This window comes from Salmo salar, chromosome ssa03 (assembly GCF_905237065.1).
Source record: "Salmo salar chromosome ssa03, Ssal_v3.1, whole genome shotgun sequence".
NCBI classification, from domain to species: Eukaryota; Metazoa; Chordata; class Actinopteri; order Salmoniformes; family Salmonidae; genus Salmo; species Salmo salar.
The window spans coordinates 25,615,318-25,672,008 of NC_059444.1; the positions used below are offsets into that span (position 1 = coordinate 25,615,318).

At 42.8% G+C, this 56,691-nt stretch overlaps 2 protein-coding genes and 1 long non-coding RNA gene across 5 annotated transcripts; 2 read left to right on the forward strand and 1 right to left on the reverse strand.

Annotated features, from left to right (window-relative positions):
- The first annotated feature begins 5,689 nt into the window (after positions 1-5,689).
- LOC106599603 (uncharacterized) lies at positions 5,690-6,960 on the forward strand. The gene is made up of 3 exons (XR_001327509.2): positions 5,690-6,032; positions 6,532-6,672; positions 6,886-6,960. It is a non-coding gene; the product is annotated as an uncharacterized lncRNA (long non-coding RNA).
- A 7,283-nt stretch (positions 6,961-14,243) lies between these two features.
- On the reverse strand, positions 14,244-27,280 carry LOC106599357 (E3 ubiquitin-protein ligase RNF31). Of its 3 annotated transcripts, none has more exons than XM_014190556.2 (23): positions 27,004-27,280; positions 26,438-26,639; positions 26,071-26,217; positions 25,374-25,529; positions 25,220-25,276; positions 24,876-25,044; positions 24,360-24,519; positions 24,071-24,210; positions 23,654-23,826; positions 23,253-23,486; positions 22,639-22,986; positions 22,213-22,398; positions 21,705-21,911; positions 21,346-21,519; positions 21,031-21,129; positions 20,544-20,633; positions 20,250-20,364; positions 19,730-19,842; positions 19,366-19,476; positions 15,604-15,652; positions 15,404-15,500; positions 15,104-15,269; positions 14,244-15,010 (listed from the first exon to the last, which is right to left on the reverse strand). In XM_014190556.2, exons 2-23 carry the CDS (start codon positions 26,636-26,638, stop codon positions 14,960-14,962), a joined length of 3,243 nt encoding a protein of 1,080 aa, XP_014046031.2. In that variant the 5' UTR covers position 26,639; positions 27,004-27,280; the 3' UTR covers positions 14,244-14,959. The 3 variants fall into 3 exon arrangements, 2 of the variants coding, with proteins under 2 accessions (XP_014046031.2, XP_014046029.2); XM_014190554.2 differs by having other exon boundaries at positions 24,071-24,213; XR_006769097.1 differs by lacking the exon at positions 14,244-15,010 and having other exon boundaries at positions 15,126-15,269; positions 19,366-19,606; positions 24,071-24,213.
- Positions 27,281-31,331: 4,051 nt separating this feature from the next.
- LOC106599597 (uncharacterized) lies at positions 31,332-35,669 on the forward strand. The gene is made up of 6 exons (XM_045716024.1): positions 31,332-31,373; positions 31,903-32,163; positions 32,432-34,282; positions 34,418-34,522; positions 35,388-35,498; positions 35,659-35,669. The coding sequence occupies exons 2-6, from the start codon at positions 31,905-31,907 to the stop codon at positions 35,667-35,669; spliced, it is 2,337 nt and encodes a 778-aa protein (XP_045571980.1). The 5' UTR covers positions 31,332-31,373; positions 31,903-31,904.
- Positions 35,670-56,691: the final 21,022 nt, after the last annotated feature.

The window sequence follows — 56,691 nt, forward strand, 5'->3', positions numbered from 1 at the left end:
CTAATGATTTCCAAGGTTCATTTTTTATGACAGGAGCAATCATACATCTCCATTGGCCTCTTGAGTCAGTTGCATCAGTGGTAACCAGTAAATATCAATCTGAATGTATTGTCTCTTACTGTTAAGTGCTGCACACAATGCAAAACTCACTCGCTTTTTTGATAGAAAATATGTTTCCGACATAGATCATTTCTTTATCATAAAAGAAAGCAGACAGTCGCTAAATATGCATGCTTCATTTGTATATTAAAAGATCCAGATGATGTTGTCTATTCAAAGCCCAATGTTGCATGAAAGATCTGGACTGTATCTACAGTCTGTTAATAGAGCAGCCCTCAGCATCATACGTCATCAGAACCAGGCAGGCTGCGGTGAATCCTTTCCTAATACACATTGTATCCATTGAATTGATAATACTGTCTATTTACTGCAATCAATTCACATACTATACTACATAAAGTACATATAATCTTCTGTACACAGTACCTGTAACAACAATTATACATCAAAGGAGTTTCTGATCAGTCTGACCTTCCTGTCAGAAGGGGTTCATTTCACTCTTGCTATCTGCAATGATTAGATATGTAAGACACACTGATGCAGAATTCAGAGGTGATGAATATTGAAAAAAGTTATATCGATCAGCAGGTCTTGAGCAGGTCTTGAATAAAGTATGCTCATCATTCTGTAAATGAATGAAATGTGATCTGTTTGCCAAGTGAATAATCTTTTTCGTATGTTATTAATTGAATGCAGCCGTAGCTGCTCAGCAACAAACACCAATGTTTGAAATGAATTGAGTGAAGATCTGTGGTGAGACAATATGCCATTGTGACAGTTCAGTGTGAGTAGTGAGAGAGCTACCAAGCTGAAAGTGGGACAGTGGTTTCTGCTAGCTAGAGCCACTCTCTCTTTTCAGACTGGCATGTAACAGTGGAGATGGTGACACAGGGAGGCTTGTCTACTGAACCAAACAAGGCCTGTCAGGAGAAAAGGCTTCAGCTGAAACTTTTAAAAACTGGGTTAAATGTCTTGGGTATACTAGAACAGAAAAACGGCAAGTGTCAAAACATTAAAAAGCTATGGCGCCGTTCCAAAATAATAGCGACACAATTGTCTGTGGAAATGGGTTTGAAATACCCAAACCTTTGAAGTGAAACAAGCCACTAACCAACAGATAAAGGTTCAATTTCATTAGCTTCATTCTTTGATTTCTCCTTTTATTGTGCTTTCTGAGGGAGAGAGAGAAAGAGAGAAGTCAACAACAACAACAAAATCAAAGACCTGCTGTCACCTGCTAACTCAGCCAATGGGTTAGTGAGTTCCATATTCAAATGATTTCTCTATCTGTCAATCTGTCACTCGTTCCACTGTATAACTCCCACTGGCAGGGGAACACTGTGCCTGCTGTCTGTCCCAGCCCCTCTATGTACAGCCCTGAGATATCTTGTCTGCATACTGTCTGTCTGGCCCCCGGGTCTGACACCAGGGTGTTTGTCTACTGGGGGGGCTGGATCGGCTAGGGGAAACAGGATTCATTAGCCCAGACTTAATTGCTATGGCATTGCAAATTAGACATTTTCATTGGTAAACAACACAGAATGATGCATGCATCGCTAACATTTAAGGAGAAGCAGCTGCTTATGCGTTGACTTGTGTTACATAATGCTGTATAGGAACAGAGACAATTTCATAACAACCAACGACAACATAATATGTTGTCCTCGGAGTACAAAGGGGTTGTTGGCAATATCTTGGTTATACAGAAAGAAATGCAACTGCTGTTTCAATAATATGAAAATGAAATGAAACATGTCAATGGAAATCAACAGCTAAAGCTCTCATATGTTGCCATTACACAGAGCCAACGAGTGTTCTAATCTAAAGGTCTATTTGGAGGGTGCTGCTGCTGCTGGCCCCATCTCTTGCCTTTGCCCTGTCTCTTCCCAGCAGGATAATCTGTAGAGGAGTGAGATAGAGGGAGTGACACATCTGGGTGGCAGTGGCCAGACCCTCGGGGCCATACCAGAGTTCAGGCGAGGAGATGGGAGGAGACAAGCTGGCCTTGCTGCCCCCTAGCTGCTGCAGATAGGGTAGATGACCATGCCCTGATTTATGCGGACAATCACGCATCAGCCACATCACACTATAGATGTATTTAAATCTCTCACATTGTCTATCAAGGGTACATAAACCTACTGATTATATAATGATGTCCCTTCAGCTGTTCATCATGGTTTTAACCTATCTAGACATAGAGCACTTAGTTTTTACTGTCGCTTCTCCAATCTTAAAACCCTAAATTGGTAGATTCCATTTCACTTCTATTTCAGGACAAGGACAAGACTGTTAGCCTAATAGTGATGGCATGAAAAAAAACCACTCCTTACAGAAACATGTTTTATACATCAATCCATTGACATGATGACAGTCAGAAATCCATCATGTAAGAATCACTTGATGTGCTGTAAGCCTATTATGCAGCAGAAAATCTGACTTTTGCAATGCTATCAAATCCTGAATCAGTAACCAGGTTTCCATCCACCTTTTTATACAAGTAAAGTAGGCCTACATGTCGGATAAAAAAAATATTTTTGTGTCTGTACATTTAATTAGCCTATGAGAGAAATGTCGGTAGAAACACTTTTGATATAATAACCATCATATCGAAGGAAACGTAGAGTCACACATGTGTGGTCCTCCCCAGATTGCAAATCGTGACATTCAGGGAGGCAGTCTTTACTTTTTTTCTTGCCCCCTCCCAACACACACATTTGGCAAGACAAATGATTTGTTTTGGTAAAATCACTTCAGTTTAGTGGGCTGAATTAACTGTGAACCTGTTATGTCTACTCACGTTCCTCCCCTCCGGCGTTCGATGTCGCCGTTTTACTAACCACCGGTCCTGTAAATCATCATTACCGCACCTGACTTTCATCATCAAGCACACCTGTTCTCCGTTACCGCGCTCCCATAGGCTCCTTCCCCGGGCAGTATCGTTCCTGTTTGTTCATGTCTAGACGCTACTCCTACGTTGTATTGAGCCATGTTAATTGTTATATTACACGTATCGCATGCTTCTCGACTCCCAGGGTATACGTTACAGAACCTTGATTCCAAACGGTAATATTTGTTGTGCTATCATGTACTGAATGGTGAGACTACCTTCTCATTAGATGACAAATCATACTGTTTTGAGACACGCGATGTAACTGCCATACCTGACATGAAGCAAGTTCTGGCCTGGAGCTTCAATCATATGTTAGGCCTACAGCGTGTTCAAGACCAAGATAAAACAATATCAGGTGTACAAGGATGGATACTAAATATACAGACTTCGGTACACATCCTGGCCCAAAAAATTGTCAAAGACCCCAGCCACCCCAGTTATAGACTGTTCTCTCTACTACCGCATGGCAAGCGGTACCGGAGTGCAAAGTCTAGGACAAAAAGGCTTCTCGACAGTTTTTACCCCCAAGCCATAAGACTCCTGAACAGTTAATCAAATGGCTACCCGGAATATTTGCATTGTGTCTGCAGAGGTTGACTATTAGCCATAGTTAGCTAGCTAGCAAGCAAGGACCTACCTCCAGCCTACCTGGTTAAACCAATAAAATAAAAAGAGATAGGAATGTTGCCAGCGGGAATGGCAACGGAACATGAAGAACGAACAACTGGGTCTTGTCTAGTTAATCGAACGAACGACTGGGTAACGTCTAGCAACCAAAATATGAAAAAGTATGAATTTGTTTATAAACATTTAAATATTTCTACCAGTAAATGTGTGCTTTCATATTGTTTCCTTTGGCAACTGTGGTTTAAGCGACATAAACGCCTCCGTTCTGTACATTACCTTGGAAAAATTAACTCCGCAATGTGACACGGCTCCGCCTCATCCCGCTGCGTCGTCCGTTATTTCCAAGATAATGTACAGAACATTGACGTTTATCGCTTACATAAACTGGTTACCAACGTAATTAGAGCAGTAAAAATAAAACTTGTCGTACCCGTGGTATATTATTTGATATACAACGGCTGTCAGTCAATCAGCATTCAGGGCTTCAACCACCCAGTTTATAATTCCCTATAGTGCACACAGTATATTTGCACAGTAGAATGCAACGTCTAGAGTTCATTCTTCTTACATGTTCTATTTTTGAGCTGCTTTTGAAAGCTAAAGTCGAATTGAAAACATTGGCATTGTTAGAATTTGATTTTCATAATAGCAAGCTAGGACTGATGCTTTGGTTAGCTAACTAGTAAGTCAATCAACTGATCAAAGCAGCCTACTGCACATTGTATTAGCATATTAATAAGCTGGTAACGCAGACCATTCAGCGCTTCCGGGTGTGTTCATTGTCATAGTGACAACTGTAAATAATACTTCAATGTATGCTACATGCGCCTGATGAAAAATATAATATAGAAACTCGTATTTAAATTAAATGTAGATAAATGTAGACAACAAACGTTGTTTAGCCTGCACATCTTTTACATCATGCCATTGTTTGCCTCATTGCTCAAGTGGTTTGCAAGTGATTTCCATTTTTCTAATGGATGTCAATTGGTTTTGATTTTTTTTTCGCTACTCACAACTGCCTGTCCTGTGTAACCATTTAATACATCAGTGCAACAATGTTATCGGCACTCTCTCTCCGCAACTTTCAGACAGTTCATTTGGTCTAGGCCTATTGTACATTCAGCTATTAGCGATAGCAAGCCTGCTTCTCTCCATGAAAAGCCTATTAGGCCGAGTATAACAAATAAATCTCCTATAGATTTTGTAGCCTATGGTTTTTCCTGGGATTTCACGAGTTTTGCGTCCGTAGCCTATAGCCTAATGGCCACAGGAATAGCTGGAAGAGAGAGGCAGGAGTTGTGTAGCCGAAGAAGCGAAATATTAGGGCTATAAATATTTTACGTGTCAAAGTGCAAGAAAAAAGTTCGATCATAGCAGCCATGGGCGTATTCATTAAGGAAAGCTTTTCCCGTTCATAACCGAATGAAAGCAAACAAGAGTTTCTATTGGACAAATTCAGGTAGGTCCCTCCCTGTTTGCTTCTGTTTAAGAAACGTTTTGCACCAGAATAGGCGTAATGAATCCACCTCAGTTCTTTTGGTTTCTGTATTTTACGTTCAGCAAGCAATAGCAAGCTGTAGTAGTAAACAAAAGGCTAGAAATAAGTGTACAACAAGCTATCTATCTATTCCTGTGACTCCAAGAGCTAAAGAGGAATTATTAAGAATAATACTGCAGTGAATAGGCCTACCTAATGAATTTACACAAGGAAATCTTTTTTTACAAAGCAGATTTGTATGACATGACAGGATGCCTAGGACAAACATATCGCTCGAAAAAGGAGGAGAACAACTCATATGCATACAGATAGTCCAGCCACCCACATGGACTGTTGTCCTCCCCATTAGGTAGCAACTCGATATAATCCATTCACTTTTTTTCTGTATTGAGGAACCATCTCCTTTGGACTCCAAAATTCCATTGAACTTTTCTAGACTCTCTTCAGCGGCAGAGACTGCAAGAAACCCTTAAATTATTGTGAAGATAACTTTTCACAAGCTGTGGTCCTTGCGTAATTGTGTAACGTCATGCTTGTTGTGAGGGGGGGGGGGATGTCAAATCATGACATCAGTGATCTTCAGGTCGGAAGTCGGAGCATTAGAAAGATGCCAGACTTTCTGACTTTGAATTCAGAGTTCGATGACCGTTCATAACGATTTTTCCCAGTTTGTTTGTTTCCCGAGTTCTTAGCTGTCTTGAGCGCTCGGAAGTCGGAGATTTCAGTTTCCAGTTTTGAACCCAGCATTTCTGTTGCGCCCTAGCTCCCTACGTCATCACTACAAGTGATATTTTATCTGCCAGATACTATAAACGCCCACGTTCTGGATACGCCAAGCAAAAAGAGGGACTGATCGAACTGCCAATGGAAAGGCAAAGGCAAAATTCCCACCCAGCCGGGCTCAGCTAGGAGAATGAGCAAGAGAGAGAGAGTGTGATCAGGGTTGTACAACAGGTTTGTTACACATAATCGAATTCAATATGTAAAAACTCTGACAAAGGCCTTGAGGCCGATACGTAAAGCATAATAAAGAGCAGTGATACAAACAAGAGAAGTGTGCAGGTTTCTTTTTTCTCATGCTATTCAACTGTTACCATGCACCTGCATCAAAGATAGCTCAGATGTGAGTGGCTTTTGAATTTGAATACGTAAATTCCAAAATGCTGGCAATTACATGTAAGGATTTTATTACTAGGCTAATGGTTTCTTGGCTAACACTTGACAATGGTAACCAAGTCACATGACTGATCATGACCTTTCATGTACGTAACTAAGGAAGTGATTGCATTTAATTAGTAAAGAGGGGTTTACAACATTGTTTTTCTATGAAATATCACATTATTTTCACTGAAATACATTATAATGAATTAAAGTGGTCATAATTAACAAATAGTTTAAATACATGTATCAATTATTTATTTAAATCTAACATCACTTTCTGTTTTACTTTTAGCTTGCTTGGACAGTTTCCCCACCTCAACCACCTTACAGCTTAGACTACAGGGATCACAGAAACCACACACACACACCTAGCATTTCACTGTAACCTATTTCTAACAGTTCAGCAGGAGGCCACCACACCACATTAGAGTTGGTAAGTGCATGATAACACAATACATTTACTATTGAATCTGTTTCTGGGGGTCTCATTTGTCCAGTAGTCCAGTAGTCTACTAGTTAAAGGTGAGTAGGTTTCCTTTACTACTACAGTATATAATTTGCACTATTTTGTTGCTGTTTTTCATCTAACACACACACATATCAGCAGTTATATTCTGAACTCTCATCTCTCTCCTCTCCTCCCCAGTTAAGAGAGAGCCTATAAACAACAGTGAGACTGACTATCACAGAAAGCAGCACTGGACAGCCATGCAGGCGAAGGTAACACACACAGTTTCAGCCTCTCATTTCTCCCTTTAAAATGGATTCTAACACGTGCATAGCAGTACTCACAGATGTTGTTGATGTACCAGCCATATTAAAACCAACCATCACCAAGTTTACCATTGCTGACATCCTTTTCCATTGACACTAATACACATAAGCTGTTCATGTGATGTCACCTTTACGCTCACTCGTTACAAAATACATTTTTACCATATTTATTCAAAATCTCATATTTTCTATCTCCTAGGAACTATCTTAAATACAGTGCGGTTGAAATGGACAATCAAACACATCTGCTGTTGCTGCATTGAATAATAAAATTGCCATGCAATCTAATGTCTTGCGCTTCCTGTCCATTCTTTTGAAGGAATGTGGATTGTCCTACAGGGAATTCTCTGAAGGATGAGGAAAGGATCCTGCAGGTTGTCCTACAGGAATTGCCCAGAAAATCTTGTGGAATTACCTGCAGGAATATTACCTACAGGATATCCCATAGGATTTGGGTGCCATTTTACTATAGGACAATTCCTGCAGAACTACCTGCATGATTCCTAGTGTGTCCTGCAGGATTCCTGCATGAATTTTGTCCTACAGAAAGTGGCCCTGAAAATCCTGTGGGATATCCTGCAGGACTTCCTAAATCTGTACGATATACTGGATATCCTGCAGGACTTCCTAAATCTGTAGGATATACTGGATATCCTGCAGGACTTCCTAAATCTGTAGGATATACTGGATATCCTGCAGGACTTCCTAAATCTGTAGGATATACTGGATATCCTGCAGGACTTCCTAAATCTGTAGGATATACTGGATATCCTGCAGGACTTCCTAAACCTGTAGGATATACTGGATATTCTGCAGGACTTCCTAACCCTGTAGGATATACTGGATATTCTGCAGGACTTCCTAAACCTGTAGCATATACTGGATATTCTGCAGGACTTCCTAACCCTGTAGGATATACTGGATATTCTGCAGGACTTCCTAAATCTGTAGGATATACTGGATATTCTGCAGGACTTCCTAAACCTGTAGGATATACTGGATATTCTGCAGGACTTCCTAACCCTGTAGGATATACTGGATATTCTGCAGGATTTCCTAAACCTGTAGGATATACTGGATATTCTGCAGGACCTCCTAACCCTGTAGGATATACTGGATATTCTGCAGGACTTCCTAAATCTGTAGGATATACTGGATATTCTGCAGGACTTCCTAAACCTGTAGGATATATTGGATATTCTGCAGGATTCGTGCAGGACTTTTCATGCAGGATTCCAGTAGAAATTTTTGTAAGGGATGGTTGGATGGAAACCAGGTTAGTGCTGAGATTATTATGGACAGAAGAGCGAGATTATTTGTATTTGACAAATGGCAGCCAAGCATCGATTATCATGTCACCAGAATAAGACCCTCAATATTTATTGGAAAGGAGCATCAAGCTCATCACCTTGCATTTTCACCACCCTGTGAAGTTCAGCATTTATTTAATCTGTAGCCTAACTGCATGGGTTCCTGAGTCGTAGTGGGAGGACCACACACCATATCATCGCATGACTCCAAGTTATATCAATATTTGAGCATAAAGATGTCTGCCATTTCTCACATAATTCATTTTACAGACACAAAAAGATCCCACCATGTCAAACGAACAAATTACCTGTAGACATTTCTAAAATTGTAAGGAAACATCCTGTTTCCATCGCAGCTGTCATGATTTGTGTTTATATGGTAGGACTTTATTTGCATTAAAACTGTGGGTGGATGGATGGAAATGTGGTGACTGTGATTAATGATGTTGCCGTAAAGAAAGTAACCTACCACTACATGAACAGTATTTCATGGTCTCATGCTTCTAATGTTTACAATGTTCTCCCTGGATCATACTCTATTTGTGTTTTTCAAGTTCCAGGGCTGCCAACTTTTAAAGAAAGCTTGCCGTAAGATTTTCTATGTGAATTTCATTTCCCCCTGGCACAACCCCTAGACATTTTTCTTTTTTACCTTTTAAAGCAAATTTCCTGCAATTCTGTATTTTGACATGGCCTATGACCGAGTTGGACATTTTTAAAACAAAAGTAAAACCACAGGTAGGGAGTACTCAGGATGCTTTGAATGTTAAATGAACACTGACAATTCGCCAACTGTTCGAGATTTTTTGGGGATGCACATATTTTTTGGGTGTTTGAAACTTTCTTCTGACAGAAATGAGATGGGTAACAAGCTAATGGGAGAAATAGTGGGAAGGTTGGACGCAGGGATTGTTGTCCAGTCTCCTTGTCCTTAAACTGCTTTCAAGGTAAGGACACAAACATTTGGTAATTTGGGTGAACTTTCTCTTTAAAATAGGGCTGGAAGAAAATCCTGCTTGCTCTCCAGGAGGGTTTGCCACCTCTGATATACAGTACCAGTCAAAAGTTTGGACACCTACTCATTCAAGGCTTTTTCTTTATTTGACTATTTTCTACATTGTAAAATAAGTGAAGACATCAAAACTATGAGATAACACATATGGAATCATGTAGTAACCAAAAACGTGTTAAACAAATCTAAATATATTTTATATTTCAGATTCTTCAAAGTAGCTTCCTTTTCCTTGATGACAGCTTTGCACACTCTTGGCATTCTCTCAACCAGCTTCACCTGGAATGCTTTTCCAACAGTCTTGAAGGAGTTCCCAGATATGCTGAGCACTTGTTGGCTGCTTTTCCTTCATTCTGCATTCCAACTCATCCAAAGTCATCTCAATTGGGTTGCGGTCGAGTGATTGTGGTCAGGTCATCTGATGCAGCACTCCATCACTCTCCTTGGTCAAATAGCCCTTACACAGCCTGGAGGTGTGTTTTGGGTCATTGTCCTGTTGAAAAACAAATGATAGTCCCACTAAGTGCAAACCAGATGGGATGGCGTATCGCTATGGTAGCCATGCTGGTTAAGTGTGCCTTGAAAACGAAATAAATCAGACAGTTTCACCAGCAAAGCACCATCACACCTCCTCCTCCATACTTCACAGTGGGAAATCCTGCAGAGATCATCCGTTCACCTACTCTGCGTCTCACAAAGACACGGCGGTTGGAACCAAAAATCTCAAATTTGGAATCATCAGACCAAAGGACAGATTTCCACTGGTCTAATGTCCATTGCTCGTGTTTCTTGTTCCAAGCAAGTCTCTTATTATTATTGGTGTCCTTCAGTAGTGGTTTCTTTGCAGCAATTCGGCCATGAAGGCTTGATTCACGTTGTCTCCTCTGAACAGTTGATGTGTCTGTTACTTGAACTCTGGGACCATTTATTTGAGCTGCAATCTGAGGCTGGTAACTCTAATGAACTTAACCTCTGCAGCAGAGGTAACTCTGGTTCTTCATTTCCTGAGGCGGTCCTCATGAGAGCCAGTTTCATCATAGCGCTTGATGGTTTTTGCGACTGCACTTGAAGAAACTTTCAAAGTTCTTAATTTTCCATATTGACTGACCTTCATGTCTTAAAGTAATGATGGACTGTCATTTATGTTTGCTTATTTGAGTTTGTTCTTTGCTTAATATGGACTTGGTCTTTTACCAAATAGGGATTCTGTATACCAACCCTAACTTGTCACAACACAACTGATTGGCTCAAACACATTAAGAAGGAAAGAAATTCCACAAATTAACTTTTAACAAGGCACACCTGTTCATTGAAATGCATTCCATGTGAATACCTCATGAAGCTGGTTGAGAGAATGCCAGGAGTGTGCAAAGCTGTCATCCAGGCAAAGGATGGCTACTTTAAAGAATCTGAAATATAAAATATATTTTGATTTTTTTAACACTTTTTTTGGTTACTCTTCGATTCCATATGTGTTATTTCATAGTTGATGTCTTCACTATTATTCTACAATGTAGAAAATAGTAAACAATTAAGAAAAACTCTTGAATGAGTAGGTGTGTCCAAACTTTTGACTGGTACTGTATGTTTCCTAAGTGCTGGGTGTTTGAACATTTTCTTGATATAACAATTAATTTCTCAAAATAACCCAACCTTCAAAAATGGAATGAATATTCATATTCAAGTGGTTTATGCCAGTTGAAAATCCTTGCCATCATCTTACTTTGCATTGACAAAATATGTGTTTATGAGTCCCTCTACCATCTCTGCCTAGCATATGCACAATAGTAAAATGCCAAATTATATTTGACGCCTGGAGCATTTAATATCCAATCCTTATTTTTTTTATCAGTTATTCATGGAATGAATGGAATGAATAATTCATTGTCAAAGACACAAGTAGGCATATCAGATTTAAAATGTGATTACACTGGAAAAAATTGTGAAGAAATGGAATGAAAAAATACACTGTGTAAAACATTAGAAACACCTGGTCTTCCCATCACAGACTGACCAGGTGAAAGCTGATGTAGAGGAAGGGGAGGGTAAAGAAGGATTTTTAAGATTTGAGATAAGGATTATGTATGTGTGCCATTCAGAGGGTGAATGGGCAAAACAAATGATTTAGTGCCAGGCGCACCAGTTTGAGTGTGTCTAGAACTGCAACGCTGCTGGGTTTTTCATGCTCAACAGTTTCCAGTGTGTATCCAGCCAACTTGACACAATTGTGGGAAGCATTGGAGTCAACATAGGCCAGCATCCCTGGGGAATGCTTTCAACACCTTGTAGAGTCCTTGCCCCGACCAATTGAGGCTGTTCTGAAAAAAGGGTGTGCAACTCAATATTAGGAAGGTGTTCATAATGTGTTGTACACTCAGTGTAAGTGTGGGGAATAACAGTAGGGTTTTTGCTGACAAGCACACAAATTACCCTATATTTTAGTCCATTGTTAAATGAGAATTGTTCCACTGATGAGACTTAATAGATAATAAAATCTGAAGACAAGATTACATTAATCCACACTTACACCCTAACCAAGTAATTGTTATATTTATTGTCCCCCATATAGAATCAAAAGGACACATTTGGGTTCACAATCTGTCAGTCAAAAATATCAAGTTCCAAATCAGGTCACCCTACCAAACATCCCATCTAAAAGATACTGTAGGTTTGTCTGCTGCCTTTCTGTTGTCACAGCCTAAATGCCATTCACCAAATGAAGGGACTAATGCGACAGGACAATGAGGTTCCGCTTGTGATGTTAAATTGCAGGCCCAGTTGAAAAGTTAATGCACTGACTATACAATGGACTAGTCAGAAAAATACAACTTTTCAATGCGTGAGATAAGAGGTGTGGCGTGAGAAGGGTCAAATGTATCTCACGGCCAATGCGGGAAAGTTGGCAGCTCTGAAGTTCACTTGTCATCTTTAAGTTTTTGTTCCTTGACACACTGAATGTTCTCATTTGAATTTATCTGATGGAGCCAATTTACTTTGACACAGCTGGCTGATAATCATTCCACAGATAGATTTGCTTTGCAGGGATGCTATCTGGTTGTGCAAGATAATGAAGGTCAAACAGGTGTTGTGCATGTTAAAAAGTCTTGTTCCCCCAGTATTACCAACCGAGATGCCAACTTCAGTCACATTACACCAGAGGTCATTTCCAAAGCGTATACAACAAAATGTGTCTAGCTTGACTAGAGCACAAAATATTGTGTTATGACAACAATTCTGGGTTAGGTTAAAGTAAATATCATGGCCTGAGAGTGTGAGTTATGTCAGAAAATATATTGCTGTGTACTGACTGTCATATTTTGTTCATTTTATGGTTAGCCTCAGCAGGGGGTACAAATACGATGTCTGACTCTTGGTAGTGTGCCCTGTTCTGTTCCAAATCCTGCCCTGTGGCACAGGGACACATCATAGCAGTACCCATAACCCTGCGTGCTCTCCCTGCCCCCTCCCCACTAATCTCTGACCCTGCTATTGCACCAATATCCATCTCAGAAAAGGGATGCTTCCACACATCTAAGAGACACAGAGACAAACACAACACATTAGCAGCCATGTCAGTGGCTGACACATCTGACTTAGTATGGGAGGAGAGAAAACAGCAATAAAAATATGATTATTCATATTTGAGTTGTCAGCAAATAGGCTTACTCATGCTCAGAGATTTTGAAAAGGTCTTTGACCGTAAAATGTCAAGGCTGATCCTTTTTAAACATGCTTTTATTAAAATATAGTGAGAATATAAGTCAATCAATAAGCACATTGAAACCTGGTGTAGAATAAATGCTTTTTCCACAATTCTAATGTTCCTGCTCTGTGTGTTTGGGGGACTTGTGGGTGTTTGCGTGCATGTCAGCACTAGCTTGCCTTTGTTCAAAATGAAGTAGAAGCTTTTCTGTGTTTTTTTTGCAGTATCTAACCCCCCCCACAACTCTCATACACCTTTCTCTCTCTCTCTTCAACTTCCTGTTTCAGATGCAGTCTCTGACCTCCTGTCAGTGCTCGGTGTGCTGTGGCTGTTTCCAGCAGCACTTCACCATCGCAGTGAGAGACAAGCACATCAGAGACATGGTGTGTCCTGTCTGCTGGCAACCTGACATCAACGACCCTGAACACCTCAACAGCTACTTCTCCACCCTGGACATCCAGGTAGTACATCACACAGAGAACAACCTCACCCAAAATCTCCCTCAGATTCTGTCTTTGAAGAGAGAAGAAACCGAGAGTGAAGCCCAATTTTCTGGATTTCAGAGGCTTCTCTCCCTTCTCCCTGTATGCCCTCTAGTGGGAGTCTCAGCACAGTGGTAGTGGTCTGTCATGAAAACATTTCATGGTTAACCTTAGCAGGGGGAACACATACGATGTCTGTCTCTTGGTAGTGTGCCCTGTTCTGTTCCAAATCCTGCCCTGTGGCACAGGGACACATCACAGCAGTACCCATAACCCTGCGTGCTCTCCCTGCCCCCTCCCCACTAATCTCTGACCCTGCTGCTGCACCAATATCTATTCCAGACAAGGGATGCTTCCAAACATCCAAGACAGAGACAAGTACAAGACATTAGCAGCCATGTCAGTGGCTGACACATCTGACTTAGTATGGGAGGAGAGAAAACAGCAATAAAAGTATGATTATTCATATTTAAGTTGTCAACAAATAGGCTTACTCATGCTCAGATGTTTTGAAATAGTAATGTTCTTACTCTGTGTGTATGTCATAGTCTGACCAGGTAATAACGGTAGCTAGTAACCATACAGCTTGGGGCAGCAACACACAGTGGGTCAAATCCTTTATAAATCAGTCCCAAATTAGTCATAGTCAATTTACACAAAGAGGTATTCAGTCATAATTCACTGACACTGAAGGCAAAAGCAATTAAGGGAAAACAATGAATATCGAGTAAAATCTGAAGTTTATTGTTAATGATGGTGTATGATTAATTTACTGTAATGATTCTGTAGTTCTCAATGATACTTGGAGGGGGAAAAAAATCTCCAGTTTTGAAATGTCCTGTCTTGAAGCAGAATCCTTCCTCCTCATCAAGCTTGAGTTCACTGGCTCAATAAGCTTAAGGGCCAGCAGGGGCTGTGCTGATCTAACCCCCCGAAAAATGTCCAGTAACTATGTCAACCTTGCAGTTACTCTGAGGACACAACTACCTCCCTTACAGAAAGCATACAAGGAACATTTTGGATAAAGAGCATGACTGAGAACCATAAGAGTTTGATTGAACTTTTGATTGCAGACTGTGTCTGAACTGTTTCAAGTATTTTTCTTCACAAATGATACAGTTAAGAGCATGCACCTACAGACTGCGTGCAATGAAGTGATGCCATTAAATATCACAGGTTATTTAAAGATGTCTTGAAATGTTACACGCGCGTGCACACACACACCTCTGATTTAAAATAATGTGCCTCTGAGCATTTACCCCAAATGTAGATTCATAAATAACTGTAGCTCAATCATGGGGATATAAGCATAGCTTTCTGCTGTTTGGTGTAACAGTCACAATGACGCAAAGACATTTGATGGTGATTTGAGTCAAAATCCCAACACTCAATACTAAAAACACTTGATTGTTAAAAGCAAACAAACAAATGAGTCGTTTTCATTTCTTCCGAGGAACCTTGTCTCCAAGTGGTACTTCATCAATAAGTTTCTGAAATAAGATTAGATGAGAAATGATTAAACCAAGTGACTAAATATTTAGAAAAATACCCAACACCCTTCCACGAGGATCATCAAAGCAAACCTCCAGCATTCGAGGATAGTACGTTAGGTCGTCCTCCATCTCCCCCCGGGCATCATCCACTTGGTATCTCCGACAGGCCAAAACCAGCTCGTTGGCATTGAAGAGAGGGGCCGGGTCGATGGAATGGCCGTTGATGAGACTCACCAAGTACTCTCTGTAGTGTTTCCTGGAATTGATTAGGTAAAAACCAGTTAGTTACATCTAGGCATGTTTTCATGTTTTTCATGGGAACACTCTGTTGTGGTCTAAAGCGCCTTTGGGTCCTTGAAAAACACTATATGGTGGTTGGCAGTGACATACTCGCAGAGTCCTGCATGGCCAGGCTGAGTTTGAGCCCCACAGGCCGAGTCCGTCTGCTGCCCACCCTCATCCTTCTGCTCAATCACGCCACACATCCCTGAGAGAGGGGGGGTGAGAGAGCGAGAGAGAATAAGTAGTACATCTCGCCATTTTTTTCCAGTTTTTCTGAGTAAAAACTAAAAGAACAGATAGAATCTTACCGGCTTGAGTTCCTGGAGGGGTGTCAGTGTTGAACTCAACACACTTGTTCTGCAAATAACAATCAAATAATGAACAGGTAATACAATCCATCTCCAGATATTCTTAGAATAAAATCCATTATAACTAGGGCTGTCAGAGTTAACGTGTTAAGAACGTGTTAATGCATGTTTATCACAGTTAAATTATTTGAAACCGTTAATAGCATCTCCATTTCTTCACCGCACGGACCCTTTTAAGTGCAGAACACAATATGGAACACATCTACAGTTAATGCTTGTACCTTTACATCACTTAAGACCGTGTGCCTCTAGCCAAAATCATGTAAAAGAGCCCAATATTACCAGAGCTATGCTTCACATTTTTTCTTTGGATTCATGCGCACGTCATGGGCTGTTTTAAACAACTTGCAATCCCCTGTTTTATGGTTTGATAAGAAACAACATTGTTTAGCTAGCTAATCAGCTAGCTAGCAACCTGATAACTTGACCACTGACTAGGCTATGCACAAATCTGGATGGCAGAGGAAGAACTGAAAAGGAATACGCTACTCAAAGAGATGCTTCAAAGGTAGGCTGCATATGCAAGAATGGGGTGTGTATGATTGTGAGAGAAAGGATGTGTATGAGAGAGAGAGAGACAGAGAGACAGAGAGAGAGACAGAGAGAGAGACAGAGACAGAGACAGACATTGTATGCAATAAAAATGAAATGATTCAAAATCAACATCCCAATTAGAATTTGGACCAAAATATTTGACAGTGTAATCCTACCAATAGCTCTTTACGGAAGTGAGGTTTGGGGGCCACTCAATAAACTGGACTTTAAAATGTGGGACAAACATCCAATTGAATCATCCAAATTCCCAATAATTACAGGGGAATTTGCGTAAACAGTAACTTAGGAAAGGTTTTCTGTAGCATTTTGAATTCAAGAATTCAAACCTTTCTTCAAGAAAAAAAATGTAATAAGTAAATGTCAAATTGGCTTTCTCCCTAACCATCGCACTACTGACCATATATACACCTTACACACACTAATTAATAAACACGTCCACCAAAAAAAAGAGGGCAAAATCTTTGCTTGCTTTATTGACTTTAAAAAAGCATTTGATTCTATTTGGCATGAATTGCTATTCTACAAAATTCTCCAAAGTGGGCTTGGTGGTAAGGTGTATGACTTAATAAAATGTATGTACACAGAAAATAAATGTGCAATAAAAATCAAAAACCAAAGAACAGAATTATTTTCACAATGTCGAGGTGTGAGACAAGGCTGCAGTTTGAGTCCAAACCTTTTCAACATTTATATCAATGAATTAGCAGACATGTTGGACCATTCTCCAGCCCCAGGACTCACACTATTTGACACAGAGGTGAAATACCTGCTATATGCTGATGACTTGGTACTTCTATCACCAACCAAAGAAGGTCTTCAACAGAACAGTAATATTCTAGAGCAATATTGCCATAATTGGGCCCTGGCAGTAAATTTCCAAAAAATGAAAATCATGATTTTCCAAAAGAAAACCAGATGTCAGAAACACAAATATAAATTCACCCTGAACAACACCATCATTGAACACACTAAAATTTACACCTACCTTGGTCTGACCATATCTGCATCGGGAAACTTTAATATGGCAGTGAATGCACTCAAAGAAAAAGCCCGCAGAGCATTGTATGCAATAAAAATGAAATTATTCAAAATCAACATCCCAATTAGAATTTGGACCAAAATATTTGACAGTGTAATCCTACCAATAGCTCTTTACGGAAGTGAGGTTTGGGGGCCACTCAATAAACTGGACTTTAAAATGTGGGACAAACATCCAATTGAAGCCCTACATGCAGAATTCTGTCGGAAAATCCTACAAGTCCAGAGAAATACACCAACTAATGCATGTAGGGCAGATTTGGGCCGCTTTCCAGTAATAATGAAAATACAGAAAAGATCATTAAAATTTTGGCTACATCTAAATTCAAGTCCAAATTCAAGTCTGCAATTTAAAGCACTCCAAACCCAAGAACTGAGCCCAGAAACGAGCCCTCTCAGTCAGCTGGTGTTGGACCTCACCAACCAAGCTGACACCAGCACTGCTTCAAAAGAAAGTATTCAAATAAACAAAATCATGAACCAATCAAAGGACTCATATTTACAACATTGGAAAAACAAAACAAAATCCCAAAGCCGACTAAATTGCTATCTGACCCTAAACAGAGAATATGAATTGGCTGATTATCTCTACTCTGTCAGAGATAAGAAGCAGAGACAGATTCTTACCAAGTACAGGCTGAGTGACCACCGATTGGCAATAGAAACCGGCAGACATAAAAAGACATGGCGACCCAAAGAGGAGCGTGTATGTGGTCACTGCACGACAGGGGAGGTAGAAACAGAGATGCACTTTCTCCTTTACTGTGATAAATATTCCTCACAAAGAGATTCCTTATTCACAGAAATGACTACATTTATTCCAAATTTGAACTTATTAAACCCAGAGGAAAAACTAAAATTACTCATGGGCGAAGGAGCAATGGCTCCTCTTGCAGCCAAATATGTATTTTCCTGCCATAGCCTGAGGGACACTGATGAATAACATCTGCATAGTAAGCAGTAAGCAGTAACTTACTTATTATTACTATTATTGTTATTACTATTATTATTGTTGTTTATCATTCCAAATGGTAGTGGTATGGGTGGTAATGGTAATGATAGCAGTTTAGTGATGGTGGTGGTAGTGGTAATGATGATAGTAGTTGTAGTACTGATGTAATGGTGAAGATTATTTAGTTATAAGTTAGTTATAGATTCATTTTCCATATTTAGATTTTTATATTTATTATAAGAGCGTCTGCTAAATGACTTAAATGTAAATGTATTACATTCTACTATTTTACTATTATTTTACTACTATTTTATTGTTATTATTTTTAATTTTGTATTATTATTTACTGCCATTTTATATTATTATTTGTTATTGTTTATAATTGTATTACAATGTATATTGTTTATAATTGTATTACAATGTATATTGTATACATTGTTGCTTTGGCAATATTAACACAATGTTTTTCATGCCAATTACGCAGCTTGAATTTGAGAGAGAGAGGGTGTGGGAGGGACAGAGAGAGACAGAGAGAGAGAGAGAGACAGAGAGAGACAGAGAGAGACAGAGAGAGACAGAGAGAGAGAGAGAGAGTATGTGTGTAAAGTTGTTGAACAGTAAAGATGGTTACAGTGTTTTCATAACATTGTTCGACGCGTTTAAAAGCTCTTTGTATCCATAGAGCCAGTTCTTTTTTCCTATAGTTAAGTCATTTAGAATGCCTGAAGCTTTAACAGTACTTAAAGCTGTGTGTGTGTGTGAGAAAGAGAGAGTGTGTGTGTCTGTGTGTGTGCAAGTGTTAAACTTCAAGAACACTGATAAGAGGGAGTAGGGAGCATTTACAGCTGTATGTTACAGTGACTTGTGATCATTTTGTGTTTCTGTCCATTACAATCAAATAATAGTATGCCTGTTTCTCAATGCACTGCTTTTTTGAAATGGACACATCTTTTAGGGCTAAATTTGAGCAAATATAAAAATGTTAATTAATCGCGATGAACTAATGCCATTAACTTAATCAATTATTTTAATCGTTTGACAGCCCTAGTTATAACTGTGATTGTGAGCCAGAGAGCTATAACGTGATTACGGTGATTGTAATGGCGTGTGAGCATCCGTGTGTGTGTGTGGTGTGTGTGTGTAGTGTGTGTGCCTACCTGCAGCAGTGCTTGCAGTCTGACAGGCTCCCAGTCCCTCAGGTAGAAGAGACAGTCTCGAGGGTGATGGGCGTGCAGGCCTGTCACACTGCACTGGATCACTGCACATGTCTACAGAAGAGGGAGGGAGGGAGGGACAGAATAGGGTAGGGAGAGAGAGAGGGAAGGAAATAGTGTGGGAGGAGGGAGGGAGAGAGAGGAGGGAGTGGGGAGAGAGACCGAGAGTGCAGAGTGAAAGAGACTGGAGGAAGAAAAACAAATTAAAGCGACATTCAAGTCAACTCTCATTCAAACCCCTTACCAGGAACTAGCACGATCAACGAACACAACACAAAGATGCCAAGTCATTTAAGAAGGAACTTACAGTGTGGAAGGGGTTGTTGCATCCGCTGCAGAACTGGTACCTACACTGGGAGCAGCAGAAATGCATACAGCCTCCTTTAGACAGGGCATATTGGAACCTGCAGTTTGGACAGGCTGGGGGGGAGAGCAAGGGAGGGAGAGTACAGACATGAGAATGCATCGGAGGAAGAGGATAAACAGTTTGATTAATTCATTCATTAATTGAAGGATATGGAGGGACCTAAAAAGCCCTGTAACTGGCTCTAACTTTTTGCTAAAACAAGGTCTTAGTCATATCAACTGGTTCAAGCAGAAGGCCTACAGTACCTATACGGAAGTGTTGTTCATGACGCTAATGGAATGTGCTGGTTTAGAAGAGGAGTAAGTGAGTAAGACCAATTTGGTCTCTCAGCCCAACACCTAGTGAAGTGTCTGGCCGTTCACACCTCTGCAAGTACCTGCCTTTTCTGGTTAAACACTACAGTAGCTCTCAATGAGGAGGTGTTGTTTCATTTAGAAGGTGTGTGTGCTGTGTGTCTCACTGATGCCGTTGTCGCGCAGGTATCCGGCCAGGCCTTGCCTCTGGTATTCTGGGTCATTCTCTCTCTTCCAGGACTGGTACTGTTCACATGACAGACCACCGTGCTGAGACTCCCACTAGAGGGCAGAGACAGAGAGAGACAGAGAGAGAGACAGAAAGACAGAGAGACGAGGGGATAATGGAGTGAGATGGGGCTCCAGCAGCTTTACTCTAAAGCCAAATATCATCTCCTCATAGCCCCAATTAATTGCAATTTCTGATTCCCTCACACACAGAGTTAATGTTTCACACTTACAGGTTTCTTGCATTGTGCACAGAAGCTGTTCCTGCACTGGAAACAGGTGACCTTCAGTTGGTCTCCATCATAGATGAACCCATAGGAGCACTGGGGGGAGAAGTTATGAAGAGAAGACAGGGGAAGAGGAATATTTCAACAGTTTTTTATTTTACCTTTATTTAACTAGGCAAGTCAGTTAAGAACAAATTCTTATTTTCAATGACGGCCTAGGAACAGTGGGTTAACTGTCTTATTCAGGGGCAGAACGACAGATTTTTACCTTGCCAGCTCGGGGATTCGATCTTGCAACCTTTCGATTACGAGTCCAACACTCTAACCACTAGGCTACCTGCCGCCCCGTTTAAAAGCAGGTACTGGTCATTTTTAGCTAGTGAAGATGGGTGTAGCATGTCATTTCATTATTTTTAACAGCCTCAAGGGGGATTAGCAAAAACATATTTTTCCTTTGCCTCTGTATACATAGGATACTGGGATTTAAACTCACATGACTACACCAGAGGAACTTGGGGTCCTTGATGAGAGCTTGTTCAGTCAGCTTCTTATGAAACAGATCATATACCTCTGGCTCCAGACACTCCCGCAGCTGCACACACACACACACAGGAAAATATTATTACAGATGTAACCATCATTATAGACAGTACCTCATACACCCTGAAAACACACTGACACCTGCATTCTGAAGGGAAAGAAGCCTCTGAAATCCAGAAAATTGGGCTTCACCCTCGGTTTCTTCTCTCTTCAAAGACAGAATCTGAGGGAGATTTTGGGTGAGGTTGTTCTCTGTGTGATGTACTACCTGGATGTCCAGGGTGGAGAAGTAGCTGTTGAGGTGTTCAGGGTCATTGATGTCAGGTTCCCAGCAGACGGGACACACCATGTCTCTGATGTGCTTGTCTCTCACTGCGATGGTGAAGTGCTGCTGGAAGCAGCCACAGCACACCGAGCACTGACAGGAGGTCAGAGACTGCATCTGAAACAGGAAGTTGAAGAGAGAGAGAGAAAGGTGTATGAGAGTTGTGGGGGGGGGGGGGGGGTTAGATACTGCAAAAAAACACACAGAAAAGCTTCTACTTCATTTTGAACAAAGGCAAGCTAGTGCTGACATGCACGCAAACACCCACAAGTCCCCCAAAACACACACTAGAGAGAGAGTACCTTGCTGCGGGGAAAGTCCGATAGGCAGATGGGGCACTCTTTGGCCAGCACCCGGCGGATGAAGTCTCGGTCTTGTGACTCGCGTACGGCCTGTACTACATCGTCCAGGGAGTAGGGGGCGGTGCGCTCCTGCAGCAAGGACAGGGCCAGCTCACAGCGGCCCCAGCTGGGCAGGTCATACACCGCCAGCAGCCTCCGACACACACGCTGGTCCCAGGGGGGAGAGGAAGAGGAGAGAGAGATCAGACCAGTGGACTGGACCAACTGATGCAGAGTCATGATGAAAGGAGAGCTATGCCTTACTACAAAATAATGCTTTTCACTGTAAAATATACATTTACATGAGAGATCAAGCAACTGTCACGTGATTGAAGAAAATGTATGATCTGTGGACCTTTCTAATGGTGGTAGTTGTGAGCACATCATCATCAATATAGCTATTCTGTGTTCAGCTAAATGTATGGGCTGAATAAAGCACATAGTGCAGTTGAGAGCCCCAGTGTCCTACCTGTTTGTCGGGGTGGTTGATGTCGATGGTGGGCTCCGGCTGGTTGCTCCACATGCGCTGGTGGAAGGGCTCCATGAGCGGTCGCTGCAGCAGAGACAGAGCCCCCCGCACCTCTCCCCCGTTCTGCCTCAGTACCTCCTGACACCGCGCCTCGTCGGTGAACCCCAGAGAACACAGCTCCTTCACCTGTACATGACAGGACAGGTACATGACAAACCAAACCCTTCTTTGAGTGTTAAAAGGCTAATTCCGGATTCAAAATAGTTCCTAATGGAGAATCTCCATTGAAAGTGTGTTTTAGTCCAGGACTAGGCTTAATACAGGTCTGGGAAACGTAAATAGAGTTCAGCTGGGAAAAGTGCCTGTACAACTGACCTTAGACCTGTTCTTAGACCTGGGCAATAGACCTACTGCCCTGTCTCTCACCTTAGCGTGTCTGTCTCTAAGAGACTGTCTGGCTGCTCTCTCAGTTTCTCCCCCTGCAGACAGCCAGGCCATCTTGGCCTCAGCCCTGGACAGGGTCACTCCTCCCCCTCTGGGCTGCTCCTCCTCCACACCAGTATCCTCTGCAGTACCAGTCTCATTGGAGAGCCCGTTCTGGTTCAGTCCTGTCTTCAGGTCTGCTGCTCGAGACGACGCGGCCATGGCACAGATCTGGTCGAGCAGGTGAGGTAGCTCCGCTTTGAGCCAATCACAGGGGAGGATGTTGCCATCCCCGGAGACGCGCATGCCTGTGTACACCTCCTCTGGACTCACTCCTTTTTTCTCTCCATCCTGAGAGAGAGAGAAATAAAGACAAATCTGTCATACATATTGACTAGGCCTCAGTTGCTGCTACTCACCACACTGTATGAATAAGTAAAACACATTTGTTTTCTGAAATCTGTAGATATAATATTCCTGCAACCAAATCGCCCAGCAATGGTACAATAAAGACTTTTCTGAATCTAAATCTTAAATTCGCTAATATCTTGTAATAGTACTAGTAGGATAATGTGATTACACAACATATTATAGTTCTACAGAAAGCCTTCACTCACTCTAATAAGCTCAATCAGCTTTAGCCCCTCCTCCCTCATCAGTTTCTGTCTCCTCAAATCAGGGTCCTCCATGGGCGGGTCTTTGGGTTTGACGGACAGCACAGGGACCCTTTTGACCTGGGACGGAGGATGGAGTTTGACTGGCATTTTGGCGGGCTCGGGACGAGGAAGGTCACACATCTCACACACTGATGCTGGAGTGTAATTGACATAAGTACAGAATTGGCACACCCACTGCAACAGAGAAGTAGAGAGAAGATGGGAAAAGAAGAGATAATTGACATGAGCTTAGAGACTCACGGGAATAGAGGAACAACAGACTGTTTTGATGAAGGCAGAATCTGAAGCTTTCATTTCAACTCAAATGTGCTGCTCCTGCACTGACATTAACAGTCGTTTACCTGGCTGTCTGGGTCTCCTGGCATGCCCAGTACTGGAGCAGCAGGCCGGTTGGGCGTAGGAAGGGGGTGTGTGGGGGTTGCAGGAGGCTTGGTGGCCAGGCGGGGGCGCTCACACACCTCACACAGGATACTACTGCCTGTGTTCACTACCGTACAGCTTTTACACTGCCACTCTGGTGACATACATAGTGAAAACACACTCAACACAGGGCTCTGGAAGAGGTGATTATGAACTCATCAACAGCTTATATACATCTTAAGAGTGTCATTACATTTTCAGACAATAAAACAAGCATATGAAGTAAACACAGAAATAGAGAGGAGTGAGACTGATTGGAGAAAATGCAAACCACCACTATTAAAACACACACACTGTTGGTTGGGTGTGTGTGTGTGTGTGTGTGTGTGTATACTGACCAGTGATGGTGAAGGGCTGTGGGAACTCATCCTTAGCAGGGCCAGAGGAGGCCAGGCGTGGCCTCTCACACATCTCACACAGTATGTCCTGGATGGAGTTGACCCTGGTGCAGTGGGTACAGTGCCATGACGGGAGAGAGCTACTGGGAGACAGAGGAAGTGAATATTGTCAAAACACACAGAGCACAGAGACAGTTGCATTTTCAGCAGTAATCACCACCTATGAAAATGTGTCGATTTTCTTCCTTTACTGTGCAGTTTCACTTTTGTCTTATTTGTCATGTTTTACCTGTGGTTCTTTCGCATTTTAGAGGATGTCACGACAGTCCTGTGGTGATTGGCTCGTTCTGCGGAGGAGTGGTACAGTCTGTCACATTCCGTACACAGCCATTGGACACAAGAGTTACAATGGGCAGCCACTGGGAATATAGCACAGATAGTACAGTTGGCTGCAGGGGAAGAGAAACGAGAAAAGGTGAAATGTACGTTTCAGATGTTAGAAATATACACACTCATGCGCACACACACAGTTTTGTACTGCTATCCTTGTAGGGACCAAAGAATTGATTCCCATCAAAAAGTCTAAATCTAACCTTAACCTTAGCCATAACCCTAACCGTAACCCCTAACCCTGACTAATTCTAACCCTAATTGTAACCCTAACCCTTAAACCTAAAATAGCATTTTTCCTTGTGGGGGCTGGCATAATGTCCCCCCCAAATGTTCCTTGTTTTACTATCCTTGTGAGGACTTCTAGTAGCCACAAGGATAGTTCAACAAAAACTTGCGCGTGCACAGTTCTAACCTGTGTGTCTGGTAGAGATGGAGGTTGAGGTTGAGGCGTTAGCGGTCCGTACTGGGAGAAAGGCACTAGTGGGAGACTGAGACAGGGAGGACAGAGACATGTACAGGGGCTGGCTCTCTCTCAGGCTGGAGGGAATAGCTACCGCATCAGACATCGGTCCAAAGTCATCCTGGAATCATAAAGGAGATTTCAGTCATCTGATGGCAGTGGACACCAACAGACACAAAACCACACAAATACAAAAACTGTCTGAAGCAGAGAGAGGCTATTAGGGTGAACTAAAAAACAAGTAGAAGGCAGAGAGGAAGAGGACAGGTTATGGGAGAAAGGAAAAGGAAAAATACCTTTTGGTTCAGTGATGGGATCATTCTCTCAAAGAACTCTGGGTGGGGGTGAGCTTCCTGTGAAAACATCAACGACTCAGTAAAACAACTGATTTCATGAACCCCTGAAATATTTCAGAATAACCGTCTTTGAGACAATGCCATTGGTTCAGACCTTGATGAGCATGTCCAGTTCCATGCGTAGACTCATGACCTCCAAGGTGACCGCTGCGACCTTCTCAATGTCAGGCTCCACGACCACATCAGGGAAACTCAGGCCATCTGGCTGCTGGTTGGAGTAACCATAGAGACAGAGCACTGCCCTTCCTCCCTGGGGTCGAACCGAGGAGGGGAAAGGAGATAGAGGGTTTCATGCAAAAAATGTTGACATAAAATTTAGTAGAGTTAATGGTGTGTGAACAATTAACTTAATCAAAATGATAGTAAGCTATAGACTCAATCAGTGTTTCCCAATATTAATTTAGCAGCAAATCGTTGCTGCCACTCCAATATATATAGGATGGTAAAATGTTTTCAGTGTAAATTTAAATGACTAAAACCAAATATAAAGTACGTAGAAAAGACAACGGAGCTATATATTTTTAAATAAGATCATCTTTGAGAACTAACAATCACCAAAATAAAAACTAAACGTTCTGGGAGAATCTTAAAATTCCAAAGATGTCAAGGAATGGGGCCCCCCCCAGCCGCTACAGACTAACTTTGCCACTGCCACTGAAAGAAATCCTCGGGGAAACACTGTATTGAACTAGGCCTATATCAACATAATGCCAATAAGTTTATAGTGACAAGACAGTAGACTGCATATCATCACCCAGAATCTAACCTACCGGTATTGAAGACATCCTCACCTGAATGGCATCTACTGTTGCTCTGAAGACAGGGTTGTTGTGCTTGACAGTGCGCCAGTATTTGGGCCTACTGGAGCTAGTGAGGTTACAGCCATACTTCTCCAGAATGTTCAGTGCTGTGGACAGTCTCTGCAGGGAACCTATGGTCTGGCAGGAGAGAGGACAAAGATGTAAAAAAAAAAAAGAGGGTTGATACAGAAAGAGGTTGACAAAAGAATGGACAATGAACAAAAACATTCAGCACAATAAAGAGAGAGAGAGAGAGAGAGGGAAAAGGAGCTCTGTATTCCAAGATGTAGGCTAAGTGATGGTGAAATGTGATGTGGACATAGTTTGAGTGTGTGCTCGAAACAGTAAACTAACTAACCTCTTTCCTGTTGTTACCGATGCTGTTCTCAATGATCATGGTCTCAGCAGCGATGTAGTGGTATTTGGCTGACGGTGGTAAGGGTATGTTGGCCATAGCTAATATTCCTGCCCGGATCTCCAGCACTGAGCCAGTGGAATGGAGACAGGCTTCCGCATGGCATCGTACCTCCTCTAGCTGGTTTGAAAGTATACTGGCCATCCTGGAAAAGAGATATAATCATCATAATAATAATAATAACAATCACACAGATCAGATAGCAGATCATTGTGGGCACTGACACACCACAGGCAGCATTGATGAGCAGTGGCAAGATTCTTGCCTTACTGACATCCATTCATAAGAGGTTACCTGTATGCCCTGACAGTGTGTCCTGCTGTTAAACCGCAAGGCTCAGTCATATCAACGGACACTCATAGCCACCAGAGAGACACTGATTTACTTATTATGCAGTACTCTATATTTCCAACAACACAATGAGTAAACTAAACGTTGGTGTAGCAATTATAGCAAGGTTCAATTCTACAACTGCACCTATGTAGAAACACTGTCATATCCTCTCTTACCCAGTGCTTTCGTTCAGTTGTCTACACTGACAGCCATTGAATCACGATGAGATATCAATTCATTAAAAAAACAGGTGCTTCAAAAAACCATGTTACGGACGCATCTCAACACAGACTTGTTCGCTAAAAAACAAAAATACGTCTTAATTCAATTCCAAAACCAGCAGTAACAGGGTTGAAAAGTAGAACTGCAGTACTAGCTATAAATGTAAACAACTACATGAGAAAAATGCCGTATTCTGCTTGCGCAAAGAAACGAACCTCCATGCATCGCCATTGTGTGTCATGACCATAGAGAATGATAGAGGCCTCTAGTGGCCAAAAGGCCTTATTTCGCCTGGGCAGCGCATGGGGGGGCTTCCATCATTTGGATGGAGTCAACTCATAGACCAAAAAAAAATAACTGTAAATAGTGACAACACTGATGTCATCCACGTATCCCCAAGGAAAACTCCCGATAGCACATGAAGCCAGAAGTATTTGAATTGGAAGCATGCCATATTGCTGAATGGCACCCAAAAATCGCTAAGGATCATGGTGAAAGGATCATTGTCGACCCTGCCTGAGAGTCAACAGGAGCCTCCTTGTAACCTGCTTACCTGTGATTGGTCTGTGTCAGCACATGGTCCTGTGTGATGACAAATGTAGTAGTCAGAAGGGTCACTATATATCTCGATTTGTAGCAAAAATATATATAATTCACTGTGTGGTCGAACTTGATCATAATAAACACAATTTAGAGCCCAAAACGGCTGTCAATTTTTTTGGGGGGGCCTTTCTGGCTATCGTAATTTACATAGGCTTTCTAGGGTAGACAAGGGCTTTTGGCACCGCTACGTTGCTACGCAGTAGCCACCCAGCAGAGCTTGTGACCTCACGCTCCAGACTGAACACTGGGGGCCTTTGTCAACTGGGTTCGTGGGACTTCCAACTTCATTGGCTGATCCCTTCTCTGACCAGGTTATCAGGAGGGATCAGTCAAAATGGAGATTTACATTTTTTTGTACATTTTAGTCATTTAGCAGACGCTCTTATCCAGAGCAACTTACAGGAGCAATTAGGGTTAAGTGCCTGGCTCAAGGGCATATCGACAGAGATAACCTCAATGGCGCTGCCCATGCTTTTACAGATGCTATATTGGCACAGATACAAAGATGAGTTCATCTATCTATCTCTATGGCCATAACCTTATTCTCAAAGAGAGATCAGGGGAGCCAAAATGGCTTGGTTTGAAGAAACGTCGTAAAGCTGATGCGGTACACGCATTTTTGTAGTTTTGGTGCCACCTTGTGGTGAAAATGACTAATTGCCTAATTTGACTGTCAGCTCACAGTTCGTTACACCCTAATTGGTGTGTGATGCGCGTGTTGCAATGCCCCACGCACCGTAGTGATACATCTGATGGGGAGGGTGAGTAATGGGTGAGTTTTGTTTTGCTCTCGTTTCATATACGGTCTCACTTTTTCCTAACCATCACGTTCACGGTTAGGTTTGTTCATTTTTTTATTCATTTTTAGTCACCTCGTTTTCATGTGTTAAACGCCAATGTAATGGCATATACTGTACCTATATTTCTTGTTGTTCATGGATGCAGTCAGATTGTTGCCTTATTGGAAGGCTTATCCTCTGCAGCTCACTACCAGTTTCTACACTGACTTGGGACCACAATGTAATGATGTGTGTAGGCTAACTGACGTTTTAACTTTTAGTTTCCTCTTCGCAGTAGAATTGCGGTGTATAATATCCTGTGCTGTCTTTCTGCCCCTGACCAAGCAATGGAAGGTGATTTATTTATTAGCCAACTCAGTTTGATAAATTGAAACATTACTCATGGATTCTTTGTGATGGATGAAGTGTCAAGTCAATCAACTACTGTATTTTCTGACTTGTTTCAAATATGAATAATCCTTCAATCCTTCAATAATCCTTCAACTCCCATCCTTCACCACACCATATAATTCATCACACAAGACCATTTTTCTATGTTCAACCACCAACTCAACCATTTTATAATATGTGTCAATGGAACATAAATCCATATGGTCTTCTCCCATCAGGTACAATGGCTAGTTTTTCTTAAAAAATCTTTGTCAATTCATTTGTGTCATGTAATTTTCTAATACAATTCTAATATTTTCTCTCTTTCTATTTCCAGCTATGCCTTATGGGCATCCATATATGGCTCCATATGCCGTATCTGGGGTATGTGGCTCCACAGGCGCCGACACAGCCTGTCGACTACAGCAGGATGTTTAACCCCCACATCTCCTCTGCGACCTATGACGTCCAGTTCTGCCACCACTACCAGCAGCAGGCCTGTGTTGGGTCAGAGAACGCTTGTTCTGAGGTTCAAACTTATCCCAGCCACACAGTCCACAAGCTGATCCTGGACAGGCTCAGAACCAGTGAGAACCTACCTGGAGACAGGGAGTCCCTAACCTCTGACGAACGTGTCTTCCCCTGGGACAACCGTGTCTTCCCCTGGGACGACTGTGGCCAAAGAACCCAGTAGGAGCTGGAGCCGAGGCCTCTGCCACAGAGACAGCCCCAACAGGGTAGGATGAGGCCGAGGGACTCTCCTCTGCCCAGCAGCGTATTCAATGACTCCAGCGAGAGCCGCCTGGAGGAGCTGGCTAAGCAATACCACTCTGAGAAGCACCACCTGAATACTGAAGAACCTTGGATAGAGGGACAGGCCAGAGAACAGAGGATCCTCCAGAGGATGTAAAACATGACTGTGGGGCCTTGACTAGGAGCATTGAACTGAATTGGGCTTCACATGACCACCATTCACTTGACAGTCTGGCTCCATGACAAGGTTCTGATTCCATCCCACTCTGCTGAGCTGAAGGACCTTGTTTATAATCTGCTGTGAGGACCACAATGAAGTCATGTGTCATGAAGAGCAGGAGCAGTTTGGGGAAACTCTGACCTAATATATAAATTCACTTGCACTATGAAATGCACACAAAGCACATTGTAATAACTGAAGACACTCGTAATGTTTGAATAAGTGTTACAAAAATAATATCTAAGGCAGCAGTTCAACAACTTGCTGTACAGTAGATGCCTGCATTTCCAGTGCTTGATGGTAGCCTTGATGGACGCTGTGCATTGATCCTAATCACAGCCTGGGCTGCAGCCTAACCGGACTGTACTGTGACACTAACCCCATGTTGACCAGCACACCAGACTGGACCTGGGAGGGGTAGGCCCAGTCTACTCTACAGCATTTCAACTCCTCTTACAGTGTCAGTGCATTGTTCACTGAGGGTGAATCCCAGGCTTTAAAGCAGTGGAAATGCAATTTCCTGGTGAGAGGAGATGTTTGGCTTCAAGTGCCAGTCGAAGTTTACATGTCTCGTTTTGTTATTATGCAGATATTTTGAACAGTGTTGTCAATAAAACCTTGCACTTTTAAAACCTGTTTTTTTCATTTACATTAAGAGTACAGGGCTGCATTCATCAACATGGATAATAGATTGATGCTTCAGTAGTTTCATAAGAGCTGTGGTTAGTGTTCTACCGATTGGATCAGTAATTGAAACGGTTAGGCCCAGCATAATTAGCCTTGCAATCTAGATTGTACGAATACTTCAAGATAATAGATAATCACATGCATTCTTTATTCTGACATTAAATTAAGACTTTTATGAGTGAAATGTTGCACGTCTTCCAGTAACTTGTACACACCCCTGAAGTTTCGCCTTCATTTTTGGAGAATAGACACAGTAAACTCATAACTATTTTGTAAAGCAAATGAAAAATAACTACAGTGTAACATATTAGGCTTGTTATTGAATGACTCGCAGCTTTAATCACATTTTTTGGCGGATTAGGAAGAACTGTACAAATGCATGACCTAATTTAGTTTGGAGGGGCGTACTGTAAAGGCAATACTCTAAGTGTTGTAAAGATATGTAACATTTAGATTAAGAAGAGATCAGTGCTTGACTTGGTTAAGGAGCTCACAGGAGCTGAGTACTGGCACCTCACATGTTTTACTACTGGAGCTCATGTTCCTCTTATGGATTATAAGCTCAAAAGTATTGTGGAGCTCCTGCACCTAAATATAAACAGTATCGGCACCTGTTCTAGTCCAAGTCAAGCACTGGAAGAGATTCATAAAATGGGGTAAGGGGTGACTTTTGATGTGTGCTTGTTTTTTCAGAATGCACTAAAATGACTGAAATGACTGAATCAGCATGGAAGTAAAACTGTCGTTTCCCGAGACATCCCAGGAACTGTTTTTCAAACTGAAACCACACCTTTGGTAATCATCAATTTAAGACCAGGTGTGTCTGGCTTGCACTTTTAATCAGTTTGTTGTGAGGCAAGTCAAGTTGATCTATTGTTCTGGTGGTGAGCAGGTCATTTCTTACATTTGTGTGCTCTGTATTGCAGTTATTTTCTTATTCAGGGTAATTACAGTTAATTGGTGGTGTCACCATTTGTAAGATGCACTTATTTTTCAATGGAATTATTTAATGACCTGAATTCACTTAATCACCTTGTTGGTACTGATGGGCAAACAAAGCTTCCTGAAGTGTTGAGGCTTTCCATCCAATTGTGTTATACTGTAGGTTCATTACTCAAGGCTTTGATCAACAAAGTGTACACTAGTGGCACATTTATAGTTGTCCCACCCCATAGGGAAGTGTAGCCTTTTTGTCTTCTACCAAAACCAATACAGAACCAATCGGGTTGTTTGATGACACAAAGCTTCAGACGTCATTGATCATGTGCTTCTGATTGTGATACAGGCATCAGCACACTGCTTTGAGGTAAACTGCTTAGCGATTTCGACACATCTCAGCGCTCCGTGACATCACTAATTGTTGGACTGTTCATAGATTGTTATGCATTTCCTTTTACTTTCTGTTTCTTTCCTTAGTTTAGGTATGGCAGCAACACAATTTGAAAATGGACCACATGTGGCAGCAAGGCACATTGGGCCACACCAGCCAGTTCCTCAGCCCAACCCTGGCACATGGCACCCAGTGTGTGGACCTGAAGGATCAGGGCCCCATCTGACCGATCATCAGCCCCATCCTCATGTGCACCAGTCTCGACCCTACTTCTATGTGCAGCCCCCTCCTCCTCTCCCCTTTTACCACTACCAGTGGCCCATGCCCTACAACCCCTGCTCTGGATTTCCAGGGATGGCTAAGTTTAAATATGTTTTTCTTACCCAGTAGTATAAATGCTGTGTAATGTCCAGTCTGGCGGTATGAAGTAATATTCATGATCAGTAGACCACATTTTAGTTCTGATCTACTACATGTTATTGTACAGCTCAAAATGTATACCTCCATAATTTGAAGAACCCCATGCTTTCAGCTGTCATTTAAAAAAAAAAGTATTTAATATGTTATTCAATACAATTCAAAGATTCAATGACACTCATTCCTTCCAATTTTGTATTTAGGTTACGGTATGCCGGGAATGGTTATGCCACCTTTCCTTCCCCACCCATACATGGAGGTTCCAGGTTATGTTCTTCCTCATTCCCAGCTGCACCCTGCAGAATACAGACGATACCAATTCCCTCCTGCTGCCATGGCCTACCAGAACAACAGCAGGATGTCCAGAATGTTTTACCACAATGCCACACCCATAGAGATGGTTAACTCTGAAGTACAGACTGAACCACCACCTGAAGCGGTGAAGGACGGTCCCCCCTTGGCTAGACCACTGGCTAGGTCAGACTTTGGAAGAGGCACCAACTCTACCACCCCCTCATCTCTAAGCTCCAATGCAGAGAAACAGAGCTGCCCAGAAGAAGAACCTAATTCGCCCATTGCCTCCAAAACTGGATTCCAGGGGATGGTGAGGAGCCAGGGTACTGGCAAAGACCCACCTGCAGGAACAAAGACCATTCACTCACGTAGCATCTCTATAGAGTGGATGACACAGAATGGACTGATGGCGCCAGAAGATGTGGCACAAGAGTTGTCTGGAAAAGTGTCAGATGATCATCCTAATCAAAGCCAGATGTCCTTTTATAGTCAGGGACCGAAAAAGTTGAATGAGTCCGTATGGTCAGTGCAGTCTTTGGCCCCGTATGTCCCCTCCAAAGAGTTTCTTATGGAAAACGGCATTGTGTTGACTGAGAAAGAAGCAGATCCTCCCAACGTCAGTCAAGACCTCGCAGCCAGTCAGGTCATAGCTATAACAGAGAGGAGGAGAAGTCTGAGGTTTTCGCTGACTTTAGAAAATGTGAAAGAGGCTGAGAAAATGGCTGATGTGAATACTTCTTCATGCCAAGAGTCCTTCCATTATAGCCAAATACAGCAAAAGGCTAATGTGTCTGATTGGTCAGTGCAGTCTTTGGCGCCGTATGTCCCCTCCACAGAGTGGCTGATACAGAATGGGCTTTTGGATCATGAAGTGTCGACTGCGAAAGTATCAGATGCGAATGTCAGTCGAGGCCACACAGCTAGTCAGCTGTTGGCTATAACCGAGATAAGTCAAAGGTTGTCCCTGTCATCGATAGACACACTTCCCCCTTATGTTCCCTCTTCCTGTTTGCTGGCCGACATGGAAAAAATGTACTACAGAAAGCTCCAACTAGGCACTGCAGAGCATAAGCAAGTTTTCAGCACACCAATGGATAAATTCATTCCATCAAAGAGGCTGAACTCTGAAGCTCTTCCCAGGAGGAAAAGGCAGCTCAAACTTAGCCACAACCTACACATGGAGCTTGTGGAAAAAGCCAATGTGTATGGTTCTCCTACAAACCAAAGTGCAATGATCCCAAGTGTTGAAGGACCATTGAATAGCACTCAAGGGTCAGTGAAACCCAAGGCTCAACATAGCCCAAAAAAGAAGGCTCTGGAAGTTACAGAGCCCAGGGTTCTGAGCCCTCCCTGCTCTCCAGATGACCCTGAAACATATTCCTCCAAATGCCTAGCAGGAGACAAAGTGCCTGGCTGCAGTTGTACAGGTCGCTGCAACCAGGAAATGGAGGCGGCGGTGATGGAACCTGCCAAACAGACTGGGCCTATTGTACCCAGTCGACAGGACTGCGAGCAGATTGCAGATGTTAGGATGCCAACGGCTCCCTCATCAAACGGACACTTTAAGACGTGTGGTCTGATGTGTTCAAAGCTACAGGAGAGGAACTGCTCCTGTGAGGCACCGAAGCCAAACGGAGTGAGTTTCAGGAAGCGCCCCACAGGCAGACTGAATAAGAGAAATGTGGCCAAGATGGCCGCCGATCTCACCAAGCCTCAGGCGCAGCAGCATCTCATTCCACAGAATCAGAAAAGACAGATGGGTAAAGAGGGCATACCATACTTTTTGATCATTCCTAAACTTGGTCTAAGTTACTGTCTGCTTTGATATATTCTTACACAAATTCACACTGAAACGATGCTGTAAAATGACACTTTATAGTACCTTTCTCCGGCAGATTCCAGGAGAGCAAACAAGACCATGCCTGATCATGTAACTTGTGATAATGGATATGGGCTGAACAACTCAAAGAAACGGGGACGATGGCAAAATAGACCACAGGGTATGTATACTGAACAAAAATACAAGCGTAACATGTAAAGTGTTGGTTTCATGTGCTGAAATAAAAGATTACAGAAATGTTCCATACGCACAAAAAGCTTTTCTCTCAATTTCTGTGCGCAAATTTGTTTACATCCCTGTTAGTGAGCATTTCTCTTTTGCCAAGATGATCCATCCACCTGACAGGTGTGGCATATCATGAAGCTCATTAAACAGCATGACCATTACACAGGTGCACCTTGCACTGGGGACAAAAGGCCACTCTAAAATGTGCAGTTTTGTCACACAACACAATGGCACAGATGCAATTGGCATGCTGACTGCAGAAATGTCCACCAGAGCTGTTGCCAGAGAATTGAATGTTCATTTCTCTACCATAAGCAGTCTCCAATGTCGTTTTAGAGAATTTGGCAGTACTTCCGACTGGCCTCACAACCGCAGACCAAGCGTACCCATGCCACCCCACGACCTCCACATTCGGCCTCTTCACCTGCGGGATTGTCTGAGACCAGCCACGTGGACAGCTGATGAAACTGAGGATTATTTCTGTATATAATGAAGCCCTTTTTTGGGGAGAAACCCATTCTGATTGGCTAGGCCTGTCTCCCCAGTGGGTGGGCCTATGCCCACCCATGGCTGTGCCCCTGCACAGTCATGTGAAATCCAAAGATTAGGGTCTAATGAATTTATTTCAATTTACGGATGTCCTTATATGAACCGTAACTCAGTAAAATCATTGCAATTGTTGCATGTTGCGTTTTTATATTTTTTGTTCTTTATGTTAGTTATTCTACTGACTATTTTCCACGGTATTGTTCGTGTTTTCAATGCTCAATACCTGATGGTGTTACTGGTTTCTTCTCCAGACAGAGCACAGACTAACCCATCAAACAAGCCTTTTGGACAGCAGAACGCCCAGAGGAATTGTGACGACGAACCCTGGACTGGGTATTATGGCAGATCTGGTAAAACAAGAGGCAAGGATAACAACCTCGATGGTTTATGGTTTAGACTGATACGGAGGCGTTCTATGAACGGCCAGTCACACCATTCTGTCTGTTCCAGAAAGTAAGGTTAAATTGTCAATCAGCAGTTGAAACAATAACAGTGTTTTCCCTGCCCCCGTTTCTGTGAAAGCTGAGGTATGAAGCTGGAGAATGTACCTCCTCAAATTCATTGACCGAATTATGAATGCAAGGACTGACAATCTGATGTCATTAGTTTTAAACATGTTTTGAGACTACACTGTTTCCATTTACTTTTACAAACATTGGAGTATAACAAGCTAATAGTTTTTGGTTCTGATGGGGTACATCAGTCCTCATGAGGCATGTACAAGTTATATTTTTCCAGAATCAATAGGTACATATATAATTAATTTAAGTCCAAAAATGTATGTAGCAACTGTAGATTGCCCCTTTTAAAGGGGAAATTGTTAATTGCCAAATTCATTTTTGGACATACATGTAATTCATTTGTATCTATTGATTGTACCCTGTTCAGAACCAAAAATATAAGGTTGTTTTACTCCAATGTTTGTAAAAGTAAAAAGAAACAAACACTGTATAGTCTCAAAACATGGTTAAAACTAATATTGATATCATGGATTGTCAGTGCTTGCATCAATAGCTCTGTACGAACTTAAGTTGTTACATTTCTTCAGCCCCATCCCTCAGCTTTTTACCTACAGAGGCCGGGTTAGCGTCAATTAACATTCCAAGATGAAGCCATATGCTGAAGTTATTTTTTTTAAATTGTTTTTTATTAACGCTGTGTTTTCGCTACAGGAGCAAATGGAAGAAACCCAAGGTACTGACTGACCAGAGACTGTCAACAAATGACAATGAAGACATTTTTAATAACCCTATTTATAGGCCTACATAATAAACGTTTTTATTTTTCAAATGAACTCCTTGTATTTTGAAGTGGTGGAGGAATGTGAAATTAAAAGTAGAACACGTTAATGAAATGGGGCTTATGGTCAGTAAGGGAATTTGGAATTGTCATGACTGCTCAACTCTAAAGAATTCACAAAAGCAAGATTTATTCACTATCGATTGCAAAAGGCACAGCAGATTCATTGTCAAGGAGTCCCAAGTGAAGGATGAATTTAAATATTCCTATAAAGGTTAACTAAAAAGTAGCCTACCCAACACTCCTACTGATAGGGCTGTGACATTGCCTACCCACCGTGTGGTAGGTAAGCGTGGCTAACTTCAGACAGGACAATGTTTTGACTGCACACAGGAGATCGAGGGTCTATGTTTAACTTGAGCAAAACAAGCAGGCTACTACAAGAATCAGCACTGCTGGAAAATGCGAGACAGCATTCGATCCCAGTACTTTTCAATCTGTTTACCAGATATCTTAATTAGTTCACGTCATACAAACAAATGTTTTGAAACGGAAAAGGAAGCTGGCGTTTCTTATTGGACAAGTTGACCTAGTATCTCCCACAATTTCATCCTGTTTGCCTCTGTGTAGTGAATACAACCCTGCCCCCCCCCGTGCTCGCTGCGACCGTCAGAGGTCTCCGAGCTACAGCCTACAGAGTCATTAACCACGCCTCTCAACAACTTATTTTTTTGGTTGCACCAGCACCTCGTTGAACCTGTTATTTGACTCTCCACTTGGTTTCTTTCTTTGATAGTGCGCCTCTTCTGCCTGCCTTGTTGCCTGCCTCAACTAAACCTAACCCCAATCATACTGCTAAACTTATGCCTAAACACAACTTTTTTTTTTTCAGCTGAAAGACTACGGTATGCCCGGAGCTTACCCATAATGTTGCACAATGATTTAAGTCAAGTCAACAGATAAAATTACGCACATTTCGATCTGACTATACGTGTCTTGCGAGGGCTGGCTTTAGTTAATTTGGAACCATCTACAAAACATGTACATGTGTGGGCTCATTACCTCCGGTTTACAACCTGGTGATACGGCTTCTGTCTGTAATGCACTTAGTTCGATCTGGAGCCATTGGATGGGCTGATGGTGAGTAAGAAAAGTGGCAATTATTCTGATGAGCTACTGAAGTTCACTTGGCTATATTAAGCAGCCTGGCAAGGCACACGTTAGCTGAATTATCAGGAGCTAGCATCATAGCTACCTAGCTAACATTAGCTGGAAGCTAGCTAGTGACAAAAGTCTATGAAGACGTGGATAGTAGTTGTTTCTGGAGACATGTTATGCACAGCAGTGCTACAGTAACGTTAGCAGCAAGAGTAGGCCGAGGGGTCACTAACACGTTTGGCTAGCTATCTATTGTAGGTAACTCAGGTGGAGTAAATCCATAAGAAGTAGCTAAGTTCATGTATAGCTCGGTGAGTAAATCACTGCTTTACCAGAACTAACGCTACTGCATCGTCTTTGTTAACAAACACAAAGCTGTCTCAAACTACAACTTGTCTCTACAGTAATAAACCTAGCTGTCAAAAGGAATTTGTGCTTGCTGGCCAATGTGATATAAAAACGTGCTAATGGTTCAAGGAAAGTTGTAGGGGCAAAATAATTGTTTTAATTAGCTAGCTTGCTTTCAAAGATGAGCGATTGGGTGTGTATATAGCTTGTGAATTTAGTTAATCCCTCAATTTTGCACTGTTGAGCAGAGTAAAGTTATATTCAACAGGCACGATGTGAGCACTAATGTTGTAGTTGCCTATATGCCATTTTCTTTTAGACTATCCATCCCAGCACCCCTCTGCTCTGCATGGCCACAGAAGTGAAATCATGGCCAGACTCACACCTTCCTCTCCACGGAAAACGTTTTGTATGTCAAGTTCATAACATTTTGAGATGTTTTATTGTATGGGCTGCGTCTCAATCCGCATCCGCCTATATCGCCTTTCCGAAAGTGGCATAGCTACATCGCCGTGTGTCAGAAACAGGAGACATCCTGAAAATCTTCTCATGAAAATGGTTTGGCCTTCAAAAGGGGAGTCTCTCACAAACATGGTGTTCTCAGTTTTGCTCTACGACCCCCACAAGCCACATGGGACTCGTCTGAAGTCGGTAACCCTGATGTAACTTTTGGCTGTAGCGTCTGAACCGTTTTGGCTACGAACTAATATGACCCTAATGTAGAAAGGGGAGACACTCACAAACATGATGTTCTTAGTTTTTCTCTATGACCCTCACAAGTGTCACTGGACATGTTTAAAGGCAACCTATACAAATGAATGGAGGTAGTTTTGCGGCAACATAAATAAGGGGTTAAATATGTCCCATTTTTTTTTTTTTTCCTGAGCTCTTATCTCCTATATAGGACAGACACTTCAAAACCTTATTCCTTGTGATTTATTTTTTGACTCTTTTTTTGTTGCCATTTATGAATGTTATTCTGTGCATTTCTATGGGCTATTGTAGTGAAGGCCAAATTCAATATTTCATAAAAATAACTAAAGGGTTCCTAAAATTCTAAATCAAATATCTGAATGATCCATGGCATGGCCTTAAAACAATTACATATTTCAGCTTAGAATGATCAATAACTAACTTGACATAGCTTGAAGAATTTTAAAAAGAATGATGTGCAAATATGGTACAGTCCAGGTGTTCAAAGCGCTTAGATTTACTCAGAAACCCTCAGCTGTAATTGCTGCCAAAGGTGATTCTAACATGTATTGACTCAGGGGTGTAAATACTTATGTATTCAAGATATGTGTTTTTATTTTTCATATACTTTTGTGTATATCTAGTGCATGTGGACACCCTTTAAATTAGTGGATTTGGCTATAGCAGCCACACCCATTGCTGACAGGTGTATAAAATCGAGCACACAGCCATGCAATCTAAACAGACAATGTCAGTAGAATGGCCTTACTAAGGAGCTCAATGGCCGAGCAGCCGCACACAAGCCTAAGATCACCATGCGCAATGCCAAGTGTCGGCTGGAGCGGTGTAAAGCTCACGCCATTGGACTCTGGAGCAGTGGAAATGCGTTTAGCATCTGGCAGTCTGACAGACGAATCTGGGTTTGGCGGATGCCAGGGGAACGGTACCTGCCTGAGTGCATAGTGCCAACTGTAAAGTTTGGTGGTGGAGGAATAATGGTCTGGGGCTGTTATTCATGGTTCGGGCTAGGCCCCTTAGTTCCAGTGAAGGGAAATCTTAACGCTACAGCATATGACATTCTTGACAATTCTGTGCTTCCAACTTTGTGGCAACAGTTTGGGGAAGGCCCTTTTCCTATTTCAGCATGACAATGCCCCTTTGCACAAAGTGAGGACCATACAGAAGTGGTTTGTTGAGATCGGTGTGGAATAACTTCACTGGCTCAACCCCATCGAACACCTTTGGGATGAATTGGAATGCTGACTGCGAGCCAGGCCTAATCACCTGACTTCACTAATGCTCTTGTGGCTGAATGGAAGCAAGTCCCCGTGGCATGTTCCAACATCTACTGGAAAGCATTCCTTGAAGAGTGGAGGCTGTTTTAGCAGCAAAGGGGGGACCAACTCTATATTAATGCCCATGATTTTGGAATGAGATGTTCGACGACCAGGTGTCCATATACCTTTGCAATTTAGTGTTTTTACAAACGTTAGAATTTTTCTTCCACTTTAAGTGTTTTATGTAGATCGTTGCCCAAAAAATGACAATAAAATTACTTTTTAATCCCACCTTGTTAACACAACAAAATGTGGAAAAAGACAAGGGGTGTGAATACTTTCTGAAGGTACTGTATCCTGCCCCACGAGGATTCAGCGTGGTTGACCACGTGTACATGAACATCTGTGATGCGTACAAAGCCATCCCCCGCCCCCACTTCGGCCAATCAGATCACGTCTCTCTGTTCCTACTCTCCGCCTACAAGCAGCAACTCGAGGGAGCCACCAACACAGAGAATAGTGAGGAGGAGGCAGACTCAATGCTGCATGATTGTTTTGAAAATACTGATTGGAATATGCTGAAAGATCCATCCACCCAGGACAAATCCATCAACATTGAGGAATAAACAGCGTCAGTCACAGGCTTCATTAGGAAACGTGTTGATGTTATCGCCACAACAATCCGGACATACCCCAACCACAATATCCGTACAATGCTGAGAGCGGCGCTTGCAAGGCAAATCAAATTTTATTGGTCACATACACATGGTTAGCAGATGTTAATGCGAGTGTTGCGAAATGCTTGTGCTTATAATTCCAACAGTGCAGTAATATCTAACAAGTAATCTAACAATTCCCCAACAACTACTTAATGCATACAAATCTAAAGGGGTGAATGAGAATATGTACATATGATATATGGATGAGCGATGGCCGAGCGGCATAGGCAAGGTGCAGTAGATGGTATAAAATACAGTATATACATGTGATATGAGTATTGTACGATATGTAAACATTATTAAAGTCACATTATTTAAAGTGACTAGTGATCCATTTATTAAAGTGTCCAATGATTGGGTCTTGAAACAGTATATATGTGTGATATGAGTAATGTAAAATATGTAACATTATTAAAGTCACATTATTTAAAGTGACTAGTGATCCATTTATTAAAGTGTCCAATGATTGGGTCTTGAAACAGTATATATGTGTGATATGAGTAATGTAAAATATGTAACATTATTAAAGTCACATTATTTAAAGTGACTAGTGATCCATTTATTAAAGTGTCCAGTGATTAGGTCTTACTGAAGGTAGCAGCCTCACTGAGTTAGTGATGGCTATTTAACAGTCTGATGGCCTTGAGATTGAAAAACAGCTTCTACCTCTCGGTCCCAGCTTTGATGCACCTGTACTGACCTCGCCTTCTGGATGATAGCGGTGTAAACAGGCAGTGACTCGGGTGGTTTTTGTCCTTGATGATCTTTTTGGCCTTCCTGTGACATCGGGTGTTGTAGGTGTCATGGAGGGCAGGTAGTTTGCCCCCGGTGATGCGTTGTGCAGACCGCACCACCCTCTGGAGAGCCTTGCGGTTGAGGGCGGTGCAGTTCCCGTACTAGGCGGTGATAAAAACCCAACAGGATGCTCTCGATTGTGCATCTATAAAAGTTTCTCAGGGTTTTGGTTGACAGGCCAAATTTCTTCAGCCTCCTGAGGTTGAAGAGGCGCTGTTGCGCCTCCTTCACTACACTGGCTGTGTGGGTGGACCATTTCAGTTTGTCTGTGATGTGTATGCCGAGGAACTGTGTACGCCGAGGAACGCCACCTTCTCCACTGCTGTCCCTTCGATGTGGATAGGGGGGTGCTCCCTCTGCTGTTTCCTGAAGTCCACGATCATCTCCTTTGTTTTATTGATGTTGAGTGAGAGGTTGTTTTCCTGACACCACACTCCAAGTGCCCTCACCTCCTCCCTGTAGGCTGTCTCGTTGTTGTTGGCGATCAAGCCCACAACTGTTGTGTCGTCTACAAACATGATGATTGAGTTGGAGACGTGCATGGCCACGCAGTCGTGGGTGAACAGGGAGTACAGGAGAGGGCTGAGCACACACCCTTGTGGGGCCCCAGTGTTGAGGGTCAGCGAAGTGGAGATGTTTCCTACCTTCACCACCCGGGGACGGCCCGTCAGAAAGTCCAGGACCCAGTTGCACAGGCAGGGCCTCCAGCTTGATTATGAGCTTGGAGGGTACTATGGTATTGAATGCTGAGCTGTAGTCAATGAACAGCATTCTTACATAGGTATTATTTTTGTCCAGATGGGATAGGGCAGTGTGATGGCTATTGCGTCATCTGTAGACCTGTTGGGGCGGTATGCCGTGAAGTGGGTCTAGGGTGGCCGGTAAGGTGGCGGTGATATGATCCTTGACTAGCCTCTCAAAGCACTTCATGATGACAAGTGAGTGCTACGGGGTGGTAGTCATTTAGTTCAGTTATCTCTGCCTTCTTGGGTACAGGAACAATGGTAACCATCTTGAAGCATGCGGGGACAACAGACTGAGATAGGGAGCGATTAAATATGTCTGTAAACACACCAGCCAGCTGGTCTGCGCATGCTCTGAGGATGCGGCTAGGGATGCCGTCTCGGCCAGCAGCCTTGCGAGGGCTAACAAGTTTAAATGTTTTACTCACGTCAGCCACTGAGAAGGAGAGGGGCGCAGTTTTTGTTAGCGATCCGCGACGGTGGCACTGTATTATCCTCAAAGCGGGTTAAGAAGGTGTTTAGTTTATCTGGAAGCGTGACATCGGTATCCGTGATGTGGCTGTTTTTGTTGTTGAAGTCCGTGATTTCCTGTAGACCCTGCCACATATGTCTCATGTCTGAGCCGTTGAATTGCGACTCCACCTTGTCTCTGTACCGGCATTTCGCTTGTTTGATTTCCTTGCGAAGAGAATAATTACACTGTTTATATTCAGCCATATGTCCAGAGCTCTTTCCATGGTTAAATGCAGTGGATCGCGCTTTCAGTTTTACGCAAATGTCGCCATCCATCCACGGTTTCTGGTTAGGGTAGGTTTTAATGGTCACAGTGGGTACGACGTCTCCAATGCACTTATTTATAAATGCACTCACCGAGTCAGCGTATAGGTCAATATTGTCCTCTGAGGCTGATCGGAACATATTCCAGTCCGCTTGATCAAAACAATCTTGGAGCATGGCTTCCGATTGGTCAGACCAGTGTTGAATGGTTCTCATCACCGGTACATCCTGTTTGAGTTTCTGCCTATAAGCTGGGACAAGCAAGATGGCGTCGTGCTCAGATTTGATGAAGGGAGGGTGGGGGAGGGCTTTGTATGCATTGCGGAAGTTAGAGTAGCAGTGGTCTTACATGTCGTGCAATCAATATACTGATAAAATTTAGGTAGCATTGTTCTCAAATTTGCTTACGAGCAGGTACGAGCTCCTAAAATCCATTAGGGACGCAAAAAGACAATGGACTCAAACTTGAATTGATGTTCAACAACTCCGACTCACGTGGCAAGGACAACAGACTATCACAGACTACAAAAGCTAATACATCTGTGCAGTGCCCACCGAAGCCTCCCTCCCAGACGTGCCAAACACATTCTATGCTCACTTCGAGGCAGACATTACAGAGCCAGCCAGGAAGACTCTCGCTGCTCCGGACAACCAGGTTCTTTCACACACTGATGCTGACGTGAGGAAAACTCAAATAAGTGAATACTCACAATGTCGGCGACCAGATGGCACAATGCTGCCGGCCGCATCCTCAGTGTGTTCTGACCAGTTGGCAGGCGTCTTCTCGGACATCTTCAACCTGTCCCTGTCCCAGGCTGTAGTCCCCACCTGCTTTAAGGAAACCAACATCATCACAGTGCCCAAGAAAAACAAGGTCAATCAATTAATCACATATTTTTAAAGCTCTTTTTACATCAGCAGATGAAACAAAGTGCTTATACAGAAACCCAGCCTAAAACCCCAAAAAGGAAGCAATGCAGATGTAGAAGAATGGTGGCTAGGAAAAACTCCATAGATAGGCAGGAACCTAGGAAGCAACCTAGAGAGGAACCAGGCTCTGAGGGGTGGCCAGTCTTCTTCTGGCTGTTCCTGGTGGAGACTATAAGAGTACATGGCCATTTAAGGCCAGATCGTTCTTCAAGATGTTCATAAATGACCAGCAGGGTCACATAATCAGTGGTTATAGTGGGTACAACTTGTCAGCACCTCAGGATTAAGTGTCAGTTGGCTTTTCATAGCTGAACATTCAGAGGGCGAGACAGCAGATGTGGTAGAAAGAAAGAGCGTGGGAGAGGGTCAAAACAGCAGGTCCAGGATAAGGTACCATGTCCGATGAACAGGTCAGAGTTCCATAGCCGCAGACAGAACAACAGAAACAGGAGCAGCAGCACGACCAGTTGGATTGGGGACATGGACACCCAGGAGTCATCATCAGGCCAGGTATGTCCTAGGGCTCAGGTCCTCCAGGAGGTGAGAGAACGAGAGACAGGAGATTTAGAGGGAGAATACTTACGATCCCACAGGACACCAGAGAAGACAAGAGAATTACACCCAAGAGGACACATCTGAGAGAAGACAGAGTATAGCCCACGACGATCTCACCCCACCGCACGAGCCCGAGGGGGCCGCAAAACCGGACAGGAAGATCATGACAGTGACTCAATCCACTCAAGTTGAGTATAGCGAAAAAATCCTGGCAAGATGTGATGCACCCCTCCTAGGGACAGCATGGGAAAGCACTAGCAAGCCAGTTACTCAGCCCCTGTAATAGGAACAAAATCCCAGTGGAGAGAGGGGACCCATCTAGGCAGAGACAAGGGTGGTTCGTCATTCCAGTCTGCGTCTCTCACATGGATTGGCAGACTATTCTATAAAAACGTAGGTAAAGCCCTGCCTCCATCTGTTTGCTTAGAAATTATAGGAAAAACAAGGAGGCCTGCATCTTGTGACTGTAGTGTACTTGTAGGTATGTTTGGCAGGACCAAATCGGAGGGATGTGTAGGAGCAAGTCCATGTAATTCTTTGTAGGTTAGCAGTAAAACCTTGAAATCAGCACTAGCCTTAACAGGAAGTCAGTGGCTAGCACCAGACCTAGAACTAGCATCTCCGTTTTGTCCAAGTTTAAAAGTAAAATAACTTCCTTATGAAAGCAAGGTGACCCTCCCTGTCCCCAGTCCAACTGATACCTCTGGTCTTCATAGAGCTACAAGGCTAGGGGGTATAGCAAGATGGCGCCGACACAGAGGGTCGCTTTGCTTCTAGTCCTTAGGAAATTATGCAGTATTTCGTTTAAAAAAATATATTTCTTACATTGTTAGCCCAGAAAATCTTAATTGTTATTACATACAGCTGGGCGAACTATTGGATATCAGAGTGACATCAACTTACTAGCTCTACGACCAGGAATACGACTTTCCCGAAGCGGATCCTTTGTTCGAACTATCCAAGACATTCGAACTGATTCCAGAGGCTGACCCAAAACAACGTCGCCGCAGACCAGCGGCCTGCTGGTCAGACTTCGGAGGTGCGCACACCACCCACCGCTTCCGAGTATATTACTCGCTAATGTCCAGTCTCTCGATAACAAGGTAAACAAAATTATGGCAAGGGTTGCTTTCCAGAGAGACATCAGGGATTGTAACATACTCTGTTTCACAGAAACATGGCTCTCTGGAGACATGCTGTCAGAGTCAGTACAGCCACCGGGATTCTTTGTGCGTCGCTCCGACAGGAATAAACATCTCTCCGGGAAGAAGTGCGGGGCTGTATGTTTCATGATTAATGACTCATGGTGTAATTGTAACAACATACAGGAACTCAAGTAATTTTGTTCACCTGACCTAGAATTACTCACAATCAAATGCAGACCGTATTATCTCCCAAGAGAATTCTCGTCGGTTATTGTCACAGCCGTGTATATCCCCCCTCAAACCAATACCACGACTGCCCTCAAGGAACTTCACTGGACTCTATGCAAACTGGAAACCATATATCCTGAGGCTGCATTTATTGTAGCTGGGGATTTTAAGAAAGAAAATTTGAGAACAGGGCTACCTAAATTCTATCAGCATATTGGTTGTAGTACCCGGGCTGGCAAAACACTGGATCACTGCTACTCTAACTTCTGGAATGCATACATGGCCTTCCCCCGCCCTCCTTTCGGCAAATCTGACCACGACTCCATTTTGCTTCTCCCCTCCAATAGGCAGAAACTCAAACAAGATTCACCCGTGACCAGGACCATTCAACGCTGATCTGACCAATCGGAATCCAAACTTCAAGATTGTTTTGATCAAGTGGACTGGGACATGTTCTGGGTCGCCTCAGAGAATAATATAGATTTATACGTTGATTCGGTGAGTGAGTTTATAAGGAAGTGCATAGGATATGTTGTAACCACTGTGACTATTAAAACCTACCCTAACCAGAAACCTTGGATAGATGGCGGCATTCGCACAAAATTGAAAGCGCGAACCATCGCATTTAAGCATGGAAAGATGACCGGGAATATGGCCGAATAGAAACAACATAGTTATTCCCTCCGCAAAGCAATCAAACAAGTGAAATGTCAGTATAAGAGACAAAGTGGAGTCACAATTCACCGGCTCAGATACGAGACGTATGTGGCAGGCTCTACAGACAATCACGGACTACAAAAATAAAATCAGCCACGTCACGGACACCGACGTCTTGCTTCCAGACAAACTAAACACCTTCTTTGCCTGCTTTGAAGATAATACAGTGCAACCGACACGGCCCGCAACCAAGTACTGTGGGCTCTCCTTCTCCATGGCTGACATGAGTAAGACATTTTAAACGTATTAACCCTCGCAAGGCTGCCGGCCCATACGGCATCCCTAGCCTTGTCCTCAGAGCATGCGCAGAGCAGCTGGCTGGTGTGTTTACGGACATATTTTAATCTCTCCCTATCCCAGTCTGCTGACCCCACATGCTTCAAGATGGCCACCATTTTTCCTGTATCCAAGAAGGCAAAGGTAACTGAACTGAATGACTATCGCCCCGTAGCACTCAATTCTGTCATCATGAAGTGCTTTGAGAGACTAGTCAAGGATCATATCACCTCCACCTTACCGGTCACCCTAGACCCACTGAAGTTTGCATACTGCCCCAATAGGTCCACAGACGATGCAATCACCATCACACTGCAGACTGCCCTATCCCATCTGGACAAGGGGAATACCTACCGTTGAAGTCGGAAGTTTACATACACTGAGGTTGGAGTCATTAAAACTCGTTTTTCAACCACTCCACAAATTTCTTGTTAACAAACTATAGTTTTGGTAAGTCGGTTAAGACATCTACTTTGTGCATGACAAGTACTTTTTCCAACAATTGTTTACAGACAGATTATTTCACTTATAATTCACTGTATCACAATTCCAGCGTGTCAGAAGTTTACATACACTAAGTTGACTGTGCCTTTAAACAGCTTGGAAAATTCCAGAAAATGAAGTCCTGGGTTTAGAAGTTTCTGATAGACTAATTGACATCATTTTAGTCAATTGGAGGTGTACCTGTGGATGTATTTCAAGGCCTACCTTCAAACTCAGTGCCTCTTTGCTTGACATCATGGGAAAATCCAAAGAAATCAGCCCAGACCTCAGAAAAAAATTGTAGACCTCCACAAGTCTGGTTCATCCTTGGGAGCAATTTCCAAATGCCTGAAGGTACCATGTTCATCTCTACAAACAATAGTACGCAAGTATAAACACCATGGGACCACGCAGCCGTCATACCGCTCAGGAAGTAGACGCGTTCTGTCTCCTAGAGATGAACGTACTTTGGTGCGAAAAGTGCAAATCAATCCCAGGACAACAGCAAAAGACCTTGTGAAGATGCTGGAGGAAACAGGTTCAAAAGTATCTATATCCACAGTAAAAAAAGTCCTACATTGACATAACCTGAGAGGCCGTTCAGCAAAGGAAGAAGCCACTGCTCCAAAACCGCCATAAAAAAGCCAGACTACGTTTGCAACTGCACATGGGGACAAAGATCGTACTTTTTGGAGAACTGTCCTCTGCATGAAACAAAAATAGAACTGTTTGGCCATAATGACCATCGTAATGTTTGGAGGAAAAAGGGGGAGGCTTGCAAGCTGAAGAATACCATCCCAACCGTGGAGCATGGGGGTGGCAGCATCATGTTGTGGGGGTGCTTTGCTGCAGGAGGGACTGGTGCACTTCACAAAATAGATGGGATCATGAGGCAGGAAAAATTATGTGGATATATTGAAGCAACATTTCAAGACATCAGTCAGGAAGTTAAAGGTTGATCGCAAATGGGTCTTCCAAATGGACAATGACCCAAGCATTCTTCCAAAGTTGTTGCAAAATGGCTTAAGGACAACAAAGTGAAGGTATTGGAGTGGCCACCACAAAGCCCTGACCTCAATCCTATAGAACATTTGTGGGCAGAACTGAAAAAGGGTGTGCGAGCAAGGAAGCCTACAAACCTGACTCAGTTACACCAGCACTGTCAGGAGGAATGGGCCAAACTTCACCCAACTTATTGTGGGAAGCTTGTGGAAGGCTACCCAAAACGTTTGACCCAAGTTAAACAATTTAAAGGCAATGCTACCAACTACTAATTGACTGTATGTAAACTTCTGAACAACTGGGAATGTGATGAAAGAAATCAAATCTGAAATAAATCATTCTCTCTACTATTATTCTGACATTTCACATTCTTAAAATAAAGTGGTGATCCTAACTGACCTAAGACAGGGAATTTTTACTGGGATTAAATGTCAGGAATTGTGAAAAACTGAGTTTAAATGTATTTGGCGTATGTAAACTTCCGACTTCAACTGTATGTAAGAATGCTGTTCATTGACCAGCTCAGCATTCAACACCACAGTACCCTCCAAGCTCATCATTAAGCTTGAAGCCCTGGGTCTCAACCCCGCTGTGATTGGGTCCTGGACTTCCTGATGGGTTGCCCTCAGGTGGTGAAGGTAGGAAACAACATCTCCACTTTGCTGATCCTCAACACTGGGGCCCCACAAGGGTTCGTGCTCAGCCCCCTCCTGTACTCCCTGGTCACCCATGACTGCGTGGCCATGCACGCCTCCAACTCGATCATCAAGTTTGCAGACGACACAAGAGTAGTAGGCTTGATCACCAACAACTACGAGACAGCCTATAGGAAGGAGGTGAGGGCACTCAGAGTGTGGTGTCTGGAAAACGACCTCTCACTTCAACAAAACAAAGGAGATGATTGTGGACTTTAGGAAACAGCAGAGGGAGCACCCCCCTATCCACATCGAAGGGACAGCAGTGGAGAAGGTGGAATGTTTTAAGTTCATCGGTGTACACATCAAAGACAAACTGAAATAGTCCACCCACACAGACAGCGCGTCTTCAACCTCAGGAGGCTGAAGAAATGTTACTTGTCACCTAAACTCCTGACAAACTTTTACAGATGCACAATTGAGAGCATCCTGTCGGGCAGTATCACCGCCTGGTACGGCAACTGCACCGCACACAACCGCAGGGCTCTCCAGAGGGTGGCGCGGTCTGCACAACGCATCACCTGGGGCAAACTACCTGCCCTCCAGGACAACTACAGCACCCGATGTCACAGGAAGGCCAAAAAGATAATCAAGGAGAACAACCACCCGAGCCACTGCCTGTTCACGCTGTTACCACCCAGAAGGCAAGGTCAGTGCAGGTGCATCAAGCTGGGACCGAGAGACTGAAAAAAAGGCCATCTCAAGGCCATCAAACTGTTAAACAGCCATCACTAACACAGAGAGGCTGCTGCCTACATAGACTTGAAATCATTGGCCACTCTAACAAATGGATCACTAGTCGCTTTATTAATGCCACTTTAATAATGATGTTTACATATCTTGCATTACACATCCCATATGTATATACTGTATTTTATACCTGTTGTATGTTATCTATTGCAGCTTGCCTATGCTGCTCGGTCATTGTTCATCCATATATTTATATGTACATATTCTTAATCCATCCCTTTACTTAGATTTGTGTGTACTAGGTAGTTGTTGTGGAATTGTTAGATTACTTGTTGATATTGCTGCACTGTCGGAACTAGAAGCACAAGCATTTCGCTACACTCGCAATAACATCTGCTAACCATGTGTATGTGACAAATAAAATGTTATTTGATTTTGTCAAACACAGGCTTCCAGGGTAGGCAATTTTGGGGCTTCACCATGTTTCATCAAAATGTACAGCTGTGTCGTCTGCATAGCAGACAGTTGACATTGTGTTTCCGAATGACATCACCAACGGGTAGCATATATAGTGAAAACAATAGTGGTCCTAAAACGGAACCTTGAGGAACACAAACTTACCATTTATTTGTCAGAGGACAAACCATCCACAGAGACTAATTGATATTTTTCTGACACATAAGATCTAAACCAGGCGAGAACTTGTCCATGTAGACCAATTAGTGTTTCCAATCTCTGCAATATAATGTGGTGATCGATGGTGTCAAAAGCGGCACCCTTGTACTTGATTGATGAATTAAGGTCACTTATTAGTAAGAAACCCCAACCCCTCCCCCCTCCCGTAATTTTCTTTATAATGATCATTATCTTTTCGTCAAAGAAGTTCATAAATACATCACTGCTGAAGTGAAGGCCATACTCACTTGGGGAAGGCTGCTTTTTAGTTAGCTTTGCGACGGTATCAAAAATACATTTTGGATTGTTTTTATTCTCCTCAATCAGGTTGGAAAAGTAGGCTGATCGAGCAGCAGTGCGATATTGCACGGTACTGCCTTTCCAAGCTAGTCGGAAGACTTACAATTTGGTGGAGAGACATTTCAGTTCCATTCTTCTGAAAGTTTGCTTCAGGGCTTAGGCATTTTATGTATACCATGGAGCTAGTTTCTTATGACAAATGTTTTAGTGGTGTGACTGTACAGTATTACACAAGGCTAAGTTTAGATCCTCAGTTAGGTGGTTAACTGATTTTGTACTCTGACATCCTTGCGTTAGTGGAGGGAGTCTGGAAGGATATCTTGGAATCTTTGGGTTGTCTGGGAATTTATAGCACGGCTTTTGATAATCCTTGGTTGGAGTCTGAGCAAATTATTTGTGGCGATTGCAAATGTAATAAGATGGTAGTCTGAGTGCATGATTATGAGGAAAAAACATTTAGATCCACAATATCTATTCCACGGGACAAAACTAGATCCAGGGTATGATTGTAAGCATTTCTCTGGAAGATATATACCATGCGTATCCCATACATATGACTGATAAAAAAATATATAACTTGAACTTTAGTTGATTATTGGAGTCTGGTGTGTCAGTTGGGGCTGAGGCAAATGTTTCCCAGACACAGTGTCACCAATCAAGCCCCCGAGGACTGGCGCTGCCCATCCCTGACCTAGATAACAAATCAATAAACTCATCAATCCCAATCTAGAATACGATGTCATGGACCAACAGCATCTTTACTTCCTAAGGCAGATGAAAAAATTCAGCATGCAGCCCTGGCTCTAAATACTACCGCTGCACCATAGAGAGTGTCTTGATCGGTTGCATCATCGCCTGGTAGAGGAATTGCTCAGTCCACGGCCCCCATGCCCTCAAGTGGGTGGTGAAGATGACCCAGTGCATCACTAGGACCGTGGTCCCACCCATCCAGGACAACTACTCGAAACGGTGCCTGAGGAATCACGCAGAATCATCAAGGACCCCACACACCCCAGCTGTTCTCTCCCTTACCATCTGCCCGATGGCAGACGGTATTGGAGCATGAGGTCTGATACCAACTGGCTCAGAGACAGTTTCTATCTACAAGCCATCAGACTGCTGAACACTTGAACTGGACTGACCACCTGCTCTGATTCTCCGCACACAATAAAATGCAAATTAATTACTTAAAAATCATACAATGTGATTTTCTGGATTTTTGTTTTAGATTCCGTCTCTCACAGTTAAAGTGTACCTATGATAAAAATTACAGACCTCTACATGCTTTGTAAGTAGGAAAACCTGCAAAATCGGAAGTGTATCAAATACTTGTTCTCCCCACTGTACATTCATGCTACACACACATCACAACTGATAAAATATTTATTCTATTCTACTGGCATTTACTTTATGTTCGTATTCTTTTAGTTTCTAAGTGGGTCTACAACTGATGCGGAAAGCAGCATGGGGCTGCTGATGGCTGAGAAACAGACCTCCATAGCTGTGGTTCTGTAGGTGAAACTGTCCATGGTGATGCTGGTGCGTGGCATTCATTGTTTTTGTAGGGTCTCTTCAGCACACTTCTTTCTTCATTATTCCCGTCATCCGTCCAGAGTGTTTCTGGGACTAATGAGGAGCTGCTTACTTCAAGCGCTCCAGCTTTGACTGCTAGGCAGACACTGGGCAGTGAAGTATAGTCTGGGGCGCTGGGAGGTAGTCCAATCCATAGGAACAAGCAGCTGTTTGACTCTGGCTCATATCTGGAGGATGTTCTTGGTCTGACATGTGGAGAGATGTATGACTAGCCCTGCCCTGCCCTGCTGCACCTCACCTCACAGCACATACAGGTTGTCCTTGCAGCATGCGCCAATTTAATCAATTCAATTGATGGTTTTATCATTGTCAGAAATGTGAGTCTTGATCGAGGTCTTTTGAAAAGCATTCACAGAGGTGATTTAAATGTAGCAATAACATTTAGGAACTGTATCCTAACTCCCACAATGTTTCAAGCAATAAGCTTTACCGGAAGTGCGCTTGTAGCCTAATCATTAATCCCCAGCTGTTGAATATATTACATTGTTGTGCAGCCTCCCCTGTCCTAAGATTAATCACACCTCTGACTCAGTCAGCGCTTCACATAGCTTTGGGCTGGCTACCTGGCCTGGCTATCTGGTCTATCAATTACACCTTTAGGTGTCTGAGAGATGAGTTCGGATTGGTCTGCCATGTAGCCTGCTTCTGTCTATAAAATGAGCTGTTCAGTATGTGTGGATAATGTTTTTGAAAGATATCTTGAAGAACTGAAAAGGTTTTTCTGCTGCTCTCAACATTGCTGCCCTGAAGTTAATAGTGCTATTGACAAAGATGTACCATGCTGACTCTGATTCTGAAAATGAATCAGACAATGAGGAAATCCCTGATTTAGGTAAAAACATTTTAATTGAACCAGACATTGTAGAGTCTTCTGATGACAGTGGTAGGGAAGAAATTATGTCATTGTCACGGAAGACGTTGACTGTCACGAGTGTCGTAGGGTGTAGACCAAAACGCAGCGGGAAAATGTACACTCATCTTCTTTTTTATTTAGGACAAAGAAGGAAAACCAAAACAAACACGTATACAAAAAACACAATGACGATAAACAGTCCTGTAAGGCATGAAGCTATACACGGAAACAATCTCCCACAAAATCCCATGACAAACACACTCCTAAATATAGGACCTTCAATCAGAGGCAACGATAGACAGCTGCCTCCAATTGAAGGCCCCAATCCCCATTACCAAAACATAGAAATACAAACACCTAGACAGAACATAGAAATAAACTAACATAGAACGATAACCCAAAAACCCCAGAATACATAAATCAAATACCCCTCAACATAAACAACCACCCCGAACCATATAAACCAAATACCCCCTCTACATGAACACATACACAAACACACCCTGAACCACATAAAACATATACCCCCTGCCACGTCCTGACCAAACTATAAGAACAAATAACCCCTTTACTGGTCAGGACGTGACATTGACCGAGTTTTGAAATCAGAGGAGTGCCCGGTGGCAGCAGAGAGATGATTGCCAAATGCAGAGAGAGTCCAAAAGAGAACACAGAAGGCTGTTGTTTAAAGGATCTCTCTGTACTTTGCTTCGTTCATCTTTCCCTAGATCCTGACTAGTCTCCCAGTCCCTGCCGCTGAAAAACATCCCACAGAATAATGCTGCCACCACCATGTGTCACCGTAGGGATGGTGACAGGTTTCCTCCAGACGTGATGCTTGGCATTCAGGCCAAAGAGTTCAATCTTGGTTTTATCAGACCAGAGAATCTTGTTTCTGATGGTCTGAAAGTCCTTTAGGTGCCTTTTGGCTAACTCCAAGCGAGCTGTCATGTGCCTTTTACTGAGGAATGGCTTCCGTCTGGCCACTGTATCATAAAGGTGTGATTGGTGGAGTGCTGTAGAGATGGTTGTCCTTCTGGAAGATTCTCCCATCTCCACAGAGGAACCTCTGGAGCTCTGTCAGAGTGATCATTGGGTTCTTAGTCACCTCCCTAACCAAGGTGCTTCTCCCTTGATTGCTCAGTTTGGCCGGGTGGCCAGCTTTAGGAAGAGTCTTGGTGGTTCCAAACTTCTTCCATTTAAGAATGATGGAGGCTACTGTGTTCTTGAGGACCTTCAATGCTGCAGAATTTTTTGGGGTGCCCTTCCCCATATCTGTGCCTCGACACAATCCTGTCTCGGAGCTCTACAGACAATTCCTTTCACCTCATGGCTTGGTTTTTGCTCTGACATGCAATGTCAACTGTGGGACCTCATATAGACAAGTGTGGGCCTTTCAAAATCATGTCTAATCAATTGAATTTACGACAGGTGGACTCCAATCAAGAAACATCTCAAGGATGATAAATGGGAAAAGGATGCACCTGAGTTCAATTTCGAGTCTCATAGCAAAGAGTCGCTCGCAAATGACTTCAGTGCCACAAATAAAAATTCAAGGTTTTAATTTACTAGACTAAATAAGTTACAAAATGAGGTAGTTAAAAGATACAATATAAAACAGGGTACAAAGGGATATAACACAGGTATTCAGGCGAGAGGCTCCACGGGTCAATATATATGAACTTCCATACACAACTCAGACAAATACACCACCACATTCTGAGGGCGTTTGAGAATGTTGTGCTCTTATTCATTGAAAGAGAAAATGTGAGAAGGATGCATAGGCTTTCACAACCGTGAAATTATAGAGCTCACCAACCAGAAATAGACATGAACTAGGCTACCAATTAGCATCCGATGTGGACAGTAGCGAGACAGTATTAATGAATGATTTGTAAATTAGACCTTACAATTCTCAAGGACTTCCAGTATTTTACACACACAGCACCCCTTTCAGAGGAAATTAAGAATGTAACAGGGTAATATTATTTGTATATCAGTGTTGCCTGCCCAGTTAGATTCCATTAGGATGGAATAAAGCTGGGATGGAGCCAGGAAAAAGAGCATTGTCCAAGTGTCTGTCTGTCTCACTCACTCACTCACTCACTCACTCACTCACTCACTCACTCACTCACTCACTCACTCACTCACTCACTCAGTTCAAGAAAGTAAAGTCTATGAGAGCTCTTCCGTGCAGCAAATTCTTCCTCTGATTCCAGCCGGGATGGATTGTGAACTCCGTCAGTTAGTCTCGAATGCAAACAGTGCGTTCTGCAGGATCAACTCTGGAATGATTGCTTCTGTCTGAGTAGGAGTTTGACTTCCAAGGAGATTGGATCATTCTGTTCAACTTTGAGTGGTCTCGCCGCAAAGAAACTTGATCCACTGTCTGTTAGCAAGTCCTGTAATTTATAGGGATATTCACAGAGGGTGGGCTCTGATAGGCCGGACAGGGTGTCACGACCACCCCGTTGATTCTGAGAATTCAGCACATCCCTGTCTATTGACACAAACCTGAGATTTCTACAACATGTTCCTATTGTACAGAAAACAGTTAAACTGTCCCTAGGATGAAATACGTAGGTTAAAAACATGCTTTGGGTAAGACACACTGTACATTCAATGTTACAGCAAATACACATCATACCCCTTTTAATGACAGAAAAATGTGGATAAAAATTTTACATTATGCTTCAAGTTATACTAACATGTAATGAGTCCTTCAGTTTGATACACAGAATGTTATCGCACATTAAAACTTAACTTGAACAGTGCGCTACCGTTCTTTGTTCAGCCAAGCAGCTAGCTAGTTAGCCAAGCAGAGAGCTAGCTAGCTATTTTGCTGCACATAGCTAGCATAGCTTGCTGATATTAACAATAGTATCCAGCTGCAGTCCCTCAGCAGCCTGTGACTAAGACCAGCTTGTCAATAAAACTACTATATACTAGCCGTGGTTAATCCCTACCACATACATGTGAACTCCTCCTTCTTCCTTTCCTTGGTCTTTCCTTGCTCCCTTTCCTTTCCTAATTTCCTAAATGTATTTCCTCCTTTCCTAACTGATTTTCCTTCCCTACCTTCATTTCCTTCCCCTCCTTTCCTAGCTTTGTTTCCTAATTTCCTAGATTCCTTTCCTTCCCTACTTATATTTCCTCTCCTCCTTCTCTATCTCCTTACCTTTCCTAGTTCCTTATCTCCTTTCCCTAGGTCCCTTTTCCTAGGTCCCCTTTCCTAGATTCCTTTCCTTGCTCCCTTTGCTTTCCTCCTTTCCTAGCTTAATTTCCTCCTATCCTTCCCTACTTCCATGTCCTCGCCTCTCTCCTTATCTCCCTTTCCTTTTCTAGCTCCTTTTCACATTTCCTAGCTCCTTTGCTTTTTTTCCTTTCCTAGCTTGCTTTCCTTTCTTAGCTTCCTTTCCTCTTTTCCTAGCTTCCTTTTCCTCTCCTCCTTCCCTACCTTCCTTTTCTACTTTCCTAGCTTCCTTTCCTTTCTTACCTAGCTCCCCTTCCTGCTTCCTTTAATTTCCTCCTTTTCTTTCTTAGATGAATTTCCTCCTTCCCTAGCTCCCTTTCTTTTCCGCCTTTCCTACAGTAGCTTCCTTTCCTCCTTTCCCAGGATTATCTCAGGCAGTAGAGAGGAAAGGGAGATAGGAAAGGGAGCTAG

Coding starts and splice junctions, on each gene's coding strand:
- LOC106599597 (XM_045716024.1), top strand. CDS start 31,905: ATGGCAGCAACACAATTTGAAAATGGACCACATGTGGCAGCAAGGCAC. Junction 32,164..32,431: donor CCCCTGCTCTGGATTTCCAG/GGATGGCTAAGT, acceptor TTTTGTATTTAG/GTTACGGTATGCCGGGAATG. Junction 34,523..35,387: donor ATGGCAAAATAGACCACAGG/GTATGTATACTG, acceptor TTTCTTCTCCAG/ACAGAGCACAGACTAACCCA.
- LOC106599357 (XM_014190554.2), bottom strand. CDS start 26,638: ATGGCCAGTATACTTTCAAACCAGCTAGAGGAGGTACGATGCCATGCG. Junction 26,218..26,437: donor TCGGTAACAACAGGAAAGAG/GTTAGTTAGTTT, acceptor CTCTCCTGCCAG/ACCATAGGTTCCCTGCAGAG. Junction 25,530..26,070: donor CAACAGTAGATGCCATTCAG/GTGAGGATGTCT, acceptor GTTCGACCCCAG/GGAGGAAGGGCAGTGCTCTG.